The following is a 72,089-nucleotide window of genomic DNA, read 5'->3' on the forward strand; positions in this document are numbered from 1 at the left end:
CAAAAATAGAATCAAAATCGAAAGCCAAGAAATTGACTTTATTCATTAATCACAGCAATATTCTCCAGTTAAATCTTATCAGATTTGCAATTTGTAGAATTGGCTAGGTTTAGTATCATACTTTTTCATGTCTCCTATGTGCCTCTTAAAAGATAAACACGACCATTGAGAAACAGCTAGTAAAAGGAGTGAATCAAGGTAACTTGAGATCCTAGTACCATTAAAAAAATGATAAGTTGATTTTCAGTTACTTTAAATGTTTCTAAAAAATTTCACCATGGTGTTGTAAAAAATTTTTTCCAGAGTATCTCCTTTGATTAAATTCCTTCTTATTTTATAGAAGATGGAACTGAAAACCACAAAAGTTGAGGGACTATGTCCCACAGCCAGTTGAAAAAAAGTGGCTGGAGGGCACTCCTTATTGCCTGATATTTCCAGACCATCACGACCCACCATTTATCACTGGATGAGCCGATGAGATCCCTGAAATATACCTTTCAGTTTTACATGAAAAAAGAAATCAACATCTATTGCAAAGCATCACAGATTGGGTTCTCCACAAGGTGGATTCTGAAACAGAGATGAGCATTTAGTAGAAAGTGCTTTTATTTATTTTTTTTTACTTCAATTTTATTTATTTTTTTTATTTTTAAACTTTACAATATTGTATTGGTTTTGCCAAATATCGAAATGAATCCACCACAGGTATACACGTGTTCCCCATTCTGAACCCTCCTCCCTCCCTCCCCATACCATCCCTCTGGGTCATCCCAGTGCACCAGCCCCAAGCATCCAGTATCATGCATCGAACCTGGACTGGCGACTCGTTTCATACATGATATTATACATGTTTCATGGATTGGAAGAATCAATATAGTGAAAATGAGTATACTACCCAAAGCAATTTATAGATTCAATGCAATCCCTATTAAGCTACCAACAGTATTCTTCACAGAGCTAGAACAAATAATTTCACAATTTGTATGGAAATACAAAAAACGTCCAATAGCCAAAGCTATCTTGAGAAAGAAGAATGGAACTGGAGGAATCAACCTACCTGACTTCAGGCTCTACTACAAAGCCACAGTCATCAAGACAGTATGGTACTGGCACAAAGACAGAAATATAGATCAATGGAACAAAATAGAAAGCCTGGAGATAAATCCATGCACATATGGACACCTTATCTTTGACAAAGGAGGCAAGAATATACAATGGATTAAAGACAATCTCTTTTGGAGAAAGTGCTTTTAGAATCAACATCTGTGTGGGGAAAGAAACAGAAACAGGATGAGCAAAGAGAGAAGCTCCCAACCCTGCAGGGAACTCTAAGACTGGAATAGGCCTTCAACATTGTCCTTCTTGTGTTGGATCCAGAGAGCCAGGTCTGTATACCTATGTGTCAACTTATCATTGTGTTTGGGCTGCCCCAGGAAAGGAACAAGTGGCTCTTTCTAGAAGATATCAATCCCAAAGATGATAAACACCTGAGTTCTGGCAATCAGAGCTTCCCAGCAGCTGGGATGTAACTGCTTCCCATGATAAGCAGGGAGAGCAGAGCAGCTCAGCACAAGATCCAAGGCAGAAGCACCATCACTTCTCCACAGCCCCACTGGGACCACCTCCATTAAGCCCTCAACAGTCATTCCTGAACTCTTGCAATATCCCCTGGATGGGATCCTGACTTCCAGTTTTGCCCTGCTCCAGTACCTTGGCCACATCTCAGACAGAGTCCACCTCTCAAAACATGAGATCACATCTTTGGCTTGCTAGAAAACCTCTAGTGAATTTTCATCTTAGACATAGTGAAATCTAGATCCTTCACCATAATCTGGAAGGCCCTTCTCAATCTGGCCCCTTGTCTTTATTGTTTTCTCTTTTTAAAATACAATATAGATTGTAAGTGTACAGTTCAGTGGGTTTTGGCAAATGCACACACCCATGGAACTGCCCCAGTTATGATCCAGGAAACTTTCCTTCACTGCAGAAAGCTCTCTTGTGTACTTTAGCAGTGATCGGTCCTCCCACCTACAGCTCTCCTCAATGGCAGAGGTAACCACTGTATTCTAATTTTAAAGGTTTTGCAGCAATCTAAGCTAACAATAAGTAGAATTAATGAAGAATATCTAATTTTTCTAGTTACAAACTAGATAATTTACCTGTCTCAGAAGGTAGGCAGAGAGGACAAATCACCAATATTCACAACCACTTCCTTCCACAAGTAACACTTGAAAAGTCTATCACTCTTTAAGCTGGGATTTCACATAAGGTGGTATAATAGTCATAATTAGCATTTTGCAATGGATCAAAAGATTCAGGTTTCATTTCCTGGTGTGAGCATGCATGCTTACATTTGTGCACAAGAAACATCTTCTGGTTTGAGTTTGCTTGCTCAGTTCAGTTCAGTTCAATGCTCAGTTGTGTCTGTCTCTTTGCAACCCCAAGGACTGCGGCACACCAGGCTTCCCTGTCCATCACCAACTCTCGGAGCTTGCCCAAACTCATGTCCATTGAGTTGGTAATGCCATCCAACCACCTCATCCTCTGTCGTCCCCTTCTCCTCCTGCCTTCAATCTTTCCCAGCGTAAGGGTCTTTTCCAATGAGTCAGTTCTTCACATCAGGTGGCCAAAGGATTGGAGTTTCAGATTTAGTATCAGTCCTTACAAAGAATATTCAGGACTGATTTCCTTTAGGATGGACTGGTTGGATCTCCTTGCAATCCAAGGGACTCTCAAGAGTCTCCTCCAACACCACAGTTCAAAAGCATCAATTCTTTGGCGCTCAGCTTTCTTTATAGTCCAATTCTCACATCAATACATGACTACTGGAAAAACCATAGCTTTGACTAGATGGACCTTTGTTAGCAAAGTAATATCTCTGCTTTTTAATATGCTATCTAGCTTTTCTTCCAAGGAGCAAGTGTCTTTTAATTTTATGGCTGCAGTCACCAACTACAGTGATTTTGGAGCCCCCCAAAAATAAAGTCTCTCACTTTTTGCAGTGTTTCCCCATCTATTTGCCATGAAGTGATGGGACCAGATGCCATAATCTTAGTTTTCTGAATGTTGAGCTTTTTTTTTTTTTTTTTCTAATTTTATTTTATTTTTAAACTTTACATAATTGTATTAGTTTTGCCAAATATCAAAATGAATCTGCCACAGGTATACATGTGTTCCCCATCCCGAACCCTCCTCCCTCCTCCTTCCCCATACCATCCCTCTGGGCCGTCCCAGTGCACCAGCCCCAAGCATCCAGCATCGTGCATCGAACCTGGACTGGCAACTCGTTTCCTACATGATATTTTACATGTTTCATTGCCATTCTCCCAAATCTTCCCACCCTCTCCCTCTCCCACAGAGTCCATAAGACTGTTCTATACATCAGTGTCTCTTTTGCTGTCTCATACACCGGGTTATTGTTACCATCTTTCTAAATTCCATATATATGCGTTAGTATACTGTATTTATGTTTTTCCTTCTGGCTTACTTCACTCTGTATAATAGGCTCCAGTTTCATCCACCTCATTAGGCCAACTCTCCTCTTTCACTTTCAAGAGGCTCTTTAGTTCTTCTTCACTTTCTGCCATAAGGGTGGTATCATCTGCATATCTGAGGTTATTGATATTTCTCCCAACAATCTTGATTCCAGCTTGTGCTTCATCCAGTCTGGCATTTCTCATGGTGTACTCTGCATATAAGTTAAATGAGCAGGGTGACAATATACAGCCTTGACAAACTCCTTTCCCAATTTGGAACCAGTCTTTTGTTTCATGTCCAGTTCTCAATGTTGCTTCTTGACCTGCATACAGATTTCTCAGGAGGCAGGTAAGGTGGTCTGGTATTCCCACCTCTTTAAGAATTTCCCACAGTTTATTGTGATATTTCAAAGGCTTTGGTATAATCAATAAAGGAGAAGTAGGTGTTTTTTTCTGGTATTCTCTTGCTTTTTCACTGATCCAACAGATGTTGACAATTTGATCTCTGGTTCCTCTGACTTTTCTAAATCTATCTTGAACACCTGGAATTTCATGGCTCATGTACTGTTGAAGCCTGGCTTGGAGGATTTTGAGCATTACTTTGCTAGTGTGTGAGATGAGTGCAGTTGTGTGGTAGTTTGAACACTCTTTGGCATTCTCTCTCTCTGGGATTGGAATGAAAACACCTTTTCCAGTTCCATGGCCACTGCTGAGTTTTCCAAACTTGCTGGCATATGGAGTATAGCACTTTCACAGCATCATCTTTTAGGATTTGAAATAGTTCAACTGAATTCCATCACCTCCCCTAGCTTTATTCACAGTGATGCTTTGTAAGTCCCACTTGATTTCCCATTCCAGGATGTCTGGCTCTAGGTGAGTGATCACACCATTGTGGTTATCTGGGTCATGAAAATCTTTTTTTGTAAAGTTCTTCTGTGTATTCTTGCCACCTCTTCTTAATATCTTCTGCTTCTGTTAGGTCCCTACCATTTGTGTCCTTCATGGTGCCCATCTTTGCATGAAATGTTCCCTTGGTATCTCTAATTTTCTTGAAGAGATCTTTAGTCTTTCCCTTTCTATTGTTTTCCTCTATTTCTCTGCATTGATTGCTGAAGAAGTCTTTCTTATCTCTTTGCTGTTCTTTGGAATTCTGCATTCAAATGAGTATATCTTTCCTTTTCTCCTTTGCCTTTTGCTTCTCTTCTTTTCTCAGCTATTTGTAAGGCTTCCTCAGACTACCATTTTGCCTTTTTGCATTTCTTTTCCTTGCAGATGGTCTTGATCACTGCCTCCTGTACAATGTCACAAATTTCCATCCATAGTTCTTCAGGCACTCTATCAGATCTAATCCCTTGAATTTATTTGTCACTTCCACCTTCTAATTGTAAGGGATTTGATTTAGGTCATATCTGAATGGTCTAGTGGTTTTCCCTACTTTCTTCAATTTAAGTCTGAATTTTGCAATAAAAAATTTTTTTTTGTTTTGCTTGTTGGAATGTAAATGTAAAAGAATTGAACATATTCCTTTAATGACAATCATACCACTACAAGTAAGTGAAATGGATGCCACTGCCTAATTTTTAAGCATTAGGAATATCTACAGAGAGAATTACATCTGCGCCAATACAAAAATAATGGCTTAAATAGGCGCAAATGTTTAAGGAGTTGTAGTTCTTGTTGGTGATTCTTCAACATGTTATTATTTATCACATTATCAGACACATTATTTCAGAAGACTGAATTTGGCAAAGTTATTTATTCCCTTTAAGCTTTGGACAGTTTTATGAGGTACATTACAACTTAAAACTAATGAAAGATTTCAATTGTGTCAACTTTATCCTGAATATTTTTCCACATAGCAGATTTTTTAAAAAATAACTTTGATTCTTGATAACCAAGGATATGTGTTAACCAAGTTTTATGGCATTGAGCCAAAGATCTCCAAAGTAGCTTGAATAAACTGGAGAGAAGAAGCAAGAAGCAGAGGATGAGAGGATTATTAGTGTTGGTTTTGAATTCTTGTTGTCCCAGCTCCATGTTTGGTAAGTCACTGAGCTTCCAGTTGGATGATATAGGGGATGGGTTTTGGTCTCCAGATGCCTGTGAATCAGAAGACAGTGTGTGGTCATTCCTGGCAGATAGTACCCGAATTCATTTTTTACAGATCTGTTTCATATCATGGTTCCATTTTGATGACCCTTTTCATGGGGAACCCTGGGATATTAAATAACATTCTGTTCAGTTCAGTTCAGTCGCTCAGTCATGTCCGACTCTTTGCGACCCCATGAATCGCAGCACGCCAGGCCTCCCTGTCCATCACCAAATCCCGGAGTTCACTCAGACTCACGTATCGAGTCAGTGATGCCATCCAACCATCTCATCCTCTGTCGTCCGCTTCTCCTCCTGCCCTCAATCCCTCCCAGCATCAGTCTTTTCCAATGAGTCAACTCTTCGCATGAGGTGGCCAAAGTACTGGAGTTTCAGCTTTAGCATCATTCCTTCCAAAAAATCCCAGGGCTGATCTCCCTCAGAATGGACTGGTTGGATCTCCTTGTAGTCCAAGGGACTCTCAAGAGTCTTCTCCAACACCACAGTTCAAAAGCAGCAATTATTTGGCGCTGAGCTTTCTTCACAGTCCAACTCTCACATCCATACATGATCACTGGAAAAACCATAGCCTTGACTAGACAGAACTTCGTTGGCAAAGTAATGTCTCTGCTTTTGAATATGCTATCTAGGTTGGTCATAACTTTTCTTCCGAGGAATAAGCATCTTTTACTTTCATAGCTGCAGTCACCATCTGCAGTGATTTTGGAGCCCAAAAAAATGAAGTCTGACACTGTTTCCCCATCTATTTGCCATGAAGTGAATGGACCAGATGCCATGATCTTTGTTTTCTGAATGTTGAGCTTTAAGCCAACTTTTTCACTCTCCTCTTTCACTTTCATCAAGAGGCTTTTGAGTTCCTCTTCACTTTCTGCCATAAGGGTGGTGTCATCTGCCTATCTGAGGTTATTGATATTTCTCCTGGCAATCTTGATTCCAGCTTGTGCTTCTTCCAGCCCAGCATTTCTCATGATGTACTCAGCATATAAGTTAAATAAGCAGGGTGACAATATACAGCCTTGAAGTACTCTTTTTCCTATTTGGAATCAGTCTGTTGTTCCATGTCCAGTTCTAACTGTTGCTTCCTGACCTGCATACAGATTTCTCAGGAGGCAGGTCAGGTGGTCTGGTATTCCCATCTCTTGAAGAATTTTCCACAGTTTATTGTGATCCACACAGTCAAAGGCTTTGGCATAGTCAATAAAGCAGAAACAGATGTTTTTCTGGAACTCTCTTGTTTTTTTGATGATCTAGCAGATGTTGGCAATTTGGTCTCTGGTTCCTCTGCCTTTTCCAAAACCAGCTTGAACAACTGGAAGTTCACAGTTCACGTATTGCTGAAGCCTGGCTTGGAGAATTTTGAGCATTACTTTACTAGCGTGTGAGATGAGTGCAATTGTGCAGTAATTTAAGCATTCTTTTGCATTGCCTTTCTTTGGGATTAGAATGAAAACTGACCTTTTCCAGTCCTGTGGCCACTGCTGAGTTTTCCAAGTTTGCTGGCATATTGAGTGCAGTACTTTAACAGAATCATCTTTCAGGATTTGGAATAGCTCAACTGGAATTCCATCACCTCCACTAGCTTTGTTCGTAGTGATGCTTCCTAAGGCCCACTTGACTTCACATTCCAGGATGTCTGGCTCTAGGTGAGTGATCACACCATCGTGATTATCTGGGTCATGAAGATCTTTTTTGTACAGTTCTTCTGTGTATTCTTGCCATCTCTTCTTAATATCTTCTGCTTCTGTTAGGTCCATACCATTTCTGTTCTTTATCGAGCCCATCTTTGCACGAAATGCAAAAGTTCTGTTACTTATAGGCAAAACATTATGTTACTTATAGGCAAAGTTGTATCGAATCCATAGAGGAAACAAATCACATTTACCTGTTTCAAATGCAAACTGATGTGAACAATTGTTTGTGTGTGAATATTCAAGCAGCTCCCACCAATACACAGTTCAAACCAGTACTTGATAGAAATGTGTTTGCAACTACCACACTTGATAATGAATTCTTTAAACCATACCTCAAGGCATATTGAAACTTCAGGTTTCTTAGATGCGTGATCCTGAAGATGAAAATGCCTATACAAGTTGAATGCACAGCCATTAACCTAGTCACACTGAGGTCTCTTGTCAAAGTTGTATTCACCTAAAATATGTTCAGATAATTTGTGTGTGAGTGTCAAGAGGACGTCACAAAAAACAAACCCTGTAGCTTTAAACTGACTGACCTTTGAATTTTGTCTACTTTTATTTCATAAAGTGTTTAAACATACAGTGTTTAAAGTCTCAGTATCAGGATGTTTCAGAATTGCCACGCAAAATATAAAAGGAAAATTGCAGGATATTATTTTATTATGTACTTGAAGCCAGACAGAGTATCATGCACACTCAAAAGCTCACTACTTCAAGAACTCAATGTCTTAGCCATTTTATTAGTTAACAGTACTGCAGGGTGGGTCTTTTTCTAGTTCAGGCCAGACTTCTCATGACCTCATCTGGGTTCTCTCATGTGACTGACTGCAGTCATTTGGCAGTTCATCTGGGGCTGACTGGTGTCAGATGACTTTGTTCACAGGTCTGGTGGTTATGGTGCAATGTGTCAGCTGGAGCAGTGGAGTGTCTTGGCTCTCTGGCTCTGATCATCCCTTAGGCTAGCCCAGCCCTACTCAAATGGTGGCACTGGCAGAGGTTCCAAAACTCAGTATGAAAAAGGACTTTAAGTCCCATTTTCAAATTGCATTGACCAAAATATTTGTGGTTAGGCCCAAAGCAAGTGTGAGTCAGGTCCATGCAAGGTCTCAGATATAACAAGTGAAAATTTCAGGACCATTATTTCATTGATCTCTCATACATATTAATAACATGTGTAAATTCAATTTTAATAACCTATGGAGAAAATTGGATTAAAATTTGAAGCATCAATTTTAAGAATTGATGCCTTTAAATGATATAACTGCCTCTAAGGGAGCAGCTTCTTTGAATAGCATCATTTTCCCTCACATCATCCTATACTGTTAGGAGTTCAGTCATTCCCTAGTCCAATATGCTTATTTCTATGTAGAAAGAACTCCACTAAGTTAACACCGTTGGCCTCTCTATAGCCCCTCATTCATTGCTCCTCTCAGGAGGAGGGATGAATTATCTTTGATATGTTCAAGAATATATGGGTAGTTCTTTCTTCTGACCTATGGAGGTGAAGCTAGCTGAAGACAGCAAATGCTCTTTGCATGAGGTAAAAGCAGAGAGATGCCCGGTATGACTGGTAGGTAAATCTATTTAAGTCTGTAATTCAATATTGCAAAGATCACCTGTCCACAGCTATAAGCCACATGATCCAATACCATTTTTATATGTAATAAAGGTGATATTTTTATCTCCCATTTGCCTTCATCTTTGTCTTCTGTCTCATTTGAATCAGAATTTGGTTCCCTTCAAATCCTAACTTTGGTTGTAGGGATATATGACATTAAACCTGTCCAGCTCAGAGTTGTAAGTAATATATGGAATACAAATTTAAAATGTACTTATTCCATTCTGTTTTCTTAAGTGCAATTTCTACTGTGCCCACCATGATATACTCATCTGAATCATTTGTTAAAAATTCTTACTTCTGGTCCCCCACCCAGACCTACTAAATTTCTGAGAGTAAGGGTCAAATAACTGATTATTTTTAATAAATACACAAGATGGTTATGAATTTTAAATTGCTTTTTAATTATATAAGGAAAGAAAGTATATTATTTTCTTTTTATTTTATTGAAGTGTGGTTGATTGACAATATTATGTTACTTTCAGGTGTACAGCAAAGTGATTCAGTTGCACATATGCATATATTCATTCTTCTTCAGATTCTTTTCTCAAAAAGGTTATCACAGAATACTGAGTGGAGTTTCCTATGCTATAAACAGCTCCTTATTGATTATCTATCTTATATATAGTAGTGTGTATATAGTATATCCCTCTCCCCCATGTTTTCCCTTTGGTAACCATAAGTTTGTTTGCAATATCTGCAGTTCTATTTCTGTTTTGTAAATTTCATTTGTTTTTCCACATCTCATGTCATATGGTATTTGTCTTTCTCTGTCTGATTTACTTGACTTCGTATGATAATCTCTGCTGCTGCTGCTGCTAAGTCGCTTCAGTCATGTCCAACTCTGTGTGATCCCATAGACGGCAGCCCACCAGGCTCCTCCGTCCTTGGGTTTCTCCAGGCAAGAACACTGGAGTGGGTTGCCATTTCCTTCTCCAATGCATGAAAGTGGAAAGTGAAAGTGAAGTCGCTCAGTCGTGTCTGACTCTTAGCGACACATGGACTGCAGCCTACCAGGCTCCTCCGTCCATGGGATTTTCCAGGCAAGAGTACTGGAGTGGGTGCCATTGCCTTCTCCAATGATAATCTCTAGGTCCATACATACGGCTGCAAATGGCATTATTTTATTTTTTATGGCTGAGTAATATTCCATTGTATATTTGTTCCATATCTTCTTTGTGCATTCATCTGTTGATGGGGAAGTATATTATTTTCAAAGTACCACTCCTTTCTTCTCTCCAGATATTTCTATATCACATTTTCTACCCCTGTATGCTAACAAAGTTAATGACCATTTTTTACTTTAATGTGGATCCCTGCAGGCTTTTTCATTTTTTTTAATATATTATATGTGCCTGACCAATATTGTTTGCTAGGTTTTTCTACTGTAAAGTTATGTTATTCCCCCCTTTCTATATTCTACTCTTTTGAAGGAGCTTTCTAAGTCCAGCCCACATTCAAGGGTTGGGAAGGGGTGGTTAAGAGCCACCAAATTGGAGGGGAGGAGGTGCTACCTACAAAAAGTGTTTGGAAGGAAGGTTTGTTTCTTCTCTCCTACTTATTTGTTCCATCATTTATCAATGCAAGTATAGACTCCTGTATATTTATCTTATACTTTGGGTTATAATCCAGTGCTGTGTTATTTATTTCATTACTCAAACTTTTCCAGTTTTGCCATCAGGAGCTCTTGCAGTTTGTGTTCTCTCTCTCTGACATGCCATCACTTGTTTCTTGAGCACATCTTGGAGACATTGTAAGATGATCCAGACTCAGTTTGTGTTTTCCCTCTCTTACTTTCATATTTGATAAATTTCTTTATATATTTTATATGATTTCTCATTATATATTTTAGATGTGTGCTGTGTAAATATTTTTAAGTGCTTTTCCCAGTTCCTTGCTTGTCCTATAACTTTTACATAATCATAATTATGCCTATTTTCAGGCTTTTTGTTTGTTTAAGCAGACCTTTTTATCCCTTTGGTCATAAAAACATGCTTATATTTTCTTCTAGTAAATTGACAATCTTATTATTAATTTTACATTTTTAATCCATCTGGAATTTATCTCTGCATATGAAATGAAGAAAAGATACAGCTTTTTTTTCCCCCATTCAGGTAATTACCAAGACAATTCTTCATTGCTTGGGATTGTCATCTCTATAATTTACCACATTCACTTGCTTTTCTTTTCCCTGCTCTATTTTTCTGCTCCTTCATCAATATCACAGTTTCAATTACTGTAGCTTTGTAATATGTCTTGATCTCTGTTTGGCCGTAGCCTAGGATTGAGAAAAATACTAATGCAGGGTTTCTCAGCCTCAGCAGTACTCACATTTGGGGCCAGATAGCTCTTTGTTGCAGGTACTCCTGTATATAGGGCTTCTCAGGTGGTGCTAGTGGTAAAGAATCCACCTGCCAATGCAGGAGACTTAAGAAACACAGGTCTGATCCTTGAGTAGGTAAGATCATCTGCAGGAGGCCACTCCAGTATTCTTGCCTGGAGAATCCCATGGACAGAGGAGCCTGGTGGGCTATAGTCATAGGGTTGTTTATAGTCATAGGCTATCAGATCAGATCAGATCAGATCAAATCAGCCGCTCAGTCGTGTCCGACTCTTTGTGACCCCATGAATCACAGCACGCCAGGCCTCTCTGTCCATCACCAACTCCCAGAGTTCACTCAGACTCACGTCCATCGAGTCACTGATGCCATCCAGCCATCTCATCCTCTGTCGTCCACTTCTCCTCTTGCCCCCAATCCCTCCCAGCGTCAGAGTCTTTTCCAATGAGTCAACTCTTCACATGAGGTGGCCAAAGTACTGGAGTTTCAGCTTTAGCATCATTCCTTCCAAAGAAATCCCAGGGCTGATCTCCTTCAGAATGGACTGGTTGGATCTCCTTGCAGTCCCAGGGACTCTCAAGAGTCTTCTCCAACACCACAGTTCAAAGGCATCAATTCTTCGGCGCTCAGCCTTCTTCACAGTCCAACTCTCACATCCATACATGACCACTGGTAAAACCATAGCCTTGACTAGACGAACCTTTGTTGGCAAAGTAATGTCTCTGCTTTTGAATATGCTATCTAGGTTGGTCATAACTTTCCTTCCAAGGAGTAAGTGTCTTTTAATTTCATGGCTGCAGTCACCATCTGCAGTGATTTTGGAGCCCCCAAAAATAAAGTCTGACACTGTTTCCACTGTTTCCCCATCTATTTCCCATGAAGTGATGGGACCAGATGCCACGATCTTCATTTTCTGAATGTTGAGCTTTAAGCCAACTTTTTCACTCTCCACTTTCACTTTCATCAAGAGGCTTTTGAGTTCCTCTTCACTTTCTGCCATAAGGGTGGTGTCATCTGCACATCTGAGGTTATTGATATTTCTCCTGGTAATCTTGATTCCAGCTTGTGTTTCTTCCAGTCCAGCATTTCTCATGATGTATTCTGCATATAAGTTAAATAAACAGGGTGACAATATACAGCCTTGACGTACTCCTTTTCCTATTTGGAACCAGTCTGTTGTTCCATGTCCAGTTCTAACTGTTGCTTCCTGACCTGCATACAAATTTCTCAAGAGGCAGATCAGGTGGTCTGGTATTCCCATCTCTTTCAGAATTTTCCACAGTTGATTGTGATCCACACAGTCAAAGGCTTTGGCAGTCAATAAAGCAGAAATAGATGCTTTTCTGGAACTCTCTTGCTTTTTCCATGATCCAGCAGATATTGGCAATTTGATCTCTGGTTCCTCTGCCTTTTCTAAAACCAGCTTGAACATCAGGAAGTTCACGGTTCACATATTGCTGAAGCCTGGTTTGGAGAATTTTGAGCATTACTTTACTAGCGTGTGAGATGAGTGCAATTGTGTGGTAGTTTGAGTGTTCTTTGGCATTGCTGTTTTTCATGTCATAGGGTCAGACATGAATGAAGAAACTTAGCACACACATCCTGTCTACAAAATGTTTAAAAGCCTCCCTTGCCTTTAACCAGGAGAAGGCAATGGCACCCCACTGCAGTACTCTTGCCTGGAAAAGCCCATGGACGGAGGAGCCTGGTAGGCTGCAGTCCATGGGGTCACTAAGAGTCAGACACGACTGAGCGACTTCACTTTCACTTTCCACTTGCCTTTAACCACTAGATGCCAGTATCACACTCCCCGCAATGTGACAACCAAAACTGCTTCCAGATGTTACCAAATGTTTCTGGGGAGTGGGGTGGGTGGGCAAATTTGCCCCCAGTTGAGAGACGCAGTGGCCTAATTAAGAGACTAGTGTGATGAGAAAGGCTCAAGAAGCCTACTATTGATTGAGATTTTCCTGGGTATAGTGATTCTGAAAACACCAGAGAATTACATTTTCTCATCCCCTGGAAATTAGGCTTGGATATAGAATTTACTCGGCCAGAGAAATAGAAGAAAACATGATATGTGTCCCTATTAAGTAGGAGCAGCCAGAGTCAATATTCACATTTCTGTGTTCTCTATCTCTTACATGGGGAGGTTGGAAGTGTGCGCTACCTGTCGATGTATCTTCCAGTGACTTAGTTGAGCAGCATCCCTACTAAGCCAAGTTGACTGCAGTGTAAACTAGAAATGAACTTAATATTTTAAGCCAGTGAGATATTTGGATTTTTGTTATCAAGCATAATTCAGTTCATCCTGACTGGTATGTACTGCATCTAAGCAATAAGAGAAATATCTTGCTGCCTCTGTACCCTGACTTAATTGGACAATTTCTAATTTCTGTGTGTGAGTCTTCTGTGCCTCAATTCTGAGGGAAATTGTGAGCAAAAAGTTATCTAGGCAAGTGAAGTTGGCAGACACTTTTGTTCATCTGTGTTTGTACTTCCAGATACCAGTTAAGGAACTGGGAACTAAAAATTCTGGTTATGTGAAGAGAGGATTCTATTCTAATCTCCATTAGAAGCTGAAGTATAGGTTTTCCTGTATCTATTTCATGGTTTTACTTCTGCAAGGATGCTTCATATAATTGGATCATCTTTAAAATATTCTATCCCTAGGAAACTCTCAGAAACAACAAAGCAAGTTCAAAAGAAAACAAAGGTCTTCAAATTTTAGGGGGAAAAATCATGGAGAACTGCATTTAAACTTGAAATTCAGTCTAAACTTGGTCTTGCTTTTACCAGTACTTGCTGTTATCAGTACTTCTAAAAACATTTCATGATGTAGTCATTCGTTGTATCAAATCTGAGACCTTTCTTAAAGGCCATTTGTCTCCAAGTTTAGGAAATAAATCACATTTAACAAAACAGTACTTAGAACTCTTCAGGTTATTTTCTGGTAGAAGTTTACAGTGTTTCACCATGTTCTCTGCGGAGCCCTTCATACAGTCATCAAAGGCTCAAGAATAGAGTGTCTATATTTAAATGTTCTGTACTCTCTGCAAATAATTCCCAATGCCAGTGAGACAAAGTCTAAGTAATTACTTTGTGGAGAGTTTGGATTATTCAAAGAGCCTCCAGCACTCCACACACCAATTGGAGCCAATTCCCTGGAATGGAAACTCTCTCTCTAATTTTCTAAATTGGTAGGTATGCACCATTACTCACCAGACAAATTTATTGCTTAAAAGAGTGGAAACAAATGTCATTGGTTTATGCCAGGTAGAACTACAGCAGGTGTACAGCTTTCCTGTCCAGCTACATCAACCCATTTCCCTTCAGTTCTTTAGCACCCATTTGCCAGAGACTCCTTATTTATGTTTCAATCATTTTTAACGCAGCGCCATGGGAACCTGCCAGGCAATGTCATTCTCACTTTAAGTGACTTTGGTCAACAAATGAACTCAGTTCTATGATAGGAGGGTTAATAGTATTAAAATTCCAGTTGCTTAAATGTCGCTACTCTTGATCACTAATACAGAATAGGTGCTTCATAGGTTAAAACATGGGAAGCATTTATACCCAGGAACAAGGTAACTGCTTTGAAGTTGCTCTGACGAATGTTATTGACAAGAAAAATGATTTTAATAACAGGAAAGGATCAAACACTTCTTTCCAAACTGCCCCAATGAGAGGGCTTCACCCATAGTTGGCCCTCAGCAATCTTGAAGTGAAAACACCCCGTGTGCGCCGTTGTCTTTGATGGCCAAAACAGAGACTTGGTGGTTTTACAACAGTATCTTTACTGAGAAACTGAGTAGTCAGAGCTGCAAATGATGCTTTTCTTGAGTGTTTCAAACAATGATTTAAAATAAGCCTTCTGTTGTTCCTTTAAAGGATAGCATGGAATATCTTCAGTAGGAAGTGTGGAAATGTGACTGGGCATACTTTTATTGCTGTAATTATGATGATAATAGCAAATTTATGGTGTGTTTACTATGTGCCAAGCCCTGTATGCTAAATGTTTTCCTGAATTAACCATGATGGGCTCCATGAAAGCACTCCATCCCCAATAGCTGCAGAAACGTGAAGCTTCGTACTTGGAAGTGTTTCATAAGTACTTTTTTTATAAAAAAGTGATTAAAGAATCCCATCACCTTCTGTAGGATAGGACAGGATAGCCTGCCAGTAGAAATATCAATAACCTCAGATATGCAGATGACACCACCCTTATGGCAGAAAGTGAAGAGGAACTCAAAAGCCTCTTGATGAAAGTGAAAGAGGAGAGTGAAAAAGTTGGCTTAGAGCTCAACATTCAGAAAATAAAGATCATGGCATCTGGTCCCATCACTTCATGGGAAATAGATGGGGAAACAGTGGAAACAGTGTCAGACTTCATTTTTGGGGCTCCAGAATCACTGCAGATGGTGACTGCAGCCATGAAATTAAAAGACGCTTACTCCTTGGAAGGAAAGTTATGACCAACCTAGATAGCATATTCAAAAGCAGAGACATTACTTTGCCAACAAAGGTTCGTCTAGTCAAGGCTATGGTTTTACCAGTGGTCATGTATGGATGTGAGAGTTGGACTGTGAAGAAGGCTGAGTGCCAAAGAATTGATGCTTTTGAACTGTGGTGTTGGAGAAGACTCTAGAGAGTCCCTTGGACTGCAAGGAGATCCAACCAGTCCATTCTGAAGGAGATCAGCCCTGGGATTTCTTTGGAAGGAATGATGCTAAAGCTGAAACTCCAGTACTTTGGCCACCTCATGCGAAGAGTTGACTCATTGGAAAAGACTCTGATGCTGGGAGGGATTGGGGGCAGGAGGAGAGGGGACGACAGAGGATGAGATGGCTGGATGGCATCACTGGCTCGATGGACGTGAGTCTGAGTGAACTCCGGGAGTTGGTGATGGACAGGGAGGCCTGGCGTGCTGCGATTCATGGGGTCGCAAAGAGTCGGACACGACTGAGCGACTGATCTGATCTGATCCTATCACCAATTTACCTATAAGAAATTAGGCTCAAAGGTCACTTCAGCCACTCAGTCATGTCCGGTCACACCTCTGTAACTGATGTAGGGTATGATTGGAAGACAGGTTGCCCATCCATAAAGCCTATGCTGTGGACCCCTATATCATGTCCATCTACCCTTTCAATTTTTTCTTGCAAAAGAACACAGAAAATTCAGGAAAAGCAACTTCACAAGGATTCACTGTTTCCTAGCTTTCCTCACCTTATTCCACTAATTACAGAGGGGCCAGTATAAGTCTCATTTCTCTCCATTCAGGAAAGAAACCTAAGTGCACAGTAAATAAAGAATGTCATGTCTGGGAAACTAGGATGTGAGGAACTAGAAAATCATAGACATCTTATGCAACTTTGGGGAGATTTTAATTGTAGTGCCATGCCAATTATACATACAGGTCTTTCTATTCATATAAAGGGCTCATGTAATCCCTGACTCTTACCACTGACCTCTTCTTGGAAGATGACAAAGAATTCATTGTGCAGGGCTTTATTAGACAATTAGAACAGGTGAAAACTTCTGCATTCCTTTCTCATTATATCTTTGGCACTTCTGGGAACAGGAAAAGCACTGAGTTGCTTACATACCTGAACAGTGCCATACAATTTTGACCCGGCCAGTGTAGCCGCTCTTGGGCAAAGCAGTAGGGAAGAATGCCTCCATTGTCAAGTGAGAAGGAAAAGCTGCAGCTGCCTTGCTGAAAGGTAAAGAGGAGGGGAGACTCTAATGCACCCTACATTCCTTGGACCATCACATCAAACCACACGTGGCATGAAAAAGAGCAGATTTCAATTTAGGTAATGTACATGCCATTGAAGGTTAGCAGAGGACCATGACCAGGCCAATTCATCTTCAGTAGATTAATGTCTGGGTTAGGCAGGTATGTCATAAAACATGGCCAATGCAGAGAGACACACTGGGCTTGCCCCCTCCTCTAATGCACTGCAGTGCTTGCCTGTAAGAGAGCTTTGGTACTTGTAGGGCTCTTGCTTTTAAACCTTGCCTGTGACCCAGATAATGTCAAAATGTCTGAATGCATGTGATCCTCTTGTTCCAAAAGAACATCTCTAATGTAATGCAAATGCACATTGTGGGGGAAATTCCAGCTGAGAAAATGATGCCTTATATTTCTAAAACCATATACATGTCAATAGCCCATTATTCTCCTGTTTTAAATGTAATTGCAGCCCAGCTTTGAATGAATTCCTGAAATAATAAAATACACTGAGTAGCAGTCACTGACTCTTGCAGTTATTTTATGTCTGCTCTTCCTCCCACTGATCCTCCCCAGCCTCAAAAAGCAAGTAGAGGTTGTGGAGAAGGAAGGGGAGGAGAAAGAAAAGTAAAAGTCAGATCCCTTGCCTTGAATGTGTTATCAGAACACTATGTGCAAAGAAAATATGCCACATTACAACATTACTGCCTCTAAACCGTTTATATAAATGTATCATACATGGTTCAATTTTGCATGACAAATCATTTCCAGGCAATTAAGAATACTTATAATTGTTTTCTTTGGTAGGAACTTCCTTCAATTTCCAATTTTCCTTTAAAGCTAATGTTTCCTGTAAAGCCTCAACAGCAATCATTTTGAAAGAACTCTTAAGAATGGCTTTCTTTCTTGGTCTTGGTAACTATCTTGCTTCCTCTTGATAAATTTAACTTGTGTGTAGTACAACTTTTATCACTAGAACCAGAAGATTTAAAGGGACCATTATTTGACTGCCCTCTGTCTACCCTTTCCACGGACTTTCCACCCTCTCCTTTTCTCAAGAATTGTCTGAAAAATACTTTTTATATGGTTAAGGTAACAAAAGTTAATTTTACAGCTGGGAGACTCATAGTGATTTTCCTAATGTTTTTTCCTCTCTTTAAAAGGTAATTGAGACCAAGTCTCATTTTAATAAGTAAAATTAAGATGTCTTGACTTCCTGCAACACAGGTATGAAACTTACCAGAGAGTTTCCCCAAAAGCAATTTCAACCATTTTGTTATTCAGTGCATCCTGTATGTTTGCAGGAATTCTGACTTCTCAATTCCTTTTAACTTTCAAAGCAGCAGTGCAATATGATTCTTTAATCTTAAAATGTTCTTCAACTCAGCTATTCCTTTACCTGTGGGTTAATATTTCATAAGTGGAAGATCACTCTGATCCAAACTCTTCCCATGATTTCCTGCAGGAAAACACTTTTGGGTTATCACTCTGGTTCTCTCACCCAAAGTTTTCAAATCTATTTTCTAATATTCTTTGAGTTCCTGAGCTGCATGATGAAGTGTGTCATCCTCTGGAAGAGTCTATTAAGTTTATCATTTCCAATGCTTGCTGTTACGCGTTAACAAAATGCTCAACCAAAAGTTGCTTAAAATAGAAGACATTTATTGTTTCCAGAACAAGAAGCCTGGAGAAGGTGATTCTGGGGTTATGTTGGGATTTAATGATATCCCTAAGGGTTCTGCTCTTCCCAAGCTTCTGCTCTGCACAGTCTCCATGAGGTGACATCTCCCTTGATGCACTCGGAATGGTTGTCAACGTCCCAGTCATCAAAGTTTTTTTGGAACTACACTTCAAACAGAAGAGGGGAATAAGGAGTGGTGGCTTAAAAGAAAAAAAAAAAACTTTCCTTTTCATATGTCTTATATCATCCAATTAGCCAAAACTGGCTCTTATACCCACCCTCATAGCAATAACTGGCAGAGGGGAAAGAGCTACCTATGTAAGATAGCAGGAGGAGTGTCCTGGAACTGAGCACTTAGCTGTGCAGCAAAACTGTTTGTTTGTTTTTTTTCTCCTTTAATGAAGAAAAAAGGTGGAATAGTGGACAGATGCTTCATAATGTTTGTCCCATTAAGATATAAAAGGAGGACGAAGACTAGGTCTTCTACCAATTAACCATTTTGTTTTTTACCATTAAATTCACTGCCCTTTCAGCTAAATACAAAGACTCTTAATCAGATTGAGAAGATCTTGCGAATGCAGTCTGGTTAACAGGCATTTCAGTACTCAGTCAGAATCAACTTTCTGCTCCACTGAGGGTGGTGGTGAATCTATAAAATGCTTGCAGTAAGTAAGACACTGGTTTGTTTTCTCTGGACCTATTTGGCATTGTAATATATAAATTGCTTTGAAAAGCTAGTTAAAGTTGGTCATACAGAATTTTGATTATAGGCTTCAAAAGAAATTATCAAATGTTATGATTGGTCTTCCAGCCAACCACCCAAACCCTATACCTCCCAGGAGATCCCTGGAGTATCCTGACTCTACCCCTGAACTTAAATCTTAATTGCTTCCTGAATGATAGTTACAAGCTAAGCAGCTGTAAGTTTTGGGTCACCTGTAAAAAGTGCTTGGAATTTACCCCCAATCTCTGGTGCTGTGCCAAACAATTTGTGTCCTAGAGCAATCAAATCAACCCTTTGGTATAGTTAAAACATATTTCTTTGATGTTTCAGTGAGCTCATCCTTAAGTATTTGAAAGAGATGCAGTGTCCTTCCTGCAATTGTCACTTGGCTCAGTGCCATGTGGATTTGCTGCTTCTGATCGTGTAATCCACATAATCAAAAGTTTTTCCACCTCACGACTCAGCCCATTCCATTTTGTTATTCCATGTTGATTGCATCAGCCTAGGAACAATGGGTACCATGCCGCAACGCTTGCTTCGGTAGCACTCTTTTGGTGGCCAAACCCATGAGTTTTATTTGTACCTTTGGGGGTCTTATTTATTTTAAATAATTTTAAAGATAAAGGTTTAGGGTTTAGAATATTTACACGTTCCTTGTTATCATGAAAAAATCTTGATTGTATTATGGAATGCTTTAAGAATCTGTTAGAGTGGCTTGGCTACCAGCTAACAGGCATCTGAAAATTAGTGGCCCCAATATCTCAGGGGTTAGTGTCCCCTATCATAAAAAGAGATCTAAAATCATGGGCATTCCATGCATGCAAATTTGTTCTCTTCCCTGTTTCTGCTTCATTATCACCAGTTCTGTGCTCTGGTTCACAATAGAGAAGTGGGATTCGATGAGGGTGGATGATGAGGAGTTACTAATGAAAAGGAAGGGAGTAGGAAACAAGGGAAATCCTCTTTGGACAGAAAGAAGGATAGGGTGGCATTCCCTGCGAGCTCAGTTCAGTTCAGTTGCTCAGTCGGATCCGACACCCTGGTAGCTTGAGGTTGTAAAAATATATTGTTAACACGTAGGTTAAGGACTGCCCATCATGGAGTCCTCGAACATTATTTACTGAGGTGTTACCAAGAATCTTGAAGCTTTCATCTTTCTTTAATTTATGTCACAGATTGTATTCATATAAATTCCATCTCTTATCTGTTTCTCATCAAGCTGCATTTCTCTCAATGTTTGTAACCCTGAGGATAGACAAAGCTCAAATTAGCTCCACTTCAGTCTGATGGGGGGATATTTTTTGCAGATAAAAACAGTCTCTTTAGGTCTTTAAGTCTATGGTAGTTGATTAGTCCCTGCAGTAGGGAAAATTAAATTTTGTGGTTGAGACCCAGCGTACTTGGACAGTTTAATAATACGATGGCCACCGTCCAATGGCTGACAACCAAGAACTAAGGTACACTCTGTACTCTACTCCCTCATGCAACACCTGAAAATCCTGGGGCGAATCAAACAGCAAATTAATGCTCAGACAACCCTCACCTGCAAACCATGCGCAGTATAAGGAACTCATTTTAATGTTTTTTGGCTGAAGTCATAGGGAATAGGAATACAAAAGAATGGCCATGAAAAATCCTGGGAGGTTCTTACCCTTAGTTTGTGGTATGTTTTTCCCCTTTCCAGTTTTTTGTTACTTTAACTGTGCTTAAAAGATAGTGATTTTTTTTCCCTCCAAATTCTGGGCTGTACAAAGGCCAAGTTGAACAATGAGTAGCCAAAAAAAAAAAAAAAGTCTTCTGAATGGTTGTATATATGAAAGGACTCTGGAAAGTAGCTTTTGGAATTTGACTGTGTCTGTGGAGCCCCTTTGGTCCTAGGCTGAGATTCCTTTGCAATGGACAGTTCAGTGATTCATGACTCCATGTATTGTCAAGTTGATGAGAAAAACCAAGTAGATGAAAATACAACTTACAAACAGATCTTGGATTTTTTTCTAAGTCGAATCTGGATCTTTTTTACAGATACTAAAATGTTTGGTTTGATGCTACGTGCTTGTGTTCCCAAAGAAATCTCGGGAGAAAAGTCTTGGTATTTTAATTTATTTATAATGGGTGTGGGTAGTGGGTTGAGGACAAAAATTGAAAATAACAATCCAAAAACAACAGAGATAGAGGATGTGGATACGTATTCATTTCCCATTGTTGATGTAACAAATTACCACACACGGAGTGACTTACAATGACACAAAGCTATTAAAATATCTGACACTTCTGGAGGGCTGAAGCTCTAAAGTGAAGATGCTGGCAGGCAAGTTTACATTTCTTCTGGAGGCTCTAGGCTGCATCCATAACCTGCCTTTGCCAGCTTCTAGAGACTGCATTTCTTGACCCCTTCCTGCACCTCTTAAAGCATATCACTCTGACTTCTGCTCACACATGCCCCCCTCTGATTTTGACACCCCTCCCTTTTTCTCGTATGGACTCTTGTGATTACATTAGGCCCACCTGAATAACCAAGCACACGATTCCCACCTCAGGATCCTTAATCATACCAGCAAAATCCACTCCCCCTTTTTTTCCATATGAGGTAACATATTCACAAGTTCTGGGAATTAGAATGCAGACATCTCTGGGGGCCATTATTCAGCTACCACAGCATGTTTTAAGCTAAACTCTCTAATTAAATTGCTGATTCTGGGATGTGTGATATAAATTCCTTTTCAGCAAGGGACAGGGCATGTGCTGCCTCAATACCACTGTGAGAATTCTTTTCTAAAACTCAGCTCTGAAATGAGATTGGTTTTGCTTCTAGTTCAAAAAACTTTAAGAGTGGCCCATAATGTAAAACAAAATGCAGATATGTGCTTAGCAAGTCATCCATCCGTTTTTCTCATATGGTCCCAATGCCACACTTTTATTTCCATTTAAGCCACTTATTCACCCTGTGGTGCATCTGTTTTCCCAGGAATCGTAAGCTACTCCCTCAGCCAGTTCTTCAAATATGTGATCAACATGCAATCCATTCGGTAAGAAATATTCATATCCCACCAACTGCCATATAAGGTTTCCAGATAAAGCTAAATTTGGAATTATCATTATTAAAACAAGAAACCCAAAGGTTGTTACAATGACAAAGAGATTTCATACACATGATGTTGGTTTTCAAACCCTCTTCAGATTAATGTACTTCATTTCCAGGTTAAGCAACTTAGTCTCAAGAGTTAGATTGCTTGGTGAAATCTGAGACCCCTGAAGCCTTCCCTTCCCTTAATCTTTTCCCTCAGACTTTGTTTCTTTGTCATGAGACATGCTACAGACTGGTCTCATAGATGTTTGTCCTTATCTGCTCATCCCTGCCATTCTGTAAGCTCTGAGAACAAGAGCCATGTCTTTCTGTTTTGCATTCCATTTAGACCTCAAGAAAGAGAACTAGCATTTATTGAGTGTTTATTGTATACCAAGCACTTTTCACTTTTTATATTATTTGCATTTCACAATTATTTTGTGAAACCAGTGTTATTATTTTCATTTAATAAAGGAAGGCATCGGAACTTAGAAAAATTTGTCACGAATGTACAGCAGCTTGGCATGATTCTCATGCCCACATTCCCTCCGTGTGCCCTACTGCATACACACTCAACACATTTTTGTTGAAGGAAAACAAATATCACTATAGTGTAGCTATTGTGAAATATCTTTCCCTCTGAGAAATACTAAGGTAAATGCGGAATGTGCCTTAAGGTGAGGTTCCAGGAATGCTTTCTGAATGTCAAAAACCATGAGAAGAGGGAGAAAGGAGAGAGAACTTTAGAAGTCCATATTATATTTTGAGGCCATCAAAATAGCTTCTCCTATCAGAAAACTAACATTTAAAGCCAAAACTTGCTTAAGAGGCATGATTTTTACCCTTTAGTACATAAAAAGTACCTTACACTCAGTTAGCCAGGAGAAATGATTTCAGTTTTATTTCTGGATAATTGAGCAACACTTTGGTATGTGATTCACTGCCAAGTGGACGTCGTTAGTCTCACACAGCTGTAGTTGGGGATGGCGAGAGTTATTTACTGGGAAAATGATAATGCGAGTGGATGTTGTACCGAACCCAAGGGCGAGATAATTTCCGTTGTGCTGCTTCACAGGACTGCAGTTAGAGCGTTCGGTCAGCCTGTTGGTAGAGTCTACGTATTTGATGCTAATTCACAGGATAAAGTTAGAGAAAAGGACCATTTATCTTCATTTTAAATTAAATCAAATGGAGTAAATGTTCAAAACCAGTCAATTTATATTTTTAATATTCACAGTATGCTTTTTAAGTGTATGGAAAGTATCTTTCCTTTGTACTTATTTAACTGAAATGTTTATACTTTGACTCAGTAATCTCACTCCTGGGAATGTACACAAAGGAAATGCTTTAACATAAGAAAAGAAGCAATAGGCCTATTTTTTCAATATTATTTGTAATCATGAAACACTGGAAAAAACCTAAATGTCCAGCAATCAATGAATGCCTAACAAATTATGGCATATCCTCTTAAGGGAATCATTATGCTGCAATCAAATCATAATTATGAAGGTCATTCAATAAACAAGTTTACAAAACCATGTAGCAAGATGGGAAATGTTTATGATGCACAAATAAGTGAAAAAGTAGATTGCAAGTTTAGCTACAGTGTCTTGTTTCGTGGTTTGGGGTCCAATTCATATACCTTTGTTTGGTGCCTTGGCAAGTAGTGTCATAAAGTCCAGTTGTTATTGTTGTTAGTCACTAAATTATTTCAGACTCCTTGTGATCCCATGGACTGCAACACATCAGGCTTCCCTGTCCTTCACTACCGTCCTGAGTTTGCTTAACTCATGTGCATTGACTCGGTGATCCCCCAGCCATCTCATCCTCTGTTGCCCCCTTCTCCTCCTGCCTTCAATCTTTCCCAACATCAGGGTCTTTTCCAATGAGTCTGCTCTTCATATCAGGTGGCCAAAGTATTACAGCTTCAGCATCAGTTCTTCGAATGAGTATTCAGGGTTGATTTCCTTTAGGATTGACTAGAATGCTGACCAAAGGAACTCTCAAATCTTATCCAGGACCACGATTTGAAAGCATCAGTTCTTCGGTGCTCAGCCTTCTTTATGGTCCAACTCACACATCCATAAACGACTACTGGAAAGACCATAGCTTTGACCAGATGGACCTTTGTCAGCAAAGTCATGTCTCTGCTTTTTAATACACTGTCTAGGTTTGTCTAGATTTGACAGGCTCACCACTAAGTCCTCTGCTCTCTCCTCATAATGTGATCAGAGATTCTCAAATGCATTCCAGTGACAGATTTGGAAGAAGTCTGTTCGACTTCAGTAATCTCTCCATGTGCTCCCTGAGCTGAAGGTTGTTAGCTTCTGAACAGAATACAGTCTTTTCTGGCCATGTCCAAAGGAAAGTACCTGAGGAAAAGTCTCCTGCTTCAGTAGGTGTCAGAGGGGCCAAGATGATGTTTACTCTCCAGTAACACTTGACAGTGGGAACTCGCCACCAAAATAAGCAGAGCCCTTGGTCTGCAGGTGTTGTTCGTTACATCACCCACTTATGCCTACAGGACATAAATATGCCCCAGAGTTGTAGTCAGAAGGTATCTAGTGTCAGTTCCCTCCTAAGCCAGTTTTGTTGGAGACAGGGGCTACAGTGCCATCATGGTGCACTTAGAGAAAACCCTATTTGAAAGCATGTGGCCAAACTGTTTCCAGGAGGAAATGGAGGTCATGGAACCAGTGCTGGTTCTAAAGCAGAGATGATTGGAAATTGCCAAACACCGAGGAAACTCTGAGGAGACCTCAAGGTGGCAGGAAGGTAAATATTGTTCTCAGAATATAGCTGCATTCCTATGTACTGGGTCTGACCATGAAAGCCCCACTGGAGCCCTCTTCTAATTATAGCAAGTTCTTCAGTGGAAGACTGATCCTTTATTGTTATGCTTACCTGAGAGAATTCATCCATTAGGAATCTGAGCTGCAAGTATACAAGTTCATTGTACATTTAGCTCTTGTTCACATATACAAGCAGTCCCTTCTTATGGAACAAGACTGAAATAGGAGTCAATCCTCCCTGATACAGGATCAATGGACCCCTTCTGCTTGTCATCTTTGCTCAGAGCAGAAAAGTCCTTTTGGTTTCAGTACTCTTATACATTTTAATCTGTCTTTTTTTAAATCTTAATCTGTTTCCTCATGGAAAGAAAATTCAGGAATTTACAGTCTTTAGACTTGGTTGTAGCCAACTTAACCCACCTGATAGAGCTCCTTCCTACAGATCTCCAAAAACAGATGTTAATTGACCTGCTTCTGCTATGTCCCCAAACCCCAAGTTTGTCCTTCCACTCCTCAGAGTTTTCATCCATAGGAAAGGGTGGAATTTGATTAGTTGAAAAGATCCTCGCACTCCTTTTTTTCCAGCAAAAGAGAGACCTAGAATGTTTGCTCCAGGATATCCCTGCATGCATGGTGTGCTGGCTACTGAGTCTTGGGTGAAGGAGGAGGAAGAGCAGGACATGGATGAAAGGAAGAAGAAGAAAGGAACAAAGATGACAAACAGGGGAGAAGAAGAAGAAATGGGAAAAAAGAAAAAGGAGATGAGATGAAAAAGAAAGAGGAAGAGATCCCTTTTGGAAAAATTGTAACTTAAAAGTACTCTGTGTATGGAATAATAAAGGGAGAAGATACAGAAAAGGAAGATATTAGATGTGTTAGAATTTCAGAATAGATTTTATTAATAATTTTTCACTTTGATATTACTTGAATAATGGAGTGGGAACGCAATTCTTGGTAAGATAAATTTGAATTCACTTGATAGAGTGCTCGAAATGATACACTGGAAAATTTTGACCAAGAGAACAAAGACCTACAGTCCAGCCTGGCTCTGCCATTTAAATCCATGACAGACAAGTCATTTAACCTCGCTATGCTCAAACTCATTTTAAAAAATCTATCTCTAACAGAAACTGCTGCTGCTGCTGCTAAGTCGCTTCAGTCGTGTCTGAATCTGTGCGACCCCATAGACGGCAGCCCACCAGGCTCCCCTGTCCCTGGGATTCTCCAGGCAAGAACACTGGAGTGGGTTGCCATTTCCTTCTCCAGTGCATGAAAGTGAAAAGTGAAAGTGAAGTCGCTCAGTCGTGTCCAACTCCTAGCGACCCCATGGACTGCAGCCTACCAGGCTCCTCTGTCCATGGGATTTTCCAGGCAAGAGTACTGGAGTGGGGTGCCATTGCCTTCTCTGTAACAGAAACTAATGGAACCCTTTCATCAATGACTGCTCTGGCATTATGTTTATGATTTTAATTGAACAGAAGACTAAGGTAACAAACTTGGTTAGGTATTGGATTGGATTTGTTGAAATGGAGACAAAATCAAAAACAAAATTGAGTTATTCTAAAATACTGAAAGAGTAAAGAGATTGCCGAAAAAGATGCTAAGAAAGGATTTGGCATATAAAGAGCAAAGAACCAAGAAGATTTAATGGACAGCACAGAATTCAAGTCTAGAAAAAACAAGAAATCTCTAATTTCTACACCTCACCCAGTGTTTAAATCCTCCAACTTAATCCAGAAGCCACTTCAAGGGAGCAAAAGGGAAGAAGAAGGAGGAGAATAAGAAGGAAATGAGAAGGCGGCTCTGCTACACAAATCATGAACTACTCCAAGGAGGGGGAAAAAAAGTAATTCTCCAAATAGAGCAACTCCATTGTCGGTCTTATTGTATATAGGAATTCTGCCTCCTCCACACACACTACCCCTGCTCCCCCACCAAAAAACAGTTTCATTACTTTAAAATAATTTTGAAAACTTCTGGTCTGTATTATACATCTTCATTACTATTTATGTCTATAGTATAGCATCCAAAACAGAACAATACCACAATATTACCCATTAAAAACAATAGTGGCCCCTTATATAATGCCCTTCAATACTTAGAGGGAGTCTTTTGTTTTTTCTTCTGGTTTGTTTGGCAATCACAAAACTTGTCTTCCCATCCTTGTATGGAACAGTTATTGAATGAAACTGCCCCCTAGGAAGACGTGTAAATTTGGGTGAAGAAGTTTCTTTTAGCTTAGGGCAAGGTTCAGAAGACTGCCGAGGTATCTCTGTGGTAAAGAACCTGTCTGCCAGTGCTGGAGATGTGGGTTGATCGCTGGGTCAGGAAGATCCCCTGGAGGAGGAAATGGCAACCCACTCCAGTATTCTTGCTGGGAAAATCCCATGGACAGAGGAGCCCAATGGGCTACAGTCCATGAGTGTCTCAAAGAGTCAGTCATGACTGAGCAACTGAGCATAAGGTTCAGAAGGGTCTCAGCCGTGAACCTTCAGCAGGAATGCTCACAGTGGTTGCAAAATGGGAGTCTTGGGTTTGGGTGGACTCCGGGAGTTGGTGAGGGACAGGGAGGCCTGGCGTGCTGTGGTTCATGGGGTCACAAAGAGTCAAACACGACTAAGTGACTGAACTGAACTGAACCCTGGAAGGGACTGTGAAGCACACTATGTCCTATAGTCCATACCTCATAGCTCTAAGATCCCTTTGTTTCATATAATAAATTTATTACACCTGGGAACAGCTCTTCCAGGATTATAGTTGGTCTTGTGAAACTTACAGAAAAGGGTCAGGAAACTAACTGGGCTTGATCCTCAGCTTTGTCCTCTTGGTCAGAAGATGAAAGCTTCTTTATATGCTATTGAAGTACTCTGATTCTCAATTAGCCCTAAATTGGTGACAAATTACTCATAAGCATTTATCGTAATTTTTCCAATGCACTGATTGTTTCAACCAATAGCTAATTTCTTAGTTGTTATAAGAACTACCTTTCCTATCAACACTTAAATAATGATGAATGCCAATGATGTTGCTCCAGTCAATGCATTTTCTTCCACAGTATCCCTCCTAGTTAACTACTAGTGAAAGTTTTAAAAATTCTACTATTATCATGTCCCAGGAGCTGTCAATATTGCTTCTATGGTCTGTGGTCAAGTCCTCATTGCCAGCCAGTCAGACACAGATCCAACTCCAAAATCACATTCAACATCTGCTCCTAAGGACCATTTCTGGCACCAACTGTTAGAGCCTGAGAGCCCTCCATGGAGATTTGCATGCAAGAAGTTAGTTACCAATGCTTTTGGTAATAACAGTTGTCAAGAAGTCATGGAAACAGAACTGGGCACAGGAACAAGTTGAACCATAATGCACTTCCAATAGGGAATTCTGATGTGAGGGTGGTCCTTTGGAGGGGTCCCAAATTGAGGCAACTATAGCCTCCCCATGAGTAGTCATTGAATGTGGGCTGCCCTGTTGTAGAGGAAGCATAACTTTTAATAGCCCCCATCAGCAGAGAGCAAAGCTTAGGGAATTTCTCAGCTCTGAGACATCAGCCATCCCTCCCAGAAGCTAATGAAATGAGGGCCTTCATTCTTGTGGTATATAACAGCATACACTACAACATTCTTCTTATTCTTGAATTTTTCTTTACGGGTATCATCAGTGACCAAAGTTACTGGTGATCTCCAGTTAAAAGGACAGAGATTGGAAGTTTGAGATTGACATGTACACACTGCTATATTTAAAATAGATAATGAAAGCAAACCTACTGTAAGAGGAAGGAAGGAAGGAAGGAAAGGCAGTTTAGTGAGAAGCATCGAAAACAGCCAAAGAGGCCCATGAAGAAAGTGAGAGAAGCTTCAGAAAACAAGATTCAAAAATCATATTTATGAAGAATGCTTATTCTAGCACTCTTGGAGGGGTTAATGGTTCACCATAGGCTTGAAAATTTCTACCACTGAAATTAGTAACTAGCTGCTTATCATCACCCTAAGAAAACAGATATTGAAGAATCAGGAATTTCAACCCAAGACGTAGAAAAAGTTACAAATAATGAAGATTGGACAGCCTCAGATTTAATACTAAGGAGATTATGGAATATTTTTGGAGATATTGAAAAATTAAGTCTATTTTTATTTATGTGTTTGTACTATGACATAATAACTACCATCTACTGAGTGCATACTCAGTGAATTGAATGAGATATTAGCCTAGGCATTTAATTATACCATTTACTTTATACACTCTTCCTGCATTTTGCACGTGTAATTTGTTTAATTCCCACACACTCTAAGATAAGTATTAAAACAATTCCACTGTTGGATATAGGAGCATATTATAAAATTAATTGAAGATAAAAAGCTTTGAATGCACAACAAATTGGTAAGCATTTCTATCAGCTCACTGTATCCTGAGTTGATTATAAACTACAAGTACTTATGTGTGCACAGCTTGAGATGGCATGAAAGAGTAATGTTCTTACAACTCTTCTCTAAATGTTTTCCTCAAATCCTGCCAGGTATTCTAGAAGGAAGAGATGCTGCTACATCTCTACCATATGATATAATTGCTACTAGTTGACAGATCTTCATAAGTAGTACACATGATCACATATCATTATTTAACCTGTAATTTCTAGAAACCAGATATTCATATAAATTTTTAACACATGAAACCCTGATTTCCACCTCCAGTAAATATTTAGTAATTTCACACTCTGGAAAATATCCTTTATTTCCATTTTCCGCTGCTACAAATACCCTAATATCTGTATTAATAAAAAATAATTAGAATAATAACAATAAAGTATAAAATACAAGAATTCCTTGTGGTTACCTTTAAGCAGAGAGGAAGTTTAAATTTTTTCTCCAATATTTAATAAAACTCATGTAAGCACAAATACATACACACATGCAAAATTTTTCCCCAGTGTCCTTAATGATACGTTATAATGATTGAAATAAATCAGCTGTCTAGAGTGATCTGGTCATGAGCCAAAATTCTCAGAAAGGAAGCTCAAAATTACAATTTAAACTACTGTCACTGCCTGAAAGATAACTTAGTAATTTTTGTGTAGGAAATAATCGATAAATTGAAAAGTAAAATACTAAACTCGTCAGGAAACAACCAATAACTTTGAGTACCATTTTTTTCTGAAAATCTGTGTAAACAGATTGCTAAAGACACTAAAGATGCAGTAAGATGCTTGGTGAGAAAGTCGTAGTGTATAAGAACTGAAAAACCATAAAGCAGAAGCATAGTGGACAAAAACTGTAGCTGACTGTTCAATGCACCTCTGTAGGACCACTGTCTTCCTCCCCAGTCATGAGTTCTGCTGGAGTTGAAGCTCTCCCATGGTTCTAGGAGTGACCACAAGCCCCAGGCCTGGTCAAAATATTCACTCCTGCTAACCATAGCAACAGGCTCAAGGATGGGCCCTTAACCCTACCCAAACCATTGAGAACTCATTCTGAAACAAATTCCTGACTTTGACAGCTGAATACAGCGGAACCTAAAATTAGACCAATGATAGTCAAGGAACAAGGGTCTTCTTGACAACTGCACCATGATTGCTTTGTGGACACTCATGCCAAAAAATGTTGCCTCTTTGCCTTCTAGTCCTAGAATTGGTAAATTACCATTTAAAAGAATAATTTTTATGCTTTCCATTGTATGCATTTTTTCAAACTCTCATTCACATCTAGAGGTTCCTTTTACAAAGGTAGTTCACGTTCTAGTTGGAAATGACATCTACTACATGATTCCCACTTAAGATGTGCTTGTTCTGAATAAAGAATCTTCTCATCCTTTTAAGAATTTACCCAGCATAATTAGATACACTCTGATTCATCCAAATGCTATCCAAAGACTAAATATCTGTGGCTTTAATTGAAAAAGCTCATTAACTTTAAATACAGCTAAAGTTATTGAGGGGGAAAATATCTCAGTAGAAATCCTCTATTGGATTGTCTAGTAAACGAAAAGGGGAAGGTTTGTATATTCAAAACCAATTAATCTTGACTCCATTTCCATTATTTCACTACTTTGGATCTGAGTCTAAGTACTTTGAGAAGAACGCATATGCAGCATGTTGGGTGAATATACTTACTGACTAGATATTCAACAGTCTTTAATATGTTAAACTAAATCATCTCTCTGGATAACCAAATAATAGATGTATGGAGGGGTAAATTTCTCTTTATTGAATTTTTCCAGCTAATAAATGAAGAAGGAATGCTGTACCTAGAATATTACCATTTTGTAACCCCTCGTGAATTAATGCTTGTAGACACGATTATCAATAGCTCCTTGCATCAGTAGCAAGTAGAAGGAGGCACTCAACACCACTGTAGTATACTGTCTTGCTGAAAACTGTGAGCCTGAATCTGATTAAGTTACTAGATCAGGGTTTCTCAACCTCACCACTCACTTTGGGCCATATCATTCTCTGCGTGTGGGGGGTGGTGGTGGGGTGGGGGGCGGGGGACAGGAGGGGGAAGGCGGTGTGTGTCCGGACAACATTCTCCTGCAGTTCTCAGATCTTTAGCAATATCTCTGGCTTCTACTTACCAGATGGTAATAATCCTGTGTTATGAAAACCAAAAATATCTCAAGACATTGCCCAGTATCTCCTGGAATGGGCTGTGTGGCAGGGCAGGAGAGGGGGGGTGAAATCACCCTCTGTTGAGGGTCACTGCTCTAGATTCAACTACCAATATAAAGAAACACCCAGGATAAGCAGACACTGAGTAATTATCAAGTACAAATAGCTCTACTGGTTGCTTGCAAGGGAAAAAAAGGAAGGCAAGGATCTGCTGTAAAGCACAGGGAACTCTGCTGAATATTACATAATAACCTAAATGGTAAAAGAATTTGAAAACTAGATACATACAGTAATGTATGTATAACTGAATCACTTTGCTGTACACCTGAAACTATCACCTTGTTAACCAACTGTACGCCAATATAAAATAAAATGGTAAAAATAAACAAAAGAGAAAGAGAAATCCCTAGATTTAAAATTTATTTCAGAGATCTATCAACTAACTGCAAAGCGAAACTTTTTTGGATCTTAATTAAAATAGATCTTATGGTAAAAACAATAAATAAGTCATTTGAATACTGACTGACTTTGGGTATTTTAAAGAATTATTGTTAAAATTCAGGTGTTCAGATGCTACAGTTATGTTTTTTAAAAAATAGTATTTATCTTTTAAAGACCTGTGTACAAATAGTCAAAGAGACGATGTCTAGGGTTTGCTTCAAAACAGCGTCCGGGAGTGGGATAAAGTAGAGGTGAGAGAATCAGTTTAGCCACATAGATTAGCCGTGAGCAGCTCATTTTAAAATATGGCTGATGGACACTTGAGAGATCTTGATACAATCCTGCTTATATTAGTACAAGTCTAAAAACCTCTATGACAAAAGTACAAAATGAAGTGAATTATTTCTAGGAAAGCTGGTTTCTTTGGAGCATGAACTGTACAGAACATCCTATATTAGGTGAAGACCAAGGGGTTGGACCAAAGTGAAAGCTGAAGGAGACATTGAGAAAGGGATAAGGAGAACCCGGCTGTCAGCAGGGAGAGACAGAATGCATTCTGAAAGGACTACATAAAAATATACGGAATGCAAAATGCCTTTGATTATTTTCCCTTTTTAGTAAACCCCAAAAAAGACCACCACACTATCCTGTCAGTGGTATCCACCATCTTTCCTCTGCAACTGCCTCGTCAGGGTGATGATTCTCAGATGAAGTAATGCAACTTAATTATGACCAGGATAATAAGGGTGTGAATAGCATGCAGATGCTCAACATCTGCTAATCCCAAATTTAATAACTCTTCAAGTTAATGCCTTTTCATGGGCCCTGGAAGAGTTGCTGACACACAGAGTCCCAAATGCCTATTCTGCAAGTTTTGTTTTGCATCTCGTGTTAGGGTGTGTCTGGATTGATATCACACCATGACACTTATGGTTTATATTAGTTGTCTAGTTTAGGAGAAACTGAAAATAAATTATCACTGTGCTAATTTGCACAGACACTAGCAGTGACTATTCATGTGACTTTTGTTGCAATGACTAATTTCTGGGGAAAGGGACTTATACTCACAAAAAACTACCTGTATCAAATACCCATTTTTGTCTATCTGTAAACAGTTTCTTTAAATGTCCAGTGATCTGCATTAAGCACTGCCCAAGAATGCAAGTGTGGAGTAGGAGAAAGGTGGGGACGGGGAAGTGGGAAGGGAATCGTGACACATTCTCTCTGTACATATTCTTAGTCATGATCATAACCTTACACTTCTTTCATGACTCCCTTCCCTACAATTGCTCCAATTAGCTTGCTAGCATCTTGCCTTCCATATTTGACTCATACCATTATCTTTCTTTTAACTGTGATCTTTGGTCTTCCCACCGACATTTCTGTTTACATACTAACTGGGGATATCTAAGATTTTTTTTAACGTCTTGCTGTGTTTTGTTGTTAATGTTTGTTTGGTTGGATGGTTATGTTTCCTGCTCTGTAACCATGATGTCTTTTTCTGGCAACACCACCTTGATTTTCTTTAGGGGGACAACCTGCTCAATCCATACGGTTTTGATGGAGCAGCCCATCCTCCACTATCCAAAGTTGATCTTGGACCTAGGCCCAGCTGGTCTGTGCTTCTGTTTTCCTGGTTATAGTGACCAGTTCAAGGATGATCTTGTGACACAGATTAGCTCAGAAAATTCAACTCCAGTACATTTTCTAAAATTCTGAGGAGATGCTTTCTTTCTGCTAGGTTTGTTCCACTGTGAGGACTTCAGTCTGGGTATTTCATCAGCCAATATTCAGAGAAGAGTCTGGTTGGAGACGAGGCTGACAAAGGAGAGCAGACCCATAGGATGGAGGAAAAGGGAGAAGAGAGAGGGAGGGAGAGTGACAGAGCAAGAGAAAAAAAAAAGACAAAGACAAAACGACAGAACAAGGCATATAGAATTCCTAGAACATCATTTGAACTTCAGGTCCAACTGGACCTGAAAATCCACCTCTAGACTTACTGTTGGAACACAGATAGTTGAGTTTCTATTGTTGCTGTTGCTCAGTTGCTAAGTCGTGTCCGGCTATCCACAACCTGATGGACTGCAGCACACCAGGCTTCCCTGTCCTCCACTGTCTCCCAGAGTTTGTTCAAGTCCATGTCCATTGAGTTGGTGACGCTATCTAACCATCTCATCTTCTGTCACCTCTTTCTCCCTTTGGCTTCAATCTTTCCCAGCATCAGGGTCTTTTCCAGTGCAGCTCGTTGCATCAGGTGGCCATATAAAACCAGTCAGACTAATGGCTTTATCTATTTAGTCAATAATTCTTAGAGGCACTGGGAATGGAGGGTAAAAAGAATGGAAGTGGTTGTCAGGGAGCTGGCAGTCTAGTTAGGAAGGCAAATTTTAAATTAAAAAAAAAAAAAAAGAGTAGTTGGTACTATGGAAGACGTACAGGGTACCTGGATGCACAAAGCATGAGGGCTTGATCTAGTTAAAAGGGTTAGAGAAAATCTCTCAACTAAATCCGTTACATGTTTCAATGCCATTCATATATGAAATGAGTCGCCAGTCCAGGTTCGATGCATGATACTGGATGCTTGGGGCTGGTGCACTGGGACAACCCAGAGGGAATGGTACAGGGAGGGAGGAGGGAGGAGGGTCCAGGACGGGGAACACGTGTATACCTGTGGCGGATTCATGTTGATATATGGCAAAACCAATACAATATTGTAAAGTTAAAAAAATAAAAAAAGAGAAAAAAAATAAATCCATTACATGCACTCTTGTCTTAGATTGTGTACTTGTTATCTATTGCCATACAACAAATTACCCTAAAACTTAATAGCTGAAAAAACAGATTTTGGTTTTTTTACTCTCACAGTTACTGTTGGTCAGAAATCCATAGGCAGCTTACCTGCCTGATCCTGGCTCATGTTCTCTCATGAGGCTGCAGTCAAGGGTGTCGTCATCTCAAGGCTCAGCTGAGGAAGGGTCTGCCTGCTAGCAGCTTCAGAAGATTCTCTTTTAAGCTCACTCAGCTAAACTTCTCCACCTTGCTACCTTGCAACACAACACCTGGGTTCCTCTGTGTGAATAATACACAAGAGAACTAGAGAGAGCTCCTAAGACAGACCCTTAGTCTTTTGATTACCTAAGCTCAGAATTCACGTATCTTTAATTCTGCCATATTTCTACTCATTAGAAGCAAGCTACTAAGTCACATTTACACATTTGATGGGAAGGGATTACACAAGGATATGAGTACCAGAAAGCAGAATCACTGGGGGCCACCTCAGAGATTGTCCATGATAGTTTCAGTCAGTTCAGTTCAGTCACTCAGTTGTGTCCAACTCTTTGCAACCCCGTGGACTGCAGCACACCAGGCTTCCGTGTCCATCACCAAATCCCGGAGCTTGCTCAAACTCATGTCCATCGAGTTGGTGATGACATCAAGCCATCTCATCCTCTATCATCCCCTTCTCCTCCTGCCTTCAATCTTTCCCAGCATCAGAATCTTTTCCTGTGAGTCAGTTCTTCATATCAGGTGGCCAAAGGATTGGAGTTTCAGCTTCAGCAGCAGTCCCTCCCATGAATATTTAGGATTGATTTCCTTTAGAATTGACTGGTTTGATCTCCTTGCAGTCCAAGAGTCTTTTCCAACACCACAGCTCAAAAGCATCAGTTCTTTGGCACTCAGCTTTCTTTATGGTTGGTCCAACTCTCACATCCATACATGACTACTAGAAAAACCATAGCTTTGACTAGATGGACCTTTGCTGGCAAAGTAATGTCTCTGTTTTTTAATATGCTGTGTAGGTTGGTGGTTGGTTGGGCTTCCCTCATAGCTCAGTTGGTAAAGAATCCGCCTGCAATTCAGGAGACCCTGGTTCGATTCCTGGGTTGGGAAGATCCCCTGGAGAAAGGAAAGGTTACCCACTCCAGGATTCTTGGGCTTCCCTTGTGGCTTGGCTGGTAAAGAATCCACCTGCAATGCAAGAGACCTGGATTCGATCCCTGGGTTGGGAAGATCTCCTGGAGAAGGAAAGGCTACCCATTCCAGTACTCTGGCCCTGGAGAATTCCATGTACTATACAGTCCATGGGGTCGCAAAGAGTCAGACACGATTGAACAACTTTCACTTTCACTTTTCACTTTCATTTTCTAGGTTGGTCATAGCTTTTCTTCCAAGGGGCAAGCATCTTTTAATTTCATGGCTACAGTCACCATCTACAGTGCTTTTGGAGCCCAAGAAAATAAAGTTTGTCACTGTTTCCATTGTTTCCCCATCTATTTGCCATGAAGTGATGGGACCAGATACCATGATCTTAGTTTTCTGAATGTTGAGCTTTAAGCCAACTTTTTCACTCTCCTCTTTCACTTTCATCAAGAGGCTCTTCAGTTCCTCTTTGGTTTCTGCCATAAGGGTGGTATCATCTGCGTATCTGAGATTATTGACATTTCTCCTGGCAATCTTGATCCCAGCTTGTGATTCGTCCAACCCAGCATTTCACATGATGTATTCTGCATATGATCTAAATAAACAGTGTGACAATATACATCCTTGACATACTCCTTTCCCAATTTGGAACCAGTCTGTTGTTCCATGTCCAGTTCTAACTGTTGCTTCTTGACCTGCATACAGATTTCTCAGGAGGCTGGTTAGGTGGTCTGGTATTCCCATCTCCTTAAGAATTTTCCACAGTTTGTTGTGATCCACACAGTCAAAGCTTTGGCATAGTCAATAAAACAGAAGTATATGTTTTCCTGGAACTCTCATTCTTTTCCTTTGATCCAAAAGATGTTGGCAATTTGATCTCTGGTTCCTCTGCCTTTTCTAAATCCAGCTTGAACATCTGGAAGTTCTCAGTTCATGTATTGTTGAAGCCTCACTTGGAGAATTTTGATCATTGCTTTGCTAGCGTATGAGATGAGTGCAATTGTGCAGTAGTTTGAGCATTCTTTGGCATTGCCTTTCTTTGGGATTGGAATGAAAACTGACCTTTTCCAGTCCTGTGGCCACTGCTATTTGGGTTCTCCAAAAAGCAGGTCCTGAGATGAGGAGTTTGGTCCAGAGAATTTATAGGAAATTGATCACAAGTAGTATTGTGAGGAAGCAAGGGAATGAGACAGGAAAGGGAGATCAACCAGTAAGTGGTTACCATTGACTGAATGTTTATATCTCCCCCAAATGCATATACTGAAAACTATCCCTAATGTGATAGTATTTGGAGATGGGTTCATTGGGAACTGAGTAAGTCATGAGGGTTCTAGCCTCATGAATAAGATTTGTTCCTTTATAAAAGAGGATCCAGAGAGATCCCTCACCCCTTCTGTCATGTGAGAAAGCAGTGATAAGAAGGCTATCTATGAACTGGGAAGCAGGTCTTCACCACACACTAATGGCTAGCACTTGATCCCAAATTCCCCAGCCTCTAGAGCTATGAGCAGTACGTATTTTTTGTGTATAAGCACCACCCCTCTTCGATGGCAGTCTTCCATAGTAGCTTAAAAGGACTAAAATAATGATCTCTAAGGAGTGATTACAGCTCTATGCCACTGGGCTCCATCCCTCTGGGATTTAAATAGATTGAGCTGAACACAGTTCAGAATTGCCCCAACAAGGAATAAGGAAGTTGGGGTATTTATTCCGCATTTCCTGTACCTTGCTTCAGGGTTATTTGTAATAGTCTGCAAGGATACGGGCAAGAACCAGCAACACCTGCTGCCATGACCTTAGGGATTACCCCAGACTATTTGACCTGGCTCCTGGGACTTTTCCTCCTTGGCACTCACATACCACTCACAAGAGTCTGGTTGAAATCCAGTCACTTTTGAATACAAAGAATTATATCCAGTTTATAAATATCCACAATGCATCACCTGTATATATTTGTCCCATCTGAAATCGTGTTCAGTTCAGTCCCAGTCATGTCCGACTCTTTGCAACCCCATGGACTGCAGCATGCCAGGCCTCTCTGTCCATCACCAATTCCCAGAGCCCACTCAAACTCATGTCCATTTAGTCGGTGATGCCATCCAATCATCTCATCCTCTATTGTTCCTTTCTCCTCCTGCCCTCAATCTTTCCCAATATCAGGGTCTTTTCAAATGACCCAGCTCTTTGCATCAGGTGGCCCAAGGATTGGAGTTTCAGCTTCAATATCAGTCCTTCCAATGAATATTCAGGACTGATTTCCTTTAGGATAGACTTGTTGGATCTCCTTGCAGTCCAAGGGACTCTCAAGAGTCTTCTCCAACACCACAGTTCAAAAGCATCAATTCTTCAGTGCTCAGCTTTCTTCACAGTCCAACTCTCACATCCATACATGACCACTGGAAAAACCATAGCCTTGACTAGATGGACCTTTGTTGGCAAAGTAATGTCTCTGCTTTTTAATACGCTGTCTAGGTTTGTCATAACTTTCCTTCCAAGGAGTGAGTGTCTTTTAATTTCATGGCTGCAGTCACCATCTGCAGTGATTTTGGAGCCCAGAAAAATAAAGTCTGACACTGTTTCCACCGTTGCCCCATCTATTTGCCATGAAGTGATGGGACCAGATGCCATGATTTTAGTTTTCTGAATGTTGAACTTTAAGCCAACTTTTTCACTCTCCTCTTTCACTTTCATCAAGAGGCTCTTTAGTTCTTCTTCAATTTCTCCCATAAAGGTGGTGCTATCTGCATATCTGAGGTTATTGATATTTCTCCTGGCAATCTTGATTCCAGCTTGTGCTTCATCCAGCCCAGCGTTTCTCACGATGTACTCTGCATATAAATTAAATAAGCATGGTGACACTATATAGCCCTGACGTACTCCCTTTCCCATTTGGAACCAGTCTGTCGTTCCATGTCCAGTTCTAACCGTTGTTTCCTGACTTGCATACAGATTTCTCAAGAGGCAGGTCAGATGGTCTGGTATTCCCTTCTCTTTAAGAATTTTCCACAGTTTGTTGTTATCCACAAAGTCAAAGGCTTTGGCATAGTCATAATGAATCAAAATACCATCCCAACTCTTAAACCTGTCTACTTTACTGGACAAGATAAAGTAGGTACAAAATGGGCATTGCATAAGAAAGTTAAATACTGGTGGCACACATTAAATATCATCAGGGAGAAATGGAAAGCTTTCTGCATAAAGAAGAATTTGTGTGGATTTTAAACAGCAAAAAATGATAATGTTTAGATGATAGAAACAGGGAGAAATTTTGTTTGACAAGAGACATGATGTGCAAGAGAAGTTAACGGGAGAGGAGTTTGGAGGCTGGGTCTAGGTACTGGAAAACTGTTAGTGCTATGTGATGAATTAGGTTTCATTGCCAGTGCAGGATTGATTAAAGTGTTTGAGACAGATGTGACATAGTCATTGATTATAAAATAAATAATATCCCGAGGAGCCTTTACATCTTACTTACAATGAACAGGATAGAAAATGGGGTAAGGTTTTTTTTTTTCACAAGTTATGTTTAAAGTGAACTGCTATTGCAATTGTTACTATTGATTCTGTTACTATTTTGGTAAACTCTTAAGCACACCTTGTACTCAAGATCAGAGGTCAAGGAACTTTCTGTAAATGATCAGATAGCAGACATTTTCGGCTTTGTAGGTCATGTGGTAGTCTGCTTCAGTTACTCAGTTCTTCTGCTGAACCACAAGAGCAGCCATAGACAATATATAACTAAATGGATGTGACTTGTTCCAACAAAACGTTATTTACAAAAACAGGCCAGATTTGACCCACTGGCCATAATTCACTGCCCCGGATCTAGACAAATGTTCCTCTAATGTTCATATGCAAAAATCACTGAGATTTGTTAAAATGAAGATTTTGATGCAGTCGGTCAGAGGTAGATGTTTGCGTTTCTGACACGCTCCTGGGTGGTGCCGATGCTGCTTGTCCTTGGATCACACTTTGAGTCTCAGGGGGGATATATCAAATTTTCAACTAAAAATGTTATTTTCATATTTGACTCTTGGTGTATCTTCTCCCAATTACCCCTAGGAATTTATGCCTCATTGATAGAGCCACTGCTTTAAGCCTGCATTCCCTACCTTGCCTTAAATTGAGTCACTTGGGACACTTGATATAAATACAGTTTCTCAGGCCCCTCTCCCTGGGGATCCTAATTCATCTAAGGATCTGGGATGAGGCTCCAAAATCTGTGTGCTAAAAACCCTAGATGACTGTTATGATCAAGCAAGTTTGGAAAGTACTGGGAACACAGAATCAGCCTCCAGTTTTCTGTAACTCTCAGGAGTGATTAACATTATTGAGATTCTGCCATGAATACAGTACAATACAAGGCGATATAAGGGTATAGAAGATGCTGTCTCTGGCCTAAAGGATCTTTGGTCCAAGGCACCAGGGTTACAGGCAGTACTTCCCGTAGAGCATTCAGAGGATCTTACCTTTAAATGCATATTATTTATAGAAACATAGTCACTCAGTCACCTCCCCAGTGAGTGTTGCTTTACTTTCTTCTTCAATTAAAGCCAGTCTAGAAAGAATTGGGAGTGATATTTACACTCCCCTAAGGCAAATGGGGGTAAACACACCTAACACTCTCACCTTAAGAAAAACACTTAACTCATAGAGCCAGGGATTACAGCACACCCTTGGTACTTGGGGCAAGAGACTCCATGACCCACGTCTACAAAACAACGTTCTTTAAAGAATGTCTTCTTCAGACAAAGAAGTGCTTTTGCTCACTAGTCAAATATTAGTACTGAAAAATACATGAGTTTCCTTTAAGACAGCTCTTTCCATTCAAAACACTAGCACTGTGCAGAAAAGAAATGATTTGATTTAAATTATCTGAAAATCATTTCTTTAAAGAGAAAAAGAAGGAAGATGAAAAAACTGTATCAGTGGTACTTCTCTGACTATTTGCTCAAAGAAAGCCTAGAGAAAGAAGCACTCTTGCCAAAATATTTCCAAACTTTTGTTGGTATAATGTTCTAAATTTCTGAGGAAAAGGTACCTTCTGTTTTTGCTTATTATGCTCTCCAAGGGTCTCCAATCACTGCAGCTCCACCTAGTAATTGCTTGCTTACATAATCCAAAGGACAGCTCAAATAGCCATGAGTGCCCCCAGAAGGCTTTCTCTAACCTTCAATTCATACGGTTCCCCTCCCGCCATCATGCCTTGACTCACCAACATCTGACTAATAGAGTCTAAACTCCATGGTATGGAGTGCAAGCCCCTCCAGGATCTTACCCTTCCCAGCTCTTCCAACCCTGTCTTTGGCTAATCCCTCAACCCAGAAGCCACCACATGTCCTTAATGATATAGTGACACCAATTTCATTGAAGTTTCCTGAGCACATCAGACCTTATCATTCCTAAGCATTTGCTGGTTACTCCGCTTAGACACCTACTCCTGTGCCACACGTCCCCTCCCCTCTGTGTGCCCAGCAAACTGATTAATGCTCCAAAATCAGTGCAGTGCAGTCTTTTCTGGAAAGTGACCTCTGACATAGGAGCATGAAGTTCTGTGTCTCCACTGAACCTCATATCTAACTCCATCAGAGCATTATCAAATCATGTCATTTATGTTTTATATATATTTCCAAACAAAACTAAAAAGGTCTTAAGAACAAGGACTATGCCAGCTCACTTACCTACCTCCACTTCTCCTCCCAAATGGAGTTCAGTTCAGTTCAGTTCAGTCGCTCAGTCGTGTCTGACTCTTTGCAACCCCATGAATCGCAGCACGCCAGGTCTGCCTGTCCCTCACCAACTCCTGGAGTTTACCCAAACTCATGTCCATCGAATGGGTGATGTCATCCAGCCATCTCATCCTCTTGTCGTCCCCTTCTCCTCCTGCCCCTAAATCCCTCCCAGCATCAGGGTCTTTTCCAATGAGTCAGTTCTTCACATGAGGTGGCCAAAGTATTGGAGTTTCAGCCTCAGCATCAGTCCTTCCAATGAACACCCAGGACTGATCTCCTTTAGGATGGACTGGTTGGATCTCCTTGCAGTCCAAGGGACTCTCAAGAGTCTTTTCCAACACCACAGTTCAAAAGCATCAATTCTTCGGCGCTCAGCTTTCTTCACAGTCCAACTCTCACATCCATACATGACCACTGGAAAAATCATAGTCTTGACTAGATGGACCTTTGTTGGCAAAGTAATGTCTCTGCTTTTCAATATGCTATCTAGGTTGGTCATAACTTTCCTTTCAAGGAATATTGGATATAAAACACGGGCTCAATACAACATCTGAAAATGTTGATGACATTGAAAGAATCAACCGTGTGAAGATACTTACACGGAAATTGCTGTCAGACCTGACCTTGGCTAATTAAATGATGAACATATAAGCTCTTAGCCTATGAAAAAGTAGTGAAAATGTTAGTCACTCAGTCATATCTGATTCTTTGCTACCCCATGAACTGTAGCCCGCCAGGCTCCTCTGTCCATGAAATTCTGCAGGCAAGAATACTGGATGTGTAGCCATTACCTTGTCCAGGATATCTTCCCTACCCAGGGACTGAACCTGTGTCTCTTGCATTGCAGGCAGATTCTTTACCATATGAGCCACCAGGAAGCCCATTTACAAAGAAATTGCTGTCAGATCTGACTTGGCTAATTAAATGATGAACATGTAATCTATTAGCCTATTGTTCCCACAATACTCCTTTTATGAAAAAGATCTAGTTTCTAGGCTTTTAATCCATTAACTCTATCCTTGTACCAAGCAGATGGCATCACATACAAACAGGTTTCCAACAGCCTCTGATTGGTCACAATCCTATTTCTAAACTACTTGTCCTAACCTACTTCATATACTATACTCCATGTGTTCCTGATTTTTCTGGCCTATGACCTCATTACATGATTTCCTATTTACAACCTCACAACGTTCTGTAGGCCTAAACCTGGTCTTGTTTTCTCTGCTAAGGCCTGAGTTCTTCTCCTTGACTGTATATAATTTGAATTCTCTCTTTGCATTCATGATTCTCTGTGAGTAGGTTCTCTTAGTATCCAGCCCGTTCTGAGGACTCCTTTGGTTAATCCTCTTGTTGAACACATGTCCAATCTTCTGAGTGCAACACAAATATGAGGGATGACCTTGAAGCACTAGTTGAGGAAAATGAGCTGTACTGCAAAGTTTTAAAAAGACAGGGAATGTAGGGTGAAAACCGTAATACATACACCATGTCAACTGGTACATATTATTCCATTGTAGAACTATTTGCCTTCGTCTAAAAAAAACTTGGCCTTTGTTAGTCATCAAGAGAAAGATGCACTGAAATGAGGGAAGAGAAACATATCTTAGAAGGGTGTAGATAAAGACGATAAAGGGATGAATTAAAACGGTAAAAGAAAAGCAATTTGGTATAATTATCTTTGGTGGGATATTTAAGGTAGAAGAGTTTTGCACCTGGTACCAAATCTACCTGCAGAAGAAGTAGAAGCAAAGACATTTAAAAGAAACTGCCAGAGAAATAAAACAGAAAGAGTCTCAGCCCAATACGCTGAAATAGTGTATCACCTACAGAATCCTTATATTTCACTGTTATGTGAGAGAGGAATAAACTGTGTTTTGTTTTGTTTTGTTTTGTTTTTTAAGAGTAAGAGATAAAAAACTTGTCAGAACTTCCAGGTTTGACAAGTCATTACCCTAGGAATGGGAGAAGAGGAGGAGATACTGGTGGTAAGAGCAGAGACAATAGGAGTTAAGAGGACCTGGGTTGGAATCTAAGACCTAACCATTTTAGACAGGGAGACTTTGGAGAAGTGACTTGACTATGCTATGTGTCAGTTTCATTATCTATAAAATGAGAATAAATATACCTAACTTTCAAGTTGACTTATGGATTAAATATAATAATTAATGGAGAATAGTTGGTATAACATGATCTGAGAGTTTTCTTGTGTCTGATATGGCCTATGAAAAGATGGAGGCCTAACTCCTACTCTTCTGAATGGTGTCCATGCAGTTTATAGGCTAAGAATAAACTGTGATTCACCCCTGGCCACAACTATTAGATTATTACTGATGAACCAGAATATAAATTAGCTATTTTGTGGTTTCATTTTCTTTAAATTAGATTCTCTTCATTTTGCTTAGGAATTCTCCCTTGGATAGAATTGCCAACTCCATTGATAGCAATTATTTAGACTGAAAAATTCAAAGACACCATTAATTCCTCTTTCACTCTATATCTAACCCAAGAACCACTTCTGTCAAGTCATCACCTTTACTGCTACCATCATAGTCCAAGTTGCCTGAATTATGGCAAAAACCTCCTAAGTGGTCTTGGTAATACTATCCTTGCTACCCTGTAGGTTATTCTGAAAAGAGGAAACAAAATGAATCTTTTAAAAACATCTTTCAGATACACGTGTTTGCTTAAAATCCCCCATTGACTCCCTTTGTCACTCAGAACAAAAGCCAGAGTCCTTTTGATGACATGTAAGGTTCCACTAATCTGGCATGCTGCCTCCTCTGGTACCCAACCTCTTATCATGCTTACTCCCCAGTGTCCACTCCACACAACCTGCGTGGGTTTCATGTTGATTCTAAAACATGCCAATATGTCTCACAGCATTTGCTCTGGTCTGAAACACTCTTCCTCAGGATACCTGCCTGACTTCCTCCCTCAGAATTCTGACATCTCTTCTGAAATAACACCTCACTACAGAAGAGTACTACTGTCTTTGCCTGGATTTCCCCAAAAGCAGAGCCTGAAACAAAAGTTTGAATGCACGTGGTTTTGGGGGGAAATTGATCCCAAGGAAAGGAGTCAAGGAGGGAGAGAAAACTAAACCAAGGGTATCTTAGTGACCTGATAGAGCTCAGTCTGGCTAGCTCGCTCTGTGGTTCATGAAGAATGTGCTCCAGAATCATCTACTCAGATGAGGAAGAGGCAAGTATGTATCTACCACTCCCCTCTCCATTCAGTCAAAGGTTATTGAAGGGAATATTACTTCCCTTGACCAAGTGAGTTCATGCATTTACCAGGATTCATGCATGTGGGCTAAGTTGCTTCAGTCGTGTCTGATTCTTTGTGACCGCATGGGCTGTAGCCCACCAGGCTCCTCTGTCCCTAAGATTCTCCAGGCAAGAATACTGGAGTGGGTTGTCGTGCTCTCCTTTAAAGGATCTTCCCAACCCTGGGATCAAACTCATGTCTCTTACTTCTCCTGCATTGGCAGGTGGTTCTTTACCACTAATACCACCTGGGAAGCCCATTTACTAGGGTAGTCAAGAAGAATAAACTCAGTGGGGCACAGAAGCCACTGTAAGGAGACTAGAGATGAAGGTACAACTAAATTGATAAGCTCTTAGATGACAGGAATCTGGCTGCTGCAGCAAAAGATAAAATAAGAGATGGCTAAGTGGATATGAGACAAGAGCTTAAGAGTTACCTCTACCTCCTTAACTCCTTTATCCAAAATAGCACCCAACCCCTACCCTGTCATTCCTATCTAGTTATTACTATCTCATGTATTCATTTGCTTATAGACTTAAAGTTCTTCCCTACTAGACTGTAAGTAGCATGAATCACGGTTTAGTGTATTTCATTTACTACGATATTCTCAACCCGGAATGGTATGTGATCAATTCAGTTCAGTTGTTCAGTTGTGTCTGACTCTTTGCGACTCCAAGGACTGCAGCATGCCAAGCTTCCCTGTCCATCACCAACTCCCAGAGTTTGCTCAAACTCATCTCCATCAAGTCGGTGATGCCATCCAACCATGTCATCCTCTGTTGTCTGCTTCTCCTCCAGCCTTCAGTCTTTCCCAGCATCAAGGTCTTTTTCAATGAGTCAGTTCTTTGCATCAGGTGGCCAAAGTATTGGAGCTTCAAATGAATATTCAGTACTGATTTCCTTTAGAATTGACTGGTTTGATCTCCTTGCTGCCCAAGGGACTCTCAAGTGTCTTCTCCAACACCACAGTTCAAAAGCATCAATTCTTCAATGCTCAGCCTTTTTTATGGTATGTGATACACTGCAACAAATATTTGTTGGTAAATGAATGGTTTTGTATCTATAAACTGATATGTTTGTGTGCGTATGAGAGAGGCCTAAATATCAGGCTGTCTTTACATAATCAACATATGTTGGTACTTTTTGCCATTGTTTTATCTGTCCATTCAACTTTGCTCACATGGGCTTCTTCATTCCCCCTAAGTGAAGTTAAATCAGGTTTAAGCCAACAGGCATCAACAGAAATCCTGCTGATGCTCTAGATCAGTGTTTCACAAATGCGAACATATAACTTCAGAGTCAGTTGAAGTGCTTGTTATAACAGTGTGCTGGGCCCCACATCAGGGCTGGATGGGGCCTGAGACTGTACATTTCTAATAAGTCCTGTGTTACTGCTGGTCAGGGTCCACATTTGAGAAACCACTTCATTAGACTGTTCTAACAGCCCCTTGAAGTGGGCACCTTGCCCATTACATAGCCTGGCCCAGGATTGGTGAGACCCAAGGGAAGAAGCAGGTTTGTTTCATTTAAGCTACTACAAAGCCCAGTACAGTCCTGCTTCTTGGAGACTTTACAAGGTCACCATTCAACATGGGATTTACTTACTGTGTTCAACTACTTCTGATGAAGAGTTCAGGCCTGTTTAAGAGCTCTCTCTACAGTCAGCACTAGGACCATATTTTTTAAATAAACCATATCTTTCTTTAATTGGCACGTCTAAGTGGAAGCAGAAAAACAGGATATGAAGACCAGAGTACCAGCAGTGAAAATCTCAGAAATCATGAGGAAAATGAAAAAGGGCAATCCTGATTTGGGGGCAGAGTTCTTTTATGCTTGATAACTTTGGAGGAATCAAACTGATTTCCTTTGAAGAGGAGAAGAAATTGCAAGACAAGCAATTAGCTCTCCATTCCCCAGGAAAAGGTAGTTGACTATATGCAATGGTCTGCTGCTACTATTGCTTTTAATGCTGTGGTTCTCAATCAAAACCAGCTGTCAGCTGCACTGAATTCATGGGTAACTTGGGGACCAAATCAGATGTGAGAGACAGAGACACAGTGTGCCAATCCTGGTCTTTGACTTTACTTTCTCCAGTGACCATTTAGGAGGTGATAGAAACACAGCATGCTATTCCAAAAAATTAAACCTCTCATGGTTAGCGGCACCGTCCTACCCCATCCCACCACTCTAAACGAATTTGGCCATATTTTTATATAGAACATATTTGGGTGTTGGATTCCACTGGAGTGATTCTTTTTCAATAAGAAATGCCATTTGCTACTCTATGAATAGAAAATCTCTTATGGCCCAAGATTAACAAAGCTAATTATTAGAGAATATAAATTTAATTTACTAGCTGAATTTAACTGACTAGCTAATCTACCAGAGAGTTGAATCTCTCTCCAGCTAGAGCGGTTTTTATTCCTATTGGTTATGATAAACTTGGGAATTTTCTTCAAAGCTTATCCTAATTCCGAAAAGAATGTCTGAGCCTTTTGCATTCTGATGTTCTGGTGGAATTATGCATCACTTTGTATGCTACGGTTTTGAAATTATAGTCCTTTACTAAAACTTAAGTTTCAATATACTTAAGGTATGAGATACATACATAGAAATATATGTAAAATACAGGTATACAGATATAAACAAAGATCCTTACAGTATAACAATGAAATTCTCCACAAATGACCTTTGGGCCAAATTTGAATCTTTACAAATAGCCTTTGCAAGTTTCATCTGAAATATCTGCCAATTCTTAAAAGCACATCTCATTCTCAAAGTTTTATTTCAATTATAATAATTATTCCTTTAACTTACTGGGAAGAACAAATAAAATTTTGTAATGATCCTCTTAGAATAATTTCTAGAGCTCTTTCTTGGACTTTATCAAATGGCAGAATTTCAGAAAGCATAACCTAGTATTCTACAAGACTTATAAAGATATTACTTTACCCCTATCCATTTACATCTCCTGCCCCCAAATTTCTTGAGTATCTTAACAATACTTGATATGATCTTTGCTGCTGCTGCTGCTGCTGCTAAGTCACTTCAGTCGTGTCCGACTCTGTGCGACCCCATAGATGGCAGCCTACCAGGCTCCCCCGTCCCTGGGATTGTCCAGGCAAGAACACTGGAGTGGGTTGCCATTTCCTTCTCCAATGCATGAAAGTGAAAAGTGAAAGTGAAGTCGCTCAGTCGTGTCCAACTGTTAGCGACCCCATGGACTGCAGCCTACCAGGCTCCTCCATCCATGGGATTTTCCAGGCAAGAGTACTGGAGTGGGGTGCCATTGCCTTCTCAGACTTGCCTTAATAGAATAGGCATATGTGGGTCGTCCCCAGTTCTAGTTGTGGATCTGCCATGGGAAGGTCTTATTGCACATCTGAGATTGAGCTGTTTGCATTGTTCTAAACAGGAAATGATGAGATACAAACTCCTTAGTTAACCACTCAGGAGTAAAATGCATGTTTTAAGTTGAGGACATGTTTAAAAATCAAAAAGCAGATTTGAATCAGAAAGATGGCATTCCCAGAGGTACCTTCCGGAATGCTATGATGTGACAGTTCCACTAGGCAGCACCCTCCAGGGTGATTCAGGGTCAAAGATGTGGGCTGACAGTTGGTGGAACTGTGTCTGGACCATGAAGAAAAATCAATGAATGAGCTCCAAGCACAAACGCACCTCTCCAGTTAAACATACACAAGATCTTTTTCAATATTAAGCAAAACACATGGACATTTAGTTTACTTCATTATAAACCCCCAAATCACAGCAGCATTAATGTCGAAGTGGTGCCTGAGGGCCCATTCAAAGCAAGCCCGGAAAACACTTCTTGAGCAAAAAGGCAACTCTCAACACAGGGTATCAGAGCTTTACCATCTCATTGTTCATCTTATGCTCATTTTGGCATTAAATAAGAAGCAAATTACAGATTGAATACTTCCGCTAAGACAATTTTTTCCCTTGAAGAACCTAACTAGTTTACAACAAATGAAAATGTGTGTGTGTGTGTAACTTACTCATTAGGTGCATAAATGGTTGATGGATTTTCATTGTTCATTTAGAAGCCATAGGTAATGCTGGGTCACCACACACCATAAAATGTCTTAAGTCCCTTTGCCACAGTGCGCTACAGAGCCCTTATATTTATCTGACCCCACAGCAGTGGGGATCTGGGCCAGAGGACTGTAGAGGGTTTCAGAGCAGCTTCCTTCTGTGCATCCACTGTGGGAAGAACCCTCTGGTGGGCTGATGTAGCATAACAGACTCTGGATGGGCAGGTCTAGGGAATAACAAAAGGCTAAAATTCAGAAGTGACTTTGATTTAGATGACGGAATCCCCATGGAGCCAATCATAATCTCTAGAATAACCTCAGAAATACCCCTTTCTTTAGATTTGTCTTATCTGTAAGAACTTCCAGGATAAAAACAAGAATTGCATAGTGTTTATAGATCAGAAAACTTTAGCATGTGTGAATGCTGAGTCACTTCAGCCATGTCCAACTCTTTTGCGACACCATGGACGGTAGCCCCTCAGGATCCTCTGTCCGTGGGATTTTCCAGACAAGAATACTGGAGTTGGTTGCCATGCCCTCCTCCAGGGGTTCTGCCCGACCCACAGATTGATTCTATCTCTTCTGTTTCTTGCATTGTCAGATGGGTTCTTTACCACTGGTGCCACCGGGGAAGCCACTGGAAACATTTTAACTATGGATAAAAATGGAAATTTCTGGTAACCAGAGAGAATTGGGTGGCAGCGGGGAATATGGAAGCAATGAAAGTTTGAAGTTTCAACCAAAAAATGATGTGGATAGCAAAGACACACTACACCTTATTTTAATTTAGAAGCACTTGATCTTAATGAGTCAATGGGGCAGAAAAGGGGAAAAAACATTGGTATTGTGGCTTGTATTTTGGCCTCTAGTTTCTGGAGGTAAAAAAGGTAAATTTTCTAGGTCCTGAGTTTCTCATCTACAATAAGAGAGATTCATTGGAAACCTCCAAATTTCCTTCTAGCTCTCAGATTCAATAATTGTAATACATAAGTAACTGGTGATTCTGTTGCTACTATTTCAAAGCACCTACACTGATTTCTGGGAGAACCATAAATAAGGGAATAGAAAACATGTGTTATATCTCATTTTCCATTACACCTTAATTTTATGGTAGGGCCAGGGCTCTAAGAATATCTCTATGATCTTCTGTGTACATGCCCAGCCTGTAGGCCAAGATAAGTCTTGCAAAATTAACCATTTGTTTCTATTACTGCATTGAGTCACTAGAGCTGTGAAGTATAATATCAGAATCGTGTCATAAGACAATATTCAGTGTCAAGATACAAAGGTCCTTAGCCTCATTCAAACCAAATATCTATTATAAAAATAAATAAATAAAATTGGAGTGCTCAAGCCATCCGGGCTATTGGTACTGAATCTCCCCAACTGATTGCAATGTTGAACAATCCTATGCTTTCCCGAGTCATTAGGAACCTGGTCGTTCAATCTGAATATGAGCTGTTTAACCTGAATTCAGTTCAGTTCAGTTCAGTCGTTCAGTGGTGTCCCACTCTTAGCGACCCCATGAATCACAGCATGCCAGGCCCCCCTGTCCAGCACCAGCTCCCAGAGTTCACTCAAATTCATGTCCATTGAATCAGTGATGCCATCTCATCCTCTGTCGTCCCCGTCTCCTCCTGCCCCCAATCCCTCCCAACATCAGGGTCTTTTCCAATGAGTCAACTCTTCGCATGAGGTGGCCAACATACTGGAGTTTCAGCTTCAATATCAGTCCCTCCAATGAACACCCAGGACTGATCTCCTTTAGGATGGACTGGTTGGATCTCCTTCCAGTCCAAGGGACTCTCAAGAGTCTTCTCCAACACCACAGTTCAAAAGCATCAATTCTTCAGTGCTCAGCTTTCTTCACAGTCCAACTCTCACATCCGTACATGACCACTGGAAAAACCATAGCCTTGACTAGATGGACATTTGTTGGCAAAGTAATGTCTCTGCTTTTCAATATGCTATCTAGGTTTGTCATAACTTTCCTTCCAAGGAGTAAGCGTCTTTTAATTTCATGGCTGCAGTCACCATCTGCAGTCATTTTGGAGCCCCCAAAAATAAAGTCTGCCACTGTTTCCACTCTTTCCCCATCTATTTGCCATGAAGTGATGGGACCAGGTGCCATGATCTTAGTTTTCTGAATGTTGAGCTTTAAGCCAACTTTTTCACTCTCCTCTTTCACTTTTATCAAGAGGCTTTTTTGTTCCTCTTCACTTTCTTCCATGAGGGTGATGTCATCTGCATATCTGAGGTTATTAATATTTCTCCCAGCAATTTTGATTCCAGCTTGTGCTTCTTCCAGCCCAGCATTTCTCATGATGTACTCTGCATATAAGTTAAATAAGCAGGGTGACAATATACAACCTTGATGTACTCCTTTTCCTATTTGGAACCAGTCTGTTGTTCCATGTCCAGTTCTAACTGTTGCTTCCTGACCTGCATATAGGTTTCCCAATAGGCAGGTCAGGTGGTCTGGTATTCCCATCTCTTGAAGAATTTTCCACAGTTTATTGTGATCCACACAGTCAAAGGCTTTGGCATAGTCAACAAAGAAGAAATATATGTTTTTCTGGATCTCTTGGTTTTTTGATGATCCAGCAGATGTTGGCAATTTGATCTCTGGTTCCTCTGCCTTTTCTAAAACCAGCTTGAACAAGTTCACAGTTCACATATTGCTGAAGCCTGGCTTGGAGAATTTTGAGCATTACTTTACTAGTGTGTGAGATGAGTGCAATTGTGCGGTAGTTTGAGCATTCTTTGGCATTGCCTTTCTTTGAATTGGAATGAAAACTGACCTTTTCCAGTCCTGTGGCCACTGCTGAGTTTTCCAAATTTGCTGGCATATTGAGTACAACACTTTCACAGCATCATCTTTCAGGATTTCAAATAGCTCAACTGGAATTCCATCACCTCCACTAGCTTTGTTCGTAGTGATGCTTTCTAAGGCCCACTTGACTTCACATTCCGACGTCTGGCTCTAGGTGAGTGATCACACCATCATGATTATCTTGATCTTGAAGATCTTTTTTGTATAGCTCCTCTGTTTATTCTTGCCACCTCTTCTTAATATCTTCTGCTTCTGTTAAGTCCATATCATTTCTGTCCTTTATTGAGCCCATCTTTGTATGAAATGTTTCGTTGGTATCTCTAATTTTCTTGAAGAGATCTCTAGTCTTTCCCATTCTGTTGTTTTCCTCTGTTTCTTTGCAATGAGTCCAATCCATGGGCCTCATTAGTTATTTACCTGATCAACTCTAGGCTCTGTTATGTGATTTAAAAAGTCCTTCTACTTGGTAAACAAGAGTGGGACAATAAACATGACTTTTGAAAAGTGCAGTCATTGTAATTTAAATGTGCATATATGATGTGTCTTCATTAACTGCATAAATAATACCTGCTACATTCAAAGAATACCTGAATCTATTAAAATATTACAATCTTTTCTTCACCTTCTCCAAACACCAAGCCCTGATGGATTTAAGGAGAAAGGAAATATCTTTTCATATCATTTTAATCAGCCAGCCATGGATCTATCATCATTCCAACAAAGACCTTATGACAAAGTGCTGTTTCATTATTCTCCTGACACACATAAAGTGGATTTTCCCCATGAATCCTACCTAAACCTCCACTGCCCATGGAGTCTTGTGCTTAAAAGACTAGATGTTGTTATTCAGAAGCATGAACACGTGATATTGCAAACTCTGCTAGTGCATACACACACTCACAGGCGTGCTCACACACACACACACACAGTCAGCACCTTGCTCAAACATTTCTGCATTATTGGCCATGGTACACAGCACACTCTGCTTCTCCACATTGTAATTCGGAGCTGCAGCTCATCAGAGCACAAGACTTATTTTTGGCCGCAGCACAACCCAGATGTGCAGCCCTTGGAAGAAATCACCCCACCAGTGTCATCTGGCTATCACCTCCCTTGCCTGGATTCTCCAGTGGATCCAGAGTGGCGGAGCTGGGTTTCCTGCCAGCTTCACCTACTTTCACACCATTCTCTCGTACATGGGAGAAATTGGTTCACTTCACATGTTGCTAAACTGAGAAGGAATAGATCACAGGCACAGGGAATTTTCACTTCTAAATTACTGGGAAAATGGAAAAGATTTTTCCATGCTTTTATGTGTAGTAGAATGCTCTGTTCATACACGAGTGGCTGGGCTGAGCAGTAATCAACAGATGCATGACCTGTTCTGTAACGGAGCTGAATTCTCAATCATTCTGCTCTACATCGAAATCACACATGGTTGCAGGTAAAACCCCAGCCATGGGCTCCCTTTGGACAAAGAACTATTGTTTGTGAGATTTTGGCCCCAGAATTCTCCTGGGCTTCTGTGGTTCTAGGCAGAAATGGTAATTCAATCAGTTCAACTATACACAAAATAGGAACTGATTCTGACAGATTGCTCAGTTTCAAACATACCCAGTCCCTGTTTGAAACAATTTCGCCTGATTTTCGGGGAGGCTCTACATTAATGGCTTGCATTACTTCTACATAAAGGCAAAGCACTGACTTTCTCTAGTAGTTTTGATTTAAAAAGGAAGGAATTCCCATCCAGGCTTAGCAAATCAATTGTACTACAACTTCATGGTTCTGTAGCTCATGGACAAAATTTATTCCAAATATCGCCGGAAGTTCTTTAAAACAAGAAAATAAAAGAAGGGAAAAACAGGTCTATTTTAGACCAGATTGGTGTAGTAATGAAACATCACTCTCTTAAAGGGACGTTAGTGATATTCTTACTCAGCCAGAAGGAGTTTCTTCTGCACTTTCTCATGTTGTCCAGAACAGTGTGATGTTAATAAAGACAGCATCCTTGTTTTCTAAAAGTTTTCATCATTCATTTGGATGGTAATACTTAGGCAACACTGAAGAAATGTAATGTCTGGTGCATAGATTCATAGATTCAACAGTGTGGTATCCCTCAGCTCTTTTATGTTTACTGTTCCATGGGATTTGAACAAGATATTGCCTATCCTAACAGTGGAAATGGCACTGATACCATTAGGTGATTTGAGTTCTCCTGTTGGCCCTGCCAATAGCTGGCCCTGAGTTCTCAGGCAAAGCACTTAATTTCTCTGGGCCTCAGCATCCTTGTGTGGAAAAGAGATCAGCAATTTTCCAATTTCTTTAGTACCAAAATTCATTTATGCAACAACACATCTAACATATAAAACAGATGAAAGTAACACAGACATTAGTGTTGACTTTTCTAAGTTCAGACCCATAGTATGTTGACTGGTCTTCCAATAACCCCTAAGATCATATATATGAGAAAACCTCATTCTAGTTATAATGGAAACCTCAAACAATGCCTATTTGCTCAAGATTTTATGCAATGCTTTACCAAATCTGAATGTCCAACTTTTGGGATTTTTATAAGAATAAAACCTCAAGTATTTAAGCCATAATTAATTTCAATTTTCTTTCCATGTCACTGAATCTAATCTTAACTAAGCAAGTTGTGAATGCCCCTCCTCAAAAACACTGAATTACTTTTCCTGTTTACTATCAGACGTGCTCAGGGAGGGGTCTTTAAACAGAAGTACTGGGACCAGAGGAGTCAGGTGCTTTCCTATGCAACTTTATCTTTCCCATACTTCCTATTATCAATCATATCTTACATCATTACAGTTTTAAAAAGCCAAACTAATACTCACTTGTTCAGGGCCTAGAGAAGAAAGGTGAAGATAGAATTGGCAAAGAGTTGGAAGAGGGCGAATGTCAAAAAGGAAATCTATATCATCTGAGTTGAGACAGGATTTGAGGGATTGTACATTCAATCCATTGCTTAATTCCCTGTAGAATGTTCATGCCACACACTTAGATGAAACATCACTATGTAGTAAGTAGTAAGCGTTAGCCATGTAGAGGTGAGTTACACATTCCCCAGGTCAGAAATGAATATGTAAACTGGTGGGATACACAAGTAGAGAAACATGAGTTTCTTTATATGAAGAAACACTATGTATCCCTCCAAGCGGGTTACTCAGTTTCTACTGGAACATTATCTATGATGGGATCTTATTATCCCATGCCTCCTACATGGTCTCTTCCATGAGCAGATGGTACTAATCGACTTTATCTGAAAGGGCACCCTGCTGCTCTATCCCCTTTCTTTACAGCACTTAATCACCTCCAGATATATTACATAGTGTATTTTTGTTTCTCTGGTTAATAACTCATCCCCCTCACCTTAGAATGAAAGGAATGTGATAGTAAGAACTCATTTTTATCCACTGCTTTCTTTCCAGTGCCTGGAGAAGTACCTGGTACCTCATAGGTTTTCAATAAATATTTAGTGAATAGATTTGTTTTAAAAAGGTTCTTTTTGCTATTGAGCCAAAACATGCCCTTATTAAGTCTATTTAATTTCAGTTTATTGTTGGATTCACTTTATGTTATATTTCACTTTATAATGGTGAAAGAAAGCTGTCTATATCTAATGCTAATATCTTGACAGTAAAATAAGACACTAAATGACAACTTCTTTCAATTAATTCTTGATAAGCATTCTGGAATCATATCAAATAACTTTCGTGCCTTTTCTATACGATAGCTCATCAATTACTAGGAGACAGTTATCCTATGCTACCCCTCCTACACCTTCACCAATAGTTGCTTATTCTGCCAAAAGTTTACAATTCCTTAAATTCTAACTAATGTGGCTTATCATGTCTCTTTGTCATTCTTGTTTCTCCCCTTTAGTGTACCCTAATTGATCATAAATTCATTTTAAAATACAGTGCCCAGCACAGTGTAGAATAGTACTCTCATTTCGATTTCCTGAATACCATGTTTTTATTAATGCTTCCTAAGAGACATTTGCTTCTATTCTTAAGTCATGTCTTCCCCTTACTTGTACCCTAAACATTATGGAATACTTAATGTAAATATAAAATGACTATTTAATAGTTGGTTCAGTCCAATCCCTGTTAGTTAAGCCAGGAAGAAGCAGTTTGATGCTGAAGAGCAAGCCTGGAGGAAGCAGGAAGTAACTAACCAGCCCAAAAAGTGCTCCAGCTGAGAAGGATGAAACTTTGCTGCACAAAATATAATCTTATGCAAATTATGATGTCTTCTGCAAACACATCTTCCAGTTGTAACGAGGCTGCTCATTCAATACTGAGAAGCATCTGGGGCTATTTCTACAAGCTACCAAAGCATCTGGAAGAAGAGAGGTAAAAATCACCCAGATGTCTGATGAACGATAGAATTAAGATGGGAACTAGTTGCAGCTGTCATTAGTCCTTTTTTCGGTACATTTGTAAGACATCACTGAACCTCTTGAGTTTTTCCAGTGTATCAGCTTTAAACACACACACACATGCAAACATATATACATGCACATATACACACCTAGAAGATTGTAAAGAACGTCCATACCTTTTACAAGGGAAGGAAACGAATTTAAAGTTCAAAGAAGCTCATCAATGAAACTCGTCAGTTTGAGATCACTGTTTACAGTTGAAAGTTACAGTGGAATTTGGATTTTAGTTTTTCGGTGTCTGTGAACCTTCAGAATTTTTTTGTCTTATACCAAAAAGTGTGTTGGTTCCTATGATGACAAATATCAAGTGCCTATTTCTAACATTTTCAGATTCTATTTAGTCAGTTCTCTCAGAAATAGCTGCCTGATTTCCAGGTCCTCTTGTGTCCCGTGATTCTGGCAGTCACTGATACCATGATAAGAAAATCAAGATCCCATGATACTGTGGTTACTGCTTTTTCCATAAATCTAACACCGTAAGATATTTTTTTTAAGATATTTTATACAGTGAAATATTAAATAGTAAAATTATGTTCCTCTATTGCATTCCCCTTAGTAGAAAGACTAGCAAAAGAAAGACCAAAGAGCATTATAGATGGATCTGTTTCCATAAACAAATATTTCTGCCAAAAATTATACAGATTCCTTGCATTTTAGTTTACACTCTGAGTTATAGTTTATTTTTCCAGTGGAAGAGAGACATATCACAGTGGCTAAGTGAATAGGAAAGTTAGTGCAGGCATTTTTTTTTATCTTATTGCAATGAAAATTTTTACTGTGATAATTAGAGAAATTTCTAATGCCACTGAGAAATGGGAAAATAAAAGAGCATATTGCAAAATCTAGAAATTTATAGCACCACCTATTGGTTTCAAAGTAAATATTGAAATTTTTCTACTTTTACTAATTATGAAGAATAGCATACAGAGGCATTATTATAATTTTGAGTCATTGTATGAAGATTAATTTTTTACTTCCCAATGAATGATACTATGAAAATTTTTTGAACAAAACTCATTTGTAGGACTAATACAAAGTAAAGTTTTTATATGCCAGGGAAGTAAAATAGAGTTGAGAGTTGTACTCTTGCATTGCTTATGCCTAGTTGTATTAAGTGTTTTTAATTACCTGTTCAGTGTTATTTCTAAACCAATGAAGTGTACTGGACTGCGTTTTTTCTATTGGACAACTAGAACAGTTGGGTTAAAACTCACCAGGCTTTTAATTTCATCATTCATGCCTTCCATAAAAGCTGGGAAAGATGCTGAAAGTCTCTGGTAACACTGGCTACTCTAGCCTCTCATTCGGATAGTTTTTACACTTTTCTTCAATCCAGCCTTCATAACAATGAGGGAGACTTTGTGGGAATCTTAGAAATGCTTCCTTTCCACTCTGCTTCCAGCATGTTCCAGTTTGCATCTTTCTCCAGAATGCATGGCCCTTCCTAGGGGCAGGGAAGGAAAGAACCATCATCTCTTTCTCACAGCACATGGACAACACTATGGAAACTCCCTTCCCCACCCTTGGGACTTCTGAATTTACGAAAGGATCAGTTTAAATCTGTAACAGATACTATGAACGTATTTACTCTGACCCATTTCTTTTGCATGGATTATTTTTAAAACCAAGTTTTCCTTTATAAGACTTGAAGTAAAAGCCTTGAGGCCATCAAATATAACATCCTGCCCCTAATATTTGTAATGGGTGAATGATTTGGAAAACTGAACTATATACAGAGGGCCTCAGAATAGAACTGAAAGGAAAACAATCCCATTTTGACCCCACATTAAACACTAGTTTTAAATGGTTTCTATTCATTAAACCAACTATTCTCTAAATTTTCAACAGGCATTAAAATATGAAGAATGACTATATGTGAAAGCAGAGAAAAAGAAAGAAAACAATACAAAAATAATAGTGGACTCTAAAATGAGTCAGTCAGAAGAAAATAGACAGATAATGTTCAGGGAAGGAATGATTAGGCTGAACTGTATAAAATTACATTTTTGTAATTCAAAAATTGTCAAAGAGTCTAAATTTCACATGATTCAATCTAATATTAAGTGTTAGAAAAAACAATTCAATCATGTTAAAATTCCAATAAACTTCCAAAATTCCAATCACTTCCAATAAAAATGGAAGTGATAGAGGGAAAGAGCCAATTATGCTTTACATAATTCACAGAGTATGACTTGCCTAGGAGGCTTTCTTCACCAAAGCTTCAAAGTGGTTCATCTATGTCTGGCCTGGCACGCCTTTCTAATCTTGAGCATTTGTTACTACTTTCTTTCAAATGCATCACTTCTGATCCATTTTCTAACAGGTAGTTTAAATGTTTCCATATTTGGAACTACCTGTCCTTAATGGAATAGATTTCAAAATGGGATCCATGATCTTATTTAGGAATTTTTTTCATAAAACTGTTATTTTGCCTTTTTTTTTTTTTTTAAGATTTTAAGATGGTTGCAAACAGCCTGATTAGGCTCACTGCACACTCCCCACCCCCCAACTATTCTAAACAGGCTTCACACTAAGCAGCCTTCACAGTCTCCCTGTGGGTCTTACTCACAGAGCAAGTCGTAATAACAAGCTTCTATGCCCTGGCTGGCTTTTTGGCTCAATGGGACGTTTCTGCTGCCAAATTCTGCTTCGAGGGCTTCATGGGTTTATCCTTACATGCACCTTAGTGACGTCCTGTATTTTGTCTCTTCTAAACTCAAGTTCATTTTCTATGTCTACTTATTGCTAAGCGGGCGACACAATGTCTACATCTGGAAGGAAAGAAACCCCTCATATATTTTTGCCTTTTCCTCTGAAAAATATCCTGTTGTGCATGTCGGGGGAAGCATGTTAGTAATAAGACAAGGAAATGATGGGGTCAGCCGGTCTGTTAGAGACAGTCCAGATGAAATTTAAAGACGAAACTGCGGTGACTGTTTTTGAGAAAACTGGGTGATGTACGTTTCAAAATCTACAGCCCAAAATCCAGACTCGGCTAAAACATACCAAGAAGTTTAGCTCAGACTTGCAAGGTTCACTCCTTCTAAACATGAAACAAGGAGACGTGGAAGGTTTGCTCTTTCTCTGTAATAAAGAACGTTAACAGCCTGCTTTGGGGAACGCAAATCTTTTTATGGAGTAAGAACTAGCTCTTTAAAAATGGGAAATACATGTGGGATGGTGTTTATTTATGCACACGTAAGTATACATATATGCAATGATTATTAATATTTACATACACATACACGTATGGAAATAATTGTCTCCGAAAGTGGTTTAGATCTAGAAACAATTGGCAGACAAAGAAAGGAAAGCTGAGAATAGTCCAGTCTGCAAAACCATCCCAAAGGACAACAGTCCCAACAATAGGAAGGCTGATAGCATAATAATCCCCATAAAATACCATGGGGAGGAGAGAGTGGAGGATTCTCCAGTATTTTTATGGATTCATAGGAAAGATTTTAGAACACAAGTTTTTTTCAAATCAACTTTTATATCCTTATGCAAAGAGAGATTGATAGCTTCAAAGGAAGGTAGGTGGGTGTCAGAATCTTGCCAATGGGTGATAACTGCCACACTTGGGTGGGTGTTTGCTAGATGGAGGAAGAAAAAACAGAAAGCAAGCTGTCCCTTCTGAAAAGATATTCCCACCACAAACATGCCACTGTCCACTACAGAGGATGCGTTTTTTTCTGTCCTTGCAGGATTCCAGGTTGATTTTTATCTCCGAACAACACATGCCATGGAATATTTACATGTTTGGGTACATTAACAAAGAGAAAAAACACAACAAAATAAAAAGACCACACGGCACACAGACACACACACACACACACACACACACACAAAATGGGATTGTGCTCCTTTGTTTTGCATTTTCTGTAACCCAGATTGCGGTAATTATCTCCCTGGCTTTACAAGCCTTGTCTTTCATTCTAAAGGCAGTTTTTGGAATCGCGTTACACTTAACTCAGTTTAACAAATAAGAGTAGTCTGGCAAAATGGCACCGTGTGCTTTCCACAAATATTTGTGGTATAGGCAAGCTCTCAATGTTTTCATTATGCCCAAGGTTCTTTGGTTTGAAAGCAAGTGGAATAACGTAAAGAAGAGAGAGAAGCATGGATTTGGGAACTGGGTGCGTGTTGGATGCACTTTGCAGATTCTTCTTGTGCCAGAGAACTGAAAGGAGGGAAAAGATACAATTTAAAAATAACCGGGAGAATAAAAAAACGAAGGTTTGGAGGCATTTAGCAGAGCACAGTTTACCCTGGCGTGAGCTCCGGGCTAATGATGAAATAATAACATTTGGCACTCAGAGCCCCAGAGACTGACAATGAGTGCACTGTAGCCTGTGCGCTTCACATGTTTGCCGGGCTCTGTAGTCGGGACAAAGAATTGTAGCGCAGAGGCAAGCAGAGAAGGGGTGAGAGCGAGAGTCTGCACTCGAGTTGACTGTAATATAAATATACATACGCTGCGCTACAGATGTTCCTCATTGGCGGAGGCTGGCACATCATTACGCTCTGTGCTTCATAATATTTTAATGAGCTTTTTCTCCAAATAGCAACAAAAATGAACAATAAGAAGCTCTCAGGGAGAGAAAGTTGGTGTTGTTTTGTCCCTGGGAAAAAAATTCTCATAATAGGTTATAGTAGTAATGGCAAGGAAAAAAAAAAAAAAAACACTAGTCTGGGCTTAATAAAGTGGAATCAAGTTTAAAATATAGTTTCTGAAACTAGTTTCCTTTTTTTCCTCTTTTCTTCAACTCTAACAGTTCATTTAGGCTAAAGGAATAACGTAACGGGTTATAGCGTAATTCTGGGTGATTGTTTCTCTAGCTCTCCCCTTTTCTCTCTCGCTCTTTTTCTCTTTTTAGAGAGAAAAAAAAAGCCCTAAGTGAAACTGTTGCAACAATGCTGTTAATATATTGTGCCAATTAAAGTCTTGAAATAAATAACAGACTGCTTAATATGTGTTGTAAATGTCGTGCTGATTTAAGCATTGTTACGCGTAGATTATATCTCTTCAGGGGCCGGATGGATGGCTGGGTCCTCAGTGGAGGTTTCCTTTTTGAGTGTGTGTGTGTGTGTGTGTGTGTGTGTGTTCCCTATTATTCCTTTTTTATTTTGCTATAGGGTAAATTCCAAATAAAGACCTAAAGACTTAGGGAAAGTTTGCTACCTTCAATACGTAGCCAGTTTTCAGCCTTAGTACCCCGGCAAGGAAAAGAATTATTTCTGGCCATGTTCAGTATTTCCTTTAAAAAAGAAAAAACTCTACGGCAAAATAAGAGTATGTCCCTTATTTTAGGATGTAGTCTTTTGAAGATGTTTTTTACACAGATCTTCTTGTTTTAAGGTAAGGAGAGTGAGAGAATTTAGTTTGTGAACGTGTGAGCAGCAAAATTAAAATAAATAGAATAATACCTACTAAACTCTAGATGTTATTTTGAGAAAGACAACAAATTTCCACATGAAAAATATTGTATATTCAGATATGAAGTACAGATACTGTCTTCTTAATCTGTGGATTAGACATCATTATTATTTGAAATGTCCATTTATCATGTAAGCATTCTATCATTTCTAAGGTTGATGTTTCTTATTGATGATAGAATACGCCCAGACCTCTCCCCTTTTTGTAAATCCCATTGTACTATATGTAAGGATTAATGAAAGAGGGAAATCTCATTTCAAGGAATTCATCAGACAATTAGGCTTAAAAAACTCAAACTTGCTTTCACTTTTTGCATTTTGACATTAGGAAATGACAAGCAAAAACAGAGGACCTCAAGGATAAATTCATATGAAATAACTTTTAAAGAAAGTTTCTAAAATATTATTTAAAGATGACTTAATTGTCTACCCCTCTTGTGTATCTCCTTCTTTGGAATATAAAGTACTGTTAATAGGGAAGGCTGGAGGCACTACAAAACTTGTCATGCCCTCCAAATCAGAATTTAAATGAAATTGAATTATGAGTACAGTTTTAGTGTCGTTTATTTTAATATTTTTAGAAGTGGATATCATATGCATGACAGTTTTGTTAACTTAACTGGCCAGAATATAGTAACAATCTGAATTTCACTTCTAGGTATCCTAGATAAATGCCCTGGATGTCATAATGCAGTGTGTATGTATATGTGTGTATGTTCAGAAAAAGAGTTCTTTGTACGTAGATAAACTGATATAAAAGGTACAAAATGGGCATTTGTGGCTTTTCATGAATTCTTGATTCCTAATAAGTGGACTGAACAGTTAATAATTGTTTTAAGAAAAACAAATTAATCAGAATTAGTTAAACTGCATGTGGGCAGAAACAGCTAATTAAATTAGATGTAGTATAGTAGTATAGCTCTGTGCTTGAAAGCCTGACCTCGGTGGTAACTGGATCATATGGACTCAAACCCTTACACTTTCATTTAATAGCTGGGACCTTGAGCAAGTTTATTAACCTCACCATGCTTCAGTTTATCCATCTGTGAAATGGAGATGATGGTAATACCTTCCTCATAGTCTCATAAGGATGATATGGGTTAATAAATGTAAAGTGCTTGAAACAGTGCCTGGCACATAAGTACTGAATAAGTATTTACTATCATCATCATCATCATCATTATCATTACTATTTAATGAATCCAGTACGCTACTATTTTATCTCCTGCTTGCTCTTTGAACCAAGCATTAGAAGTCCTCAGTCTCAGATTCAGCTCCACATTGACTGGCTTTGTGATCTTCACTTAGCCTGTCTCGATCTTCTGTTTTCTTTAGCTGTAAAATTAGGGGGAATTAAGAGATAATTTATGAGTCTAGTTACATGTTAGAACATAAGACTTTTACAATAATTCACAAGTTGACTAGGGATATCTAATGATGCTACAAAGGAAAAAGTGATTCAGGGGAGCTGAAGTTCAGGGCAGAGGGGTTGAAAAGTGTCAAAACTGTCCCCTCTCCCAAATCGTGCCTGAGAGAATTTTACCTTCTGTATGTAGTGCCTCAAAATCTAAGGGGCCACAGCATAAAATACTGGGGCTACCATGAATAGCTGAGGGTCAATATGGTCTAAGGCTGACTTTAGAGGCTTTCTTCTCAGTTTCTATCTCTCTGGAGAATAATTATTACCTAGATCAAAACCAGGGATGAGACAAACCATAAACTTGTCTTCAGGGATCTATGTCTTCTTTTCTCTGGACCATCAGCCTTCCTGGCTCTCTGGAGTATTTTAATCCATTCCATAAAATTAAATTAACATTTAAAAACCCAAAACCAAACAGAGGCATAAGGAGATGCTCTTGGGAGCTGAAGTTGCATTTTCTTTTTCAGGAGAGTCTCTCCTGTCCTCTGACCAGAGGACACTATATAAAACAATGTGCTTCTCAACTAGAGTCAGTGTGGAAGATAAAACACCCATGCACTACACAGTTTCCCTAGATATCAGCACTGACAGTTTCTACCTATGAGTGTCGAAAAGATTTAACACTCTATCTGTCTAATGATAATAATACCTAACAGGTCCTGAGCGCTTACTCTGAGCCATGCTGCTTTCTAAGTGCCTTCCATATATTAACTTGTGGATTCTTCACCAAACCCTCTAAGGGCATTTTTCTTCCATGTCTCAGATGGAAAATTGGACACCGAGGTGCAGGTCACATCATAAGGAAGTAGTACAGCTAATGCTGAAATCCAGTCTTCCTCTAACTAGAGCCCCTAGTCCCCGAGCAGTCATGCCAGGACCCAATTCCAATAATAAGTAAAATAAAAAATAAAAATAAAACTTATTCCATACAATAAATTTTAAAAAGTAAAGTCAGAAAAGCTTCCCAACCAGCTATTAGGGTTTATGACTACTAACTCAGATGATAAGATACATCTATCTGCCATTCGCCAGTTTTAAAAATAAGAATGTTTTACTCTTTGGATGGTGATTTCACATCTTGTTCTGATTTGAATTTCCCAGTGACTTTGAAAAGTAAGAAAAACATCCATCCAGATTTTAGAAAAGTACAAGTTAACACTTCCTTCTCTTACCCATAGTTTTTACTTTAGGTTGTTTCTAAGAAAATTTACTCGGCACTACTTACATCCTAGCAAGCTATATAAGAAAACCCACTAGCTCCTCTTAAGATACCGAACTGGGATCTAAATTTGGTAGCAGTGGGAGAATCTCTGGCTTGTGTGGATCTGAGAGACCTCCTTCAAGTTGTATTAAGGCTGTTACTATTACTCTACCACTGTCACCAGGTGGATTAAAACCTCTAGTTCAATTAGTATTGTAACCAAATCTAACCCTTTCATAGTTGCCCAAGAAACAAGTGACTCCTTCATTGAGGAGAGAGTCCTAGCTGCCCGGTCTAGCCACCCTCCCTAGGTTTTGATTCCTTCTGTACTGCCAACCTTGGAGGACTGACATTTTATTTTATTAAAGCAGTGCCATCAAGCACATGTCTCCACTGAACTAAAAGGAAAAGGGAAGCTCAGCGTGATTTAAAACTGTGAGTGAATTTTGAAATAGTAAATGGAGTTGAAGCTGGATTAACTCAGAATATGAATATTGTTTGTTATTTTAAAAAGTTAAAAAAAGAAAGTATGTCAAAATATATTTTGATATTAATATCTTTTAATTTTTGCCTCAAGAAAATAAATGGCAATGCCAGCAGTATTAAGCATAATTAACAAATTGTGGTTCTTTATTAATATCAATTATAGCTCTACATATAAATATCCTTTTCATCTAATCAGGATGGTGTAATGCAAGACATGTGTTACCAAAATCTTGATCACTACTAGAATGTGTTAAAAGCTCAACATTTAGTGAAAAGAACTCCAGATTATGCTGGGAATAATGTGAAGTATACATGTACATGGACTTGCCCAGTGGCTCAGACAGTAAAGAAACTACCCACAATGCGGGAAACCCAGGTTCAATTCCTGGATCAGAAAGATACCGTGGAGGAGGGCATGGCAACCCACTCCACTATTCTTGCCTGGAGAATCCCATAGACAGAAGAGCCCGACAGGATACAGTCCATGGGGTCACAAAAAGTCGGACACAACTGAGCAACTAAGGCTTTCACTTTCATATACATGCACATGTAGCTTATGACATCGTAAAACAGTATACTATGCAGCCAAGTCTAGAGTACTTTCTGCTAGGTGTGTCAAGCCTAGGATTGTCCTTTTTTTTTTTTTTTTTTTCTTTTTTGTTTCAAATCTTTTTCAGTAGTTGATTTACAATGGTGTGTTAGTTTCAGGGGTACAGCAAAATGAGTCAGTTACACATATACATATAGCCACTCTTTGTTTTGGATTCTTTTCCCGTAAAGGTCATTACAGGATATTGAGTAGAGTTCCCCGTGCTATAGAACATATTCTTATTAGTTACTAGTGTGTATACGTCAATCCCAGTTTCCCATCTTACCTTGTAGTAACCAAAACTTTGTTTCCTACATCTGTGACTCTCCTTCTGCTCTGTAAATAAGTTTGTTTGTATCCTTTGTTTTAGATTACACAGATAAGTGGTATCATACGACACTTGTCTTTCTGTGTCTGACGTACTTCACTCAGTATGACAGCTTCTACATCCATCCATGTTGCTGCGAATTGCACAATTTGGTTATTTTTATGGCTGAGTAATATTTCACTGTATATACATACCATATCTTCTTTATGTATTCCTCTATTGATGGACATTTCGGAGAAGGCAATGGCACCCCACTCCAGTGCTCTTGCCTGGAAAATCCCGTGGATGGAGGAGCCTGGTAGGCTGCAGTCCATGGGGTTGCTAGAGTCGGACACGACTGAGTGACTTCACTTTCCCTTTTCACTTTCATGCATTGGAGAAGGAAATGGCAACCCACTCCAGTGTTCTTGCCTGGAGAATCCCAGGAACAGCAGAGCCTGGTGGGCTGCTATCTATGGGGTCGCACAGAGTTGGACATGACTGAAGTGACTTAGCAGTTGATGGACATTTACATTGCTTCCGTGTCCTGGCTAACAGTAAATAGTGCTCCAATGAGCATTGGTGTACATAGAGAAAAGGGAACCCTCCTAAACTGTTGATAGGAATGTAAGTTGGTGTAGCCACTATGGAGAACAGTATTGAGGTTCCTTAAAAACCTAAAAATAGATCTACCCTATTACCCAGCAATCCCACCCCTGGGCATATACACAGAGAAAATCATAATTTGAAGACACAAGCCCAGAATTTTCTATTCAATTCTTTACTTGCAACATAAAGTTCAGAAGTTAGGGCAAATGGCTTTGAACTCTCATACCACCCTTTAAGAGCAGCCCAAACTGGGGAGAGTGACTTAAATTTTTTGAGCCCAAGTTTACATATCTTCAAAACATGAGTAACAATTCCTGCTTTACAGCATTACCAGAACTGAAGAAAATGTGTATGTTGTCCCCATCAGAAGGCATGGCTCATAGTAGTTGCTCTATAAATAATATAGCTGCTGTTTCTATAATTATTTCTACCTTACATTATCTATTTATCTGTATGTTGCTAATACCATCTCAAGTCCAGTCAAGCTCTTTGTGATTAGATTGTATACTTCTACCTTGGTCAGAGAGCAAATAATCACGGGGAAAAATTATACAAAGGACGTGATGGTATAGGGATTGAGAAAGAGAAGATCAAGACAAGAAAGCTGAGTTATCTCTTATTGTTTTCCTAACCTGATATTTGAGGGGTAAGGGAGTAGCACGTGACAGTTTTATCTTTAGTGCTAAGAGGTGGCAAATTGTCAAGCAACTAACTCAGGAGTAAGACATTGGTTGCAGAAGTCCTTTGTCAATATGACTATCCAAGTCATATTATCCAAGAATGTACGATTCTAATTCCTTTTTACTCAATGAATGTTTATGTTTATGAAAAGAGCTTATAAGCATTGACTTGATTTCCCTACAAAACAAAATTGCCATCATGAAGATGACCTTGTAGTTACTGAGTAGGTTTGTTTCAGCACACCCATCTGAAGGCACACTACTCTAGCACATTGAAAAAAAGAGTCTTACTCAAATTTAGGGGAAATCTTATAAAAGAAGACCTCCCTCAAAAACCTAGTGTTGAGCAGTCTACCAGTTCTTTCTTTTCCAGGAAATAGTGGGAAATAGTGCCTATGAGTGTGTCCCTAGATAAGAAGCCCAAGAACAGAACTGGAGAAAGCTGAGATACAGATGGCAAATGTCTGGGCTATCCTTCCTGGCATAGGCATGTTTGTGACCAGCTCCATGTCCCATGCAATGGATTAAACTGGATAAGAGCCTAGCCCATTACAAATGATGGAGGGAATGGAGAAAATTGTTTCCCACAGAGAGGATGAAGTTCAGAAGGCAAACTGAATCTGCAGGAGAAACTTGCAGGCCCGCATGACCCTGGAAACATAAGACAATCCAATCCAGCCCATAGGAGGAACTTCTTGGGCTCCACAATATGGTTCATAGTTCTCACAGTGCTAAAAGAAGCTTTTTAAAAGAAAACCTAATAGACATTTTCCCACTAGAATGAGCCTCAAAAACAGAGAAAATTTTTACTGTAATTAGAAAATAAATTTGATATTTGCCTGCAGAAGATGAATGAGGCTTAATCTGGGTGATTCCAAAACATTTCTTGGTGAATGTAACAGGCAGGTCAAATTTAGCTCAATAGGAGGATAAACTCTGACATTTACATCTATCCAAAACTGGAATGGTTGTGGTTTAGTCACTAAATCGTGTCCGACTCTTGTGACTCCAAGGACTGTAGCCTGCCAGGCTTCTCTGTCAATGGGGATTCTCCAGGCAAGAATACTGGAATGGGTTGTCATTTCCTTCTCCAAGGTTTCGTCCAGCTCAGGAATCAGTCCCAGGGCTAATGCACCGAGACAGATTCTTTACCGACTGAGATATGAGGGAAGCCCAAACTGGAAGGTGCTGAAGGTATTCCAGCAAAGACTGAATAAGCACTGAGTGAGCATGTTCTGAAAATTTATACCTTGGAAAAGTACTAGGCTAGAATCCTGAAATACTGTAAAAATATTAGATAAAAGAGAAAAGGTTTGATATCAGAAAACACTGAAAAAAAAAAAAAAAGCTGCATTGAATTGTTTGTAGAAAGCAAAGCTGAACTGCTCTGCTTTCCTCTCTGCTGTCCCACTCAGAAGCCCTGCTGTTAACACAGGAGTTTGGTGTCCAGAAGCTAAGAGCATTCACTGGGGACAGTGCTTGCTTCCAGCGACTTCAGGAGGAGGCTAGTTGCAAGCAAGAACTAGATGATGTTTAATCCATGTGTTTCTAGTGTAGTAGAAGCACCCTGGTTTATTCGGCTCTAGTGGGAGCCTTTTCATAGCTCACAGGTGTCCTCTGCTGATTTGTACTACAGAATAGAGTATATTTCTCCAGTCTATAGTCATAATATCTTTGCTTTACCATTCTTGAAGAGAACACTTTTAGTCACAACTGTGTCAGAATTGTGTTTAGTATCCTTGATCATAGAAAATTCTGTTGGCTTTTGCTTCTCAGTTTTCATTACCTGAATGCTCTCCGCCCTTTCTCCACTCTTCAAAATCTGATACTTTTTCACCCCTTGAACACTCCTCTGGCTTTCCAATGAATTCTTTCTGGGAATTCTTTCTGGGAACCTTTTGGGCTTCCACAGAGCTGTGTGTAGATCCCTACCATAGAACATATGACCAAGACACACTACAAAATTTGCACAGCCCAGTGCAAAATGAAGATATGGGTCCCTTATTTATAAATGGAACCTTTGTGATTGCACAGATGAAATGTTCGTGAAGCCAACCCTATTTCTGATGCTGTAATCAGATCCTGTGTTACATATTCTATGTAGATTTCAGACTACTAATCACCAGTCACCCTTTTTTGTGGTGGCATCCAGAGTCCCACTGAGGGGCTACTTCTTCCCCACTGTGGATGTCTCAGTGCATCTATAAATCAAGGTGCCCCAGCCTCTCCTTCTAAGGAATAGACTCCATTAACTCCTCTCTCTCTTCCCTTCCTATCTATTCTCTCTCTCTTTCTTCCTCTCCTTCTCCTCAGTTGTTGAATCTTGAAGAGAAGGATAAAGAATAAGGACAAAAAAAAATTGTAATGTATTTGTCCCTGGCAGTGCCCTCCAAGGCTGTTGAGAAGTTCTGATACTTACACCCTCACGTGTACTAGTTTTTTTTTTTTTAATTTTATTTTTAAATTTTACATAATTGTATTAGTTTTGCCAAATATCAAAATGAATCCACCACAGGTATACATGTGCTAGTTTTTGAGTTCTTCTATTTTCTAAGCCTGATTTTCTAAGCCTGATTCTCCAGGCTTCCAGTTGGTTCTGTGAATGTCCCAAGACCTTTCCCATAACTTTGTCTCCTACTTAAGCAGCCAAAATTTTGTTTCTGTTGCTTGCAATCAAAGAACACTGTGAGTGATAGCGTATCTCACTCTTACTGGACTGGAGATTCTTTAGTCTAATTAAAATTATAGCACACACACACTAAATAAATACAGAAAAGTGCAAAGTGTTTCACATATGGGATTTCTTTTCATTTTCAAAATGAACCTTCAAGAGTGTCACCATCTCCGCTTTTTAGATGACACAAATGAAGTTCTGAGAGATCAAATAATTTGTGAAAGTCTCCCAGTTACTTGTTTATGGAATCAAGATTTTCAGACTAAGGTTTTTTCCAACTCCCAAGACCACACTGGTTTTGTTTTTGTTGTTGTTGTTCTTTGTGTATACCAATTGTCTAGCACATTTCTGGGCACATTGTATTCCCAGTAACTATTCAGCGAGTGATTGAATAAAGAAGGAATGTTCCTACCCATGTCTTCATCCAGTAGCAGTTCATAACCAATACCTAATGGCTGATAATTATAAAGTCAAGTTTTATCTTTTGCCTCTCTCATCATAAAATTTTATTTGCCATTTACTACTATGAAAACATTGGCAGATTCATCACTTATTTCTAAAACTGGCTTAGCATACCAATAATCTCAATTTATTAAATGATATTTTTAGTGGTACTCTGTGACTGTCACTTTCAAGATCAAAGGCACAATGACTGGCACAGATATATATATACATATATATATATATATATACACATACATATATATGTATATAAAATATAAATTTTTGACTGCCAAGAAACAAACTGAAACTTTAGCTATGTTGGCCTTCACTTCAATAGAGACATTCAGAAATGATTTTCCTTTATCCATAAATCTTTGCAGAACCAATAATGGGGAAGGGGATAAAGGAATACAGAGTCTGAGAGTCTGCCTGAAAATGTAATTGTGCCAAAGTCCAACAGCCCTAAGGAGAACCAGAAAGTCAAGAAGGTAGCTAGAGCAGTTCCAAATTCTACATGGGATCTATCTAACCATTGTATAAACAGAGGAAATACATCTGGCAGGTAAAAACAAAACCCATTATTTTCCCTCTTATGTGTGTCTAAACAATTCAATGTAAATAAGATGTTACTGAGTAAAGGACTAATCTTTACTCTTCCGTGTACAGGTTCAGAGGTTAAAAAAAAAAAAAAAAAAGGCAATTAATTACAAAAGCTTCCAAACAATGCAAATAGCATTAAGCACAGTAATTATAAGATAAGCACTGAAGCAATTTTCAGTTGATTGGGTGTGGGTGTGCGGACATAAACCTACAGTTTGCCTGCTGATGCAAGAATGGTTTACATGCCAATTAGTGGTTATTGCTACTGATTATTAAAAACATTTTTAAGAGTAATTAAAAATTAAATGCACCTGTATGATGGCTCATAACTGTGTGGTAGTCAGTTGCTCAGATTTTCCATATCAATCACACAGGAACTAATCAGTAAGATGGAGAAGCAGTATGACAACACATATCAGAAGTCCAACCACATATGCATGTGCTTTCTCTGAGGAAGCATTGCTGAGATGTGTTTTTTCTGCTCAAGTGTCTATGAATAAATGCTACCAAGTCAAGGTCTTTACAGCTCATGAGGATAGTAGTTGAATGTGTAGTCCTTTGCTTCTGACTTTAGTTATAATCTCATTGCCATAAAATGCTGTTGAGAAACCAAAGAAGCAAGGGAAAGATAAGACTTAGCCTCATCTAAGATCTCACTTTCCTTCCTAAAAGCTGTGCCAGAGAAGACAGCTTTAAAATTCTAGAATGAATACCAGGATCCCAGTCTCACCATTAACTATGTGACCATGGGTAGATCAAGGGTTTCCCAGGTGGTGCCAGTGGTTAAAAAAAAAAAACCCACCTGCCAATACAGGAGATGCCAGAGATGCAGGTTCGATCCTTGGGTTGGGAAGATCCCCTGGAGGAGGTCATGGCAACCCACTCCCATATTCTCGCCTGAAGAATTGCATGGACAGAGTAGCCTGGCAGGCTGCAGTCCATGGGATCACGAAGAGCTGGACACATCTGAGAGAAAGTGAGATGGGCACATCACTAATCCAGCTGCCATCAGCTTCTTTACCTTCAAAGAAAGGAGATGGATTAGCTGCACTTGTAAATTCCTTCCAGTGATAAAATCTGTGTTCTTATTGGGCAAA

This window comes from Bos javanicus, chromosome 8 (assembly GCF_032452875.1).
Source record: "Bos javanicus breed banteng chromosome 8, ARS-OSU_banteng_1.0, whole genome shotgun sequence".
NCBI classification, from domain to species: Eukaryota; Metazoa; Chordata; class Mammalia; order Artiodactyla; family Bovidae; genus Bos; species Bos javanicus.